The 72,089-nt window shown below is 46.2% G+C and overlaps 1 protein-coding gene across 1 annotated transcript; it reads left to right on the top strand.

Moving 5' to 3' along the window:
* The first annotated feature begins 23,449 nt into the window (after positions 1-23,449).
* On the top strand, positions 23,450-36,991 carry LOC123149486 (dynamin-2A). The gene is made up of 22 exons (XM_044569140.1): positions 23,450-23,802; positions 23,885-23,935; positions 24,053-24,173; positions 24,252-24,347; positions 24,787-24,848; positions 25,218-25,335; positions 25,421-25,763; positions 25,884-26,031; positions 26,136-26,237; positions 26,322-26,441; positions 26,912-26,995; positions 27,099-27,226; positions 27,644-27,728; positions 27,882-28,017; positions 28,564-28,640; positions 28,804-28,860; positions 34,823-34,961; positions 35,037-35,191; positions 35,291-35,404; positions 35,492-35,559; positions 36,018-36,190; positions 36,571-36,991. Exons 1-22 carry the CDS (start codon positions 23,662-23,664, stop codon positions 36,762-36,764), a joined length of 2,712 nt encoding a protein of 903 aa, XP_044425075.1. The 5' UTR covers positions 23,450-23,661; the 3' UTR covers positions 36,765-36,991.
* Positions 36,992-72,089: the final 35,098 nt, after the last annotated feature.

The raw sequence follows: 72,089 nt of genomic DNA, 5'->3' as shown, positions 1-72,089 counted from the left end.
GGAAATACGTGGAAGCTTATTTTGCAGAGCCGGACACTACTCTTGGTGTTTACAAACTTTTACGAAGAATTTGGAGGAGGAACCCGCCTTGCAATGCTGAAGACAATCTGCGCGCCGGACTCATCGTCATTGAAGCCTGGTTCAGGGGCTACTGAGGGAGTCCTGGATTAGGGGGTGTTCGGGTAGCCGGACTATACCTCCAGCCGAACTCCAGGACTATGAAGATACAAGATTGAAGACTCCGTCCCATGTCCGGATGGGACTTTCCTTGGCGTGGAAGGCAAGCTTGGCGATGCGGATATTCAAGATCTCCTACCATTGTAACCGACTTTGTGTAACCCTAACCCTCTCCGGTGTCTATATAAACCAGAGGGTTTTAGTCCGTAGGACAACTTCATCATACAACAATCATACCATAGGCTAGCTTCTAGGGTTTAGCCTCCTTGATCTCGTGGTAGATCTACTCTTGTACTACCCATATCATCAATATTAATCAAGCAGGACGTAGGGTTTTACCTCCATCAAGAGGGCCCGAACCTGGGTAAAACATTGTGTCCCTTGTCTCCTGTTACCATCCGGCCTAGACGCACAGTTCGGGACCCCCTACCCGAGATCCGCCAGTTTTGACACCGACAACCCCTCCAAGAAGCAACCCAAGCGCCGACGTGAGCGGCGCCGCCCTAAGTCCCGCCATAGCAAAAACAGCGATAACAATAGTCCACGCGACTCCGGAAAAGACGACAAATGCACCACCCTGGTGGCAGAAAATGATCAAGAAGCAAATTGCAAACATAATACGGATGCGACATCCGAACACGATGACGCCGAAGATAAGCCTCATCAATCCCCGTCTAGGGAAGACAACAGTCCAGAGGAAGATGTAACCATCATCCTGGAAACACACTTGGAGCAAGAAAACCTCCGCAGAAGGCTTACTGCCACAACGAGAAGCCTGAAAAAACAGAAGCAAAGGCTCAAGGTCGCACAAGATATGCTCAACAGCAAGTGGAACAAAGTAACAAAGTATGGTAGAAGCTACCACCCAAATAGCTATCCAAAGCGCAAGCTATTACCGGAATCAACAATGAGGCCCTAGAGCTCATACAGCTGATAAGTGATACGGCCAACCTGCCGGATCCACCACCATGTGAACGCGATAGAGCGACTAACAAAATCACGCATAAGTCAACACACCTTCTACGTGAGAACTTGCGTCAAAAATCTGGCGCGTCCAGATCTATCTATGGATCTAGGAAGCGTGCTACGGTACACAACCAACACCGAATACTACAACCGTCCGAACACTATGGCGCATCCCAATACAGGGGTGCTGCACACCCACTATGTTTCACTGATGAGGTGCTAGATCACGAATTCCCAGAAGGATTCAAACTGGTGAACATAGAGGCATACGACGGAACCACAAACCCTGGAGTCCGATAGAGGATTTCATCCTCCATATTCATATGGCTCATGGAGACGATCTCCATGCCATTAAATACTTGCCCCTCAAGCTTAAAGGGCCAGCTAGGCACTGGCTGAAAAGCCTCCTCGAAAACTCAATTGGAAGTTGGAGGAGCTCGAGGACGCTTTCCGGGCCAATTTTCAAGGGACTTATGTTCGACCTCCGGATGTAGACGATTTAAGTCATATAATCCAACAATCCGAAGAGTCCGCCCGAAAGCTTTGGAACAGGTTCCTCACCAAGAAGAACCAAATAGTCGACTGTCCGGACGCCGAAGCCTTAGCAGCTTTTAAACACAGCGTTCGAGACGAATGGCTCGCCAGACACCTCGGTCAAGAAAAAACGAGAACAATGGCAGCCCTAACAAGCCTCATGACCCGCTTTTGTGCAGGCGAGGACAACTGGTTGGCCCGTAGCAGCACCAGCGACCCAAGCACATCCGAAGTAAGGGATGGTAAATCACGACGCAACAAAAACAAGCGTAGAAATAAAGAAGGTAGCCCAGATAATACGGCGGTAAACGCCGGATTCAGGGGCTCCCGACCAGGTCAGCGGAAAAAGCCTTTCAAAGGCAGCAGAGAAGGACAATCTGGCCTAAATAAAATTATTGACAAACTTTCTCAGATTCACGGCACCCCAGACAAACCTGCAAATCATACCCACAGAGAATGTTGGGTCTTCAAGCAGGCCGGTAAGCTAAACGCTGAACACAAAGGGGAAGAGACACCAAGCGAAGACGAGGATGAACCTCGCCAGCTAAGCGCCGGAGGACAAAAAAAGTTCCCACTGAAGGTTAAAACAGTAAACGTGATCCATGTGACAAGGAGGAGAAGCAATCACGCACTCCGATACACACGCGCCATAGAGCCCGTCACCCCTAGGTCCAACCCCTGGTTGGCCTGCCCGATCACTTTTGATCGTAGGGCTCACGATACACATATCCGGCACGAAGGACTGACGGCCTTGGTGTTAGACCCAGTAATAAACGGGTACCATTTCACAAGGGTCCTCATGGACGGCGGCAGTGATCTCAATCTGATATATCAGGACACCGTCCGCAAATGGGGATAGACCCGACACAAATAAGCCACAGTAATACTACCTTCAAGGGAGTAATACCATGTCAAGAGGCCCACTACACGGGCACTCTACCACTAGAGGTGGTATTCGGTTCTCCCGATAACTTCCGAAATGAAACGTTAACTTTTCACATCGCTCCATTCCAAAGTGATTTTCAAGCACTACTCGAAAGGGCGGCTTTCGCTCGTTTTAACGCAATACCGCATTATGCTTTTCTCAAGCTTAAGATGCCCGGTCCACGAGGTGTCATTACAGTTAGCGGAAATACCAACCATTCTTCACGTACGGAAGAGGACGCGGCGGCTCTAACAGCCGCACACTAGGCGGCCTCACCAACCAGAAAAATGGCAGGTCATCAAGACCACGGACACGGTTAGACGAGTCCGGCGTTCCATCATACATGCATGAGATTGGTTTTCGAACCCTCATAAAACGATACCAGGGGCTTCCCGCGTGTAATGAGGGCCAGCCCGGCTCAACTAGGCTTCTCTGGAATTCTGATAACTCATTCTTCTTTTCGGCACAACAACTTTCACCTAAATTCTTTCCTTTTGCAGGTTACAATCGTGCTACACCCGTCCAGGACACGGCACAACGGAGACACAGGCGCAGACGTGCAGCAGGGACCCGCCAAAAGGTTTCTTTTTAGATTAAGGCCATGTGTAAACCTTTTTTACCGTCTCTTGTTGCTCACATCCTCCGGATACTCCACATGACCGAGAAGGATGCCGGCGTTATTGGCATGTGGCCACGCCAGGATTTCGCACGTACCTGGACACAAGGGGTTTCTTATAAAGGGCATTGTTTAGCCCGGTATATGTTATAAAGACCAAACACCTTAGGGAGTGTTCGGCTTCGCGAGTTTGGCCCTATATGCATCAGCTCCGAATCATGTCTTTGGTCAAATGTTGGGTTTGCCCGGCTCCCACATTTTGGTACTTTACGTTCTGTTATATCGGCTAAGGTAGCACTAGGAGAACTACTGCGATTGTGCCCTGGTTCATCCGGACGAGCACCTCAGTAGAGAAAGCCAAAAACTGACTGCCATGATATAGCGAGAGACTGGTCAACCACTCGATGACTAATCGGAATCTTCGGGATTCCTCCGTATTAACGAAGGACCGTTTCTCGATCATGTATGTACGCGCACCGTATTCGGACGAGCGCAGAAGTACCAGGGGCTATATAGTAGCCCCACTGTCAAACTCCTATGGCTAAGTGAAAGTGTTAAAGCAATATAGTCTGTTTGCCTCGTTCGCTATGCTATCACCTCCTTAACGGACTAAGACGTTGGATCAAGTGTGGATATGCATCTTTTGCGAACACCCCCGCATTATATGTGTGGGGGTGGAAGCCGACGACTGCAAACTTTCAGGTTATATACATATATACATAAACGGCCGCACAGGAGGCATCATAGTACTTTCGGGCAAAAGTATAAATACAACCTTGATTAATTCAGAAAAACATTGTTTGTACAATGGGACTACATGTCGCTGGAAAATAATATTCTTCGAGCACTGAGCCTCGATCGAACGAGCGCCTTCAAGGACTTCTTCAAAGTAGTGCTCGGCAGCCACTCGGCCTATGGCCGAACCCTGTGTCGCAACAGTGGTGGCCTCCATCTCCGCCCAGTATGTTTTGACACGGGCAAGGGCCATCCGCGCACCTTCTGCACGCTGATCTCTTCACAGCATCGATGTGTAGCACTACTTCAAGGAATTGTTGCACTAAGCTAAAGTAGCTACTCGGCCTTGGCGCTCCCGGCCACAGGTGATCCACAACGGACCTCATGGCAAGTCCGGACAACCTATGCAGCTCGGCCCAACCGGTCAATCGCTCATTCAGCAGCAACGGACGGACTGGAGCGTGAAACTGTGAACAGAACAGCTTCTCCACTTCGGGACCTTTCTGATCCTTGAAGTACTCGGCTGCATCAGCAGCACTTGCAGCCAAATCCATGTACTCGTCCGCAGAACTCCATAGTCGGCCTAGAGGAGCATACTTCGGATCTCTGAACTTAGTCCGCAACAAGAAGGGCTTCCCAGACACGATATCTGCAGCTTGATTCAGCTCCTCCTTCGTCGCTCTAGTTTTGGAGCGGGCTTCCTTGGCAGCCACCCGGGCCTTCTCCAGGTCAGTTGCCTTCGCCCGGTCTTCTTCTTCAAGAAACCGGTAACGGTCAGCAGCATCCTTTAACTCTACAGCCATCTTGGCTATTTTTTCCTTGCTCTCGCAATGTGCGGCCTGTTCGGCCCTTAACTCTTCGGCCGCCTTCAAAGCGGACGCATTGCTTCTCCTCGCTTACTCCTTGGCTCGGGCAAGCTCTGCCCGAAGGGTCTCCATGGTGGCAGCTCCATCTGCAGTCACAACATATTAAAGATAGTGGCATCATGCTGCTCTTACTATGTGACGATCACCAGAAAAATCACTCACCCTATGCCTCGTCAAGCCACTTGTTGACAAGCACGATGTCGGCATCTGCCGTATCCAGTTGCCGCTTTAGTTCGGCAAACCCATCAGTCCGGCTAGCCACCGGAGCTCCAACAACCTGCACATAAAGGCGGTCTGGTTATTACCTGGGACTATGATCCTCTGTTCTCCGCCGCTCTCGACGACAACCATAGTCTCAGGGGCAACTATCTGCATGGGCATACCTAACGTATGTGATACTGTTAAAAGGCATACATTATTTCACGTACCTCGAAGCCTTTCAGCAGACTCATAAAAGCTTCGTGCAAGCCGCTTTCGGCGGATGAAATCCTTTCAATCACCGTACCCATTAGCGTACGATGCGCTTCTGAGACGACAGCTTGCCCTAGAAGATCCTTCAGCGCGTCCGACCGCATACTATATGGACCCTTGCTGTCGCTCTCCTCGGGAGCCGGATACTGGGGATGCCGGGCAGCCAAAGGGTTATCCTCTAGCGATATTGGATCCGGAGGTACCCTTCGCAACGGCACTTCAAGGTCGCCCGCTTCTTGAGCTGGGGAGTTCGGGGGAGGTGTTTCGCTCTCCATCATCTCCGGAAGAAGATCCCCCGAAGATGAACTCTGTCGAGAAAGGCTGCGATCCGGACTACAATTTACAAGCATCGGTTATTGTCTTCGGAAGTAAGGGAGGGTATCTTCACTATTAAGTACTTTTTGATTACTTATAGCTCGGTAGAGGGCTGATCCCCGCGCGAACATTGTGCGGCAAGAATGCCCTCCGGGACAGGACCCTCTGGCGGAGATTTCTTCTCCCATTTGGAAACCTTAGTTTCCGGATCTTCAGAGGTAGTCCTCTTCCTTCCCCGAGGAGAGGGAATGTCAGATTCCTCCCCTTGGTTATCCTCCCTCGCGGAGGCGCCCTTCCCCTCGATTGGAGTAGGTAGCGATGGAGGCCCGCTTTCGCCCTCTTTATTCCCCCCCTTCATCTTCCTTTGAGGGCACTAGACAAGGTGCTGGCTCGAGCATCTTTTCCAGCACCGGATTGTCCAAGCCTTCAGAAGGGGGGCCGAACACCGGATCATCTTTGCCTTTGTTATCCAGTCCTAGTCAAAGAGCGATTCTTCAGAATGATGTCATGATAAATAAAAGAACAGTGTGTTCGGCCATGGGATTACTTACTTGGGCAGTGATACGTCTCCAACGAATCTATAATTTTTTATTTCTCCATGCTATATTATCTACTATTTTGGACTATATTGGGCTTTATTTTCCACTTTTATATCATTTTTGGGACTAACCTATTAACCGGAGGCCCAGCCCAGAATTGCTGTTTTTTTGCCTATTTCAGTGTTTCGAAGAAACGGAATATCAAACGGAGTCCAAACGGAATAAAACCTTCGGGAACGTGATTTTCTCACCGAACGTGATCCAGGAGACTTGGACCCTACGCCAAGGAACAAAAGAGGCGATCACGAGGGTGGGGGCGCCCCCCCCCCTAGGGCGCGCCCCCCTGCCTCGTGGGCCCCTTGATGCTCCACCGACGTACTCCTTCCTCCTATATATACCTACGTACCCCCAAACGATCAGAACAGGAGCCAAAAACCTAATTCCACCACCGCAACTTTCTGTATCCACGAGATCCCATCTTGGGGCCTATTCCGAAGCTCCGCCGGAGGAGGGCCGTCATCATGGAGGGCTTTTACATCATCATAGCCTCTCCGATGAAGTGTGAGTAGTTTACCTCAGACCTTCGGGTCCATAGTTAGTAGCTAGATGGCTTCTTCTCTCTCTTTGAATCTCAATACAAAGTTCTCCCCCTCTCTTGTGGAGATCTATTCGATGTAATCTTCTTTTTGCAGTGTGTTTATTGAGACCGATGAATTGTGGGTTTATGATCAAGTCTATCTATGAATAATATTTGAATCTTCTTTGAATTCTTTTATGTATGATTGGTTATCTTTGCAAGTCTCTTCGAATTATCCGTTTGGTTTGGCGAACTAGATTGGTAGTTCTTGCCATGGGAGAAGTGCTTAGCTTTGGGTTCGATCTTGCGGTGTCCTTTCCCAGTGACAGAAGGGGCAGCAAGGCACGTATTGTATCGTTGCCATCGAGGATAACAAGATGGGGTTTATTTCATATTGCATGAATTTATCTCTCTACATCATGTCATCTTGCTTAAGGCGTTACTCTGTTTTTAACTTAATACTCTAGATGCATGCTGGATAGCGGTCGCTGAGTGGAGTAATAGTAGTAGATGCAGAATCGTTTCGGTCTACTTGTCATGGACGTGATGCCTATATACATGATCATGCATAGATATTCTCATAACTATGCTCAATTCTGTCAATTGCTCAATAGTAATTTGTTCACCCACCGTAGAATATTTATGCTCTTGAGAGAAGCCACTAGTGAAACCTATGGCCCCCAGGTCTATTCTCATCATATCAATCTCCATCACTTTAATCTTGTTTTTCTTTTTACTTTGCCTTTACTTTTTACTTTGCATCTTTATACCAAAAATACCAAAAATATTATATCTATCAGATCTCACTCTCGTAAGTGACCGTGAAGGGATTGACAACCCCTAATCGCGTTGGTTGCGAGTAGCTATCGTTTTGTGCAGGTACGAGGGACTTGAGCGTGGCCTCCTACTGGATTGATACCTTGGTTCTCAAAAACTGAGGGAAATACTTACACTACTCTGTTGCATCATCCCTTCCTCTTCAGGGAAAACCAATGCAAGCTCAAGACGTAGCAAGAAGGATTTCTGGCACCGTTGCCGGGGAGTCTACGCAAAAAGTCAACATACCAAGTACCCATCACAATCCCTATCTCTCGCATTAATTATTTGCCATTTGCCTCTCGTTTTCCTCTCCCCCACTTCACCCTTGCCGTTTTATTCGCCCTCTCTCTCTCTATCCTCCCTCTCTATTTGCCTCTTTTCCCTCACCATGTCAGAACCAAAAAGAGTTGGGGGTTCTCTCCCAAGTTCTAGTGCTTTAGACAATCCTGCTATCTTATCTAAACTCATAAATCAGAATGCTATAGAACAACTTGCCGGAGTTATTAATGAGAACCTTAGTAATTTTGATGAAGATGATTCTGGAATTTTTCGTTATTTACTTGATGAATCTTTGAAAGATGCTTGGGATAGGCTGTTAAGGATCCGGGCTAGCTATGTACCTCAATATCAAATTGAGGTTTACTTAAAAAGCTTTTATGTTGGGCTACCCGCTTCGTTCAAACAAGTTTTAGATTCTATTTTCGAGGGGGGTTTCTTGAAGGGGACCCCATAGATACCTATGAGAGGATGAAAGCTATATTTGGGCACCCCATTAATGAGAAAACTGAAATCACATCTCTCTTGCTTTCTTACCAAAACGAATCTATTAAAGAAATAAAAGCTAGCCTAGATGCCAATTTCCGCAACATTCTTAATCTTTCTTCTACTATTAATGGACATGTACTCTGTCAAAATAGAAAGATTAATTCCATAGCTAACAAGTTTGCTCTCTTTTTCTCTAAAACCAAAGATGGCAATACCTAGATCTATCCTCGCTTTTATGCCTAGCTAGGGGCGTTAAAAGATAGCGCTTGTTGGGAGGCAACCCAATTTTATTTTTATTCCTTACTTTTTGCTCCTGTTTAGTAATAAATAAATTATTTAGCCTCTTTTTTGTTGTGTTTTTTGTGTTTAATTAGTGTTTGTGCCAAGTAGAACCGTTGGGAAGACTTGGGGAAAGTCTTGTTGAACTTGCTGTAAAAAACAGAAACTTTAGCGCTCACGAGAACTGCGGTCATTTTTATTTGAAGAGTGATATTTAGTTAATTCTTTTTGCAGATGATTAATAGATAAATTCCTCACGTCCAGAATTTTATTTTAGAATTTTTGGGGTTCAAGATCTTGCGCTAGCTACAGATTACTACAGACTTTTCTGTTTTTGACAGATTCTGTTTTTCGTGTGTTGTTTGCTTATTTTGATGAATCTATGGTTAGTAAAATAGTTTATAATCCATATAGAAGTTGGAATACAGTAGGTTTAACACCAATATAAATAAATAATGAGTTCATTACAGTACCTTGAAGTGGTCTTTTGTTTTCTTTCGCTAACAGAGCTCACGAGTTTTCTACTTTAAGTTTTGTGTTGTGAAGTTTTCAAGTTTTGGGTGAATTCTTGTGATGGATTATGGAACAAGGAGTGGCAAGAGCCTAAGATTGGGGATGCCCATGGCACCCCCAATATAATCCAAGGACACCAAAAAGTCAAAGCTTGGGGATGCCCCGGAAGGCATCCCCTCTTTCGTCCACTTCCATCGGTAATTTACTTGGAGCTATATTTTTATTCACCAACATGATATGTGTTTTGCTTGGAGCGTCTTGTATTATTTTTGTCTTTGTGTCTTAGTATGCCACAATCATCCTTGCTGTACACACCTTTTGAGAGAGCCATACATGAATTAAAATTTGATAGAATACTCCATGTGCTTCACTTATATCTTTTGAGCTAAGTAATTTTGCTCTATGTGCTTCACTTATATCTTTTTGAGCTAAGTAGCTTTGCTCTATGTGCTTCACTTATATCTTTTGAGAGTTATAATTTTGCTCTATGTGCTTCACTTAGATCTTTTAGAGCACGGTGGTGGATTTGTTTTAAAGAGACTATTGATCTCTCATGCTTCACTTAAATTATTTTGAGAGTCTTAATAGCATGGTAATTTGCTTAATAATAATATGCTTGGTATTCAAGATTTGTGAAATTTTCTTTTGAGTGTGTTGAATACTAAGAAAAGATTGAAGCATGATAATTGTTTTGAGATATGGAGGTGATAATATTAAAGTCATGCTAGTTGAGTAGTTGTGAATTTAAAGAATACTTGTGTTAAAGTTTGTGATTCCCGTAGCATGCACGTATGGTGAACCGTTATGTGATGAAGTTGGAGCATAATTTATTTATTGATTGTCTTCCTTATGAGTGGCGGTCGGGGACGAGCGATGGTCTTTTCCTACCAATCTATCCCCCTATGAGCATGCGCGTAATACTTTGCTTTGATAACTTCTAGATTTTTGCAATAAGTATATGAGTTCTTTATGACTAATGTTGAGTCCATGGATCATACGCACTCTCACCCTTCCACCTTTGCTAGCCTCTCTAATACCGCACACCTTTCGCCGGTATCATACACCTACCATATACCTTCCTCAAAACAGCCACCATACCTACCTATTATGGCATTTCCATAGCCATTCCGAGATATATTGCCATGCAATTTTCCACCATCTAGTTCATCATGACACATTCATCATTGTCATATTGCTTAGCATGATCATGTAGTTGACATAGTATTTGTGGCAAAGCCACCGTTCATAATTTTTTTCATACTTGTCACTTTTGATTCATTGCATATCCCGGTACACCGCCGGAGGCATCCATATAGAGTCATACTTTGTTCTAGTATCGAGTTGTAATCATTGAGTTGTAAATAAATAAAAGTGTGATGATCATCATTCAATAGAGCATTGTCCCAAATAAAAAAAGAAAGGCCAAAGAAAAAAAGGCCCAAAAAAAGAAGAAAATAAATAAAAAGGGGCAATGCTACTATTCCTTTTTCCACACTTGTGCTTCAAAGTAGCACCATGATCTTCATAGTAGAGAGTCTCTCATGATATCACTTTCATATACTAGTGGGGATCTTTCATTATAGAACTTGGCTTGTATATTCCAATGATGGGCTTCCTCAAATTGCCCTAGGTCTTCATGAGCAAGCAAGTTGGATGCACACCCACTTAGTTTCTTTTTGAGCTTTCATATACTTATAGCTCTAGTGCATCTGTTGCATGGCAATCCCTACTCACTCACATTGATATTTATTGATGGGCATCTCCATAGCCCATTGATACGCCTAGTTGATGTCAGAATATCTTCTCCTTTTTTGTCTTCTCCACAACCACCATTCTATTCCACCCATAGTGTTATATCCATGGCTCACGCTCATGTATTGTGTGAAGATTGAAAAAGTTTTGAAAAAGTTAGAGTATGAAACAATTGCTTGGCTTGTCATCGGGGTTGTGCATGATTTAAATACTTTGCGTGGTGAAGATAGAGCATAGCCAGACTATATGATTTTGTAGGGATAACTTTCTTTGGCCATGTTATTTTGAGAAGACATAATTGCTTTGTTAGTATGCTTGAAGTATTATTATTTTTTATGTCAATATAAACTTTTGTCTTGAATCTTTCGAATCTGAATATTCATATCACAATTAAGAAGATTTGCATTAAAATTATGCCAAGTAGCACTCCGCATCAAACATTCTCTTTTTATCATTTACCTACTCGAGGACGAGCAGGAATTAAGCCTGGGGATGCCTGATACGTCTCCAACGTATCTATAATTTTTGATTGCTCCATGCTATATTATCTACTGTTTTGTACTATATTGGGCTTTATTTTCCACTTTTATATTATTTTTGGGACTAACCTATTAACCGGAGGCCCAGCCTAGAATTGCTGTTTTTTTGCCTACTTCAGTGTTTCAAAGAAACGGAATATCAAACGGAGTCCAAACGGAATAAAACCTTCGGAAACATGATTTTCTCACCGCGCCAAGGAACAAAAGAGGCGGTCACGAGGGTGGGGGGCACCCCCCCAGGGCGCGCCCCCTGCCTCGTGGGCCCCTCGATGCTCCACCGACGTACTCCTTCCTCCTATATATACCTACGTACCCCCAAACGATCAGAACAGGAGCCAAAAACCTAATTCCACCGCCGCAACTTTCTGTATCCACGAGATCCCATCTTGGGGCCTGTTCCGGAGCTCCGCCGGAGGAGGGCCGTCATCACGGAGGGCTTCTACATCATCATAGCCTCTCCGATGAAGTGTAAGTAGTTTACCTCTGACCTTCGGGTCCATAGTTAGTAGCTAGATGGCTTCTTCTCTCTCTTTGAATCTCAATACAAAGTTCTCCCCCTCTCTTGTGGAGATCTATTCAATGTAATCTTCTTTTTGCGGTGTGTTTGTTGAGATCGATGAATTGTGAGTTTATGATCAAGTCTATCTATGAATAATATTTGAATCTTCTCTGAATTCTTTTATGTATGATTGGTTATCTTTGCAAGTCTCTTCAAATTATCCGTTTGGTTTGGCCGACTAGATTGGTAGTTCTTGCCATGGGAGAAGTGCTTAGCTTTGGGTTCGATCTTACGGTGTCCTTTCCCAGTGACAGAAGGGGCAGCAAGGCACGTATTGTATCGTTGCCATTGAGGATAACAAGATGGGGTTTATTTCATATTGCATGAATTTATCTCTCTACATCATGTCATCTTGCTTAAGGCGTTACTTTGTTTTTAACTTAATACTCTAGATGCATGCTGGATAGCGGTCGATGAGTGGAGTAATAGTAGTAGATGCAGAATCGTTGCGGTCTACTTGTCACGGACGTGATGCCTATATAGATGATCATGCCTAGATATTCTCATAACTATGCTCAATTCTGTCAATTGCTCAACAGTAATTTGTTCACCCACCATAGAATATTTATGCTCTTGAGAGAAGCCACTAGTGAAACCTATCGCCCCCGGGTCTATTCTCATCATATCAATCTCCATCACTTTAATCTTGTTTTGCTTTTTACTTTGCCTTTACTTTTTACTTTGCATCTTTATACCAAAAATACCAAAAATATTATATCTGTCAGATCTCACTCTCGTAAGTGACCGTGAAGGGATTGACAACCCCTAATCGCGTTGGTTGCAAGTAGCTATCATTTTGTGCAGGTACGAGGGACTTGAGCGTGGCCTCCTACTGGATTGATACCTTGGTTCTCAAAAACTGAGGGAAATACTTACGCTACTCTGTTGCATCATCCCTTCCTCTTCAGGGAAAACCAACGCAAGCTCAAGACGTAGCAGGCAGTGGGGCGGTTGCAACTCAGGCCCACGTTCTCGGTAGTGTCCGGACACTCTATTTGGGGTCCGAAAAACGATCTGTACATCTCCTCGTGCGTCATGCCGAGGAAATGCTGAATAGTGCGCGGTCCTTCCGGGTTGAATTCCCACATGCGGAGGGGCCGGCATTTGCAAGGCTGGACTTGACGAACCAGCATAACTTGCATTACCATAACCAGACTGAAATCTCCCTCGAAGAGATCTCGGATACGGCTCTATAGTATTGGCACGTCCTTAGCTGGACCCCAGCTTAGCCCCCTGCTGATCCATGACATCAGTTGTGGTGGGGGCCCGAGCGAAAGGTGGGGGCAGCTACCCATTTGGCACTTCGAGGAGCTGTGACGTAAAACCACTCCCATTGCCACAGTCCAGACACCTCTGGAAAAGAACCCTTTGGCCATGGAGCGTTAGCAATTTTGCTTATTAGAGCACCTCCGCACGCTGCGTACTGCCCCTTGACCATCTTCGGCTTCACATCGAAGGTCTTGAGCCACAGGCCGAAGTGAGGGGTAATGCGGAGGAAGGCCTCACATACGACAATAAAAGACGAGATGTGAAGAAGGGAATCCGGGGCCAGATCGTGAAAATCCAGCCCGTAATAGAACATAAGACCCCTAACAAAGGGATCCAGAGCGAGGCCTAGTCCTCGGAGGAAGTGGGAGACGAACACAACGCTCTCGTTGGGTTCAGGAGTAGGGACGACCTGCCCTCGGGCGGGCAGCCTATGCGAAATTTCGGCGGTTAGATATCTGGCCTCCCTCAACTTCTTGATGTCCTCCTCCGTGACGGAGGAAGGCACCCACCAGCCTTGAAGGCTGGATCCGGACATGATTGAAGGTCCGAAGCACCTGACCTGAGCTTTGAGTGTTAGAACTCGAGGCGGGGGAAGGATTCGATTGAGCACAAGAGGGAAAAAGAAAAGGCCTTGTCCCCTTTATAAAGGGGATGAATATCAGGCGTCCTCCTCGTGGCCGTTCGAGACTTGCCTAAGATCTAGGAGTCATACCAACAGGCGCGGTTGGGTTACCCACGTTTGTATTGATGAGAATCCCGTGATAAGGGGAACACGATCTCTGCCTTGACAAGACGTGTCAAGAAACTGCCTCGCGTTATGTGCGGGGCTGGTTAAATAAAATGGTTCAAATAATTACCGGGCTGTGGTGTGATGTCATGCTACCAAAACGCGTCAGCAGATTAGATTTGTGGAAGTATTATTCTCTCTACGGAGGTATGTGGAACTTATTTTGCAGGGGCAGACACTATCCATGTATTCAAACTCTTCCATAATGTATTCGGAAGAGGAACCCGCCTTGCAATGCCGAAGACAACACTGCGCGCCAGACTCATCATCATTGAAGCCTGGTTCAGGGGCTACTGAGGGAGTCCTAGATTAGGGGGTCTCCGGACAGCCGGACTATATCCTTTGGCCGGACTGCTGGACTATGAAGATACAAGATTGAAGACTTTGTCCCGTGTCCAGATGGGACTCTACTTGGCGTGGAAGGCAAGCTAGGCAATACGGATATGCATATCTCCTCCTTTGTAACTAACCTTGTGTAACCCTAGCCCCCTTCGGTGTCTATATAAACCGGAGGGTTTTAGTCCGTAGGACAACATACAATCATACCATAGGCTATCTTCTAGGGTTTAGCCTCTCTGATCTCGTGGTAGATCAACTCTTGTAATACTCATATCATCAAGAACAATCAAGCAGGACGTAAGGTATTACCTCTATCAAGAGGGCCCGAACCTGGGTAAACATCGTGTCCCCTGCCTCCTGTTACCATCCGCCTTAGACGCACAGTTCGGGACCCCCTACCCGAGATCCGCCGGTTTTGACACCGACATCATGTATTCTGAATATAGTCATACGTGCTTATGGGAAAGAACTTGCATGACATCTTTTGTCCTACCCTCCCGTGGTAGCGGGGTCCTAATGGAAACTAAGGGATATTAAGGCCTCCTTATAATAGAGTACCGGAACAAAGCATTAGCACATAGTGAATACACGAACTCCTCAAACTATGGTCATCACCGGTAAGTATCCCGATTATTGTCACTTCAGGGTTAACGGATCATAACACATAATAGGTGACTATAGACTTGCAAGATAGGATCAAGAACTCTCATATATTGATGAAAACATAATAGGTTCAGATCTGAAATCATGGCACTCGGGCCCTAGTGACAAGCATTAAGCATAGCAAAGTCATAGCAACATCAATCTCAGAACATAGTGGATAGTAGGGATCAAACCCTAACAAAACCAACTCGATTACATGATAAATCTCATCCAACCCATCACCGTCCAGCAAGCCTACGATGGAATTACTCACGCACGGCGGTGAGCATCATGAAATTGGTGATGGAGGATGGTTGATGATGACGATGGCGACGGATTCCCCTCTCCGGAGCCCCGAACGGACTCCAGATCAGCCCTCCCGAGAGGTTTTAGGGCTTAGCAGCGGCTCCGTATCGTAAAACGCGATGAATTCTTCTCTCTGATTTTTTTCTCCCCGAAAGCAAATATATAGAGTTGGAGTTGAGGTCAGAGGAGCTCCAGGGGGCCCATGAGGTAGGGGGGGCGCGCCCCCCACCCTCGTGGACAGGTGGTGGGCCCCCTGGTCTTCATCCTTTGCAAGGATTTTTTATATTTTCCGAATAGATGTTCCGTGAAGTTTCAGGTCATTCCGAGAACTTTTGTTTCTGCACATAAATAACACCATAACAATTCTGCTGAAAACAACGTCAGTCTGGATTAGTTCCATTCAAATCATGCAAGTTAGAGTCCAAAACAAGGGCAAAAGTGTTGGGAAAAGTAGATACGACGGAGACGTATCAATACTCTACTTGTCCTTAGGAAGGATATACCACTACAATATGTGTTTAAACACATTTTCCTTTCCATTGTTTCGTTTAATATGATAATCATATTGTCCTTTCCATTGTTTGGTTTAAACTTTCTTGTGATCTATATGATCTAAGTAGTAATATTCTCCTACTTATGTAAACACCTTGGTGTACAATTCTGTCAGCAAGACCCTATTACTATTATTGATGACATTCCGGTAGCCATCAATGGACGAGAACTTTGCCTATTGGTCCGCCCCGTTCAACGAGCAGGAAAATGGTTCTCTTCATCCCCCGCCTTGGTATCGTGCCGACATAACTGGCAGGCTATCCTCTGACATGCCTTGCTTACATGATCATGCAAGATGTCAGCGCCCCTTCTACCTTTAACCCACATGGTGGGACCATAACCCACAACTCCATAGGATCGAAAGCTGACTCTCCTTTGCACCACCGGTTTCCAAAGTTATTCCTCGTGCGTGGTCTCGTGTGTAAATCACGGCCACCTTCCTAGTGATCTATTTTGGTAACATACGCCATACTTAATCCCGTTTCTCTCGACCCCTTTCGCACCTTGTTTCAGACATCGAACAATTGCATATCCCGTTTCTCTCGACCCCTTTCGCACCATGACCGATGCTCAGTGTCCGCATACGCGCGCCTGCTGCTCCTTGCAGTACTCTACTGTTGCTACTGCTGTCGTTGTGCGCCATGCTTGCCCTCTGCTCAACGACTGTGCATTGGTTGTGCCTTGCGCCCACGCCACTCGCTCGCCGGCTGCGCCATGTGTGTGCGCGCGAGCCCACACCCGTGTGCGTGCTGCTCGCGCTGCTAGTGGGTTCTGCTGCTCTCCTGGCTGCGCTACTATGCTACTCCTGCTGATGCAAGACGCAACTGTTGTTGTGTTGCCGCTACCCTACTGCTGCGCTGCTCACTGCTGCTTGCGGCTGGACATGGCCAAGGCCATGGCCGAGTGGGCTGTGTGTGCGCGTTGGTGTGTGTCCTGTTAATTAGTACTCCCTCCGTCCGAAAATACTTGTCATTAAAATGTATAAAAAAGATGTATCTAGAACTAAAATACATCTAGATACATCTCCTTTTATCCATTTTGATGACAAGTATTTCCGGACGGATGGAGTATTTAGGTTAGTTTGGCTTAGGAGTAGATTAGTGCTAGTCTAGTAGTAGATGACATGTAGGACCCCCAATTAAATAAGTTAGATTTTATTTTTTATTTTTTTGGGTATAGCCTATGACATGTGGGCTACCCTCTTCTCTGTTTGACCAGTCAATTGACTTGGTCAAACTCAAATTAAAACAATTTGAGAAAGTTTCAGAAAATTGGTGAAACTTTAAAAATTAATATAAAATAAACCGTAACTTGGATAAAAATACTTTATACATGAAAGTTGTTCAAAACGACGAGACGAATCCGAATACGCAGTCCGTTTATCCGTCATGCATCCCTAGCATAGCGAACATGCAACAATCCACCTTCGTTTCATTTGCCCGAAAACGTCAAACACCGGGAATACTTTCCCGGATGTTTTCCCCCTTCATCGGTATCACCTACTACTATGTTAGGTCACTCCTAGCACCGTGTATTGCCATGTTATGCTTTGTGTTGCTTTGATTGCTCTATTATTTATTTGTGTTCCCCCTCCGTTACCTCTTTCCGATAGACCTTGAGACCGCCGCCGATACCCCCATGATCGACTACATCGATGACGACCCATCCTTCTTGCCAGAGCAACTAGGCAAGCCCCCTGTTCATCCCGATATCGCCTACTCTTTCCCTCTACTGCTTGCATTAGAGTAGTGTAGCTGTTACTGCTTTTGGATGAACCTACTCTCTCCTACATGCTTCAAGATGGAGGCAGCCAGAAGCGTAGTCTTCGATGGGACTAGCTATCCCCCTCTTATTCTGGAATTCTACAGTTCAGTCCACAGATACTATCCATTTCTTTGATACCAATGCATTTGTAGTGTAGATCCTTGCTTGCGAGTACTTTGGATGAGTACTCATGGTTGCTTGCTCCCTCTTTTCCCCCTTTTCTATTTTTCTCGGATATCGCAACCAGATGATGGAGTCCAAGAGCTAGAGGATCCCGAGGATGTTTCTGCGTGGAGTTCGGCTGATAGAGGCGAGGGCCCCGATCTTTCGATGAGATGATAAATATCGATTTGGTGGAGTCAACTTTGACGATCCAACTACAAACGTGCACGACGTTGCGCCTTAGCAATCGCTAAACCAATCTCCCGAGGTTACTGCCGATGCTGGAAGCACGATCAGCCTGACAACGAAGGTCTATTCCTGCCTGCAGTAGAATAACAAGCAAGAATATGATAATATAGATGAAGTATTGATAAAGGTGGGGATCTGAAAGCGGTCTTGGTCCGGTCGTTGGACACAAACGAAGTACACGAAGTTGCAATGACTAACTTTTAACTAAACAAATCCCAAGAAAAAAGCTACCAGATGGATCTACTTATATAGGAGCAAGGGGTGACGGCTAAGGAGGTGGGAGGACATCTAAAGGCAGCCTAAAACTAACCCTAGGTCGTACAAGGCTCATGGGCCCAAGTGGAGGTGATGCAACACCTTTGGGCTTGTAGTTTGACTCGGATTCTGCTGCAACGTCAGATTGTTTCGTCTGTAACTCAACGCTCCAGGCGAATTTGAAGGTGATTCCAATTGTGTTAGAAAGAGCACGAAATCTACTTTCAAACAAAAAAAGAATCACCCAATTCAGAGTCCGTATGAAAAAGTTGTTGGCGTTTTGAGCCAGGTATGTCTGCACAGTTCGAATCTTAATCCAGAACGTGAGAGACTTGGACTCTCTTCTCTTGGCCCAAAAGTGACGTGAGGGGACTTTTTGAACAGCACCTAAACTTCTCTTTTTCCCTTATCTTCATATGTGGATTGTACAAATGTCCCATACAGCTGCAATTAGACATGGCACAAAAGTCTCTGAAGTATTTTTGTCCTGGATGACATAAATACATTATTACATAGTTTGCATTAGAAATCACCTCATAAATATAAACGTATGCAATATTTTTGGTCGTATCCAAGGTAGTCATGTCCTCCTCATCGGCTTTGAGGAGTAGTTAAGAGGTCCCAGGCAGGAGGCCTTGCCTTTTCGATCGTTGCTACTTTTGTGCTAGCCTTCTTAAGGCAAACTTGTTTAACTCATGTTTGTACCCAGATATTATTACTTCCACTGACTCTTATGTATTCGAGCTTATGTATTCGAGCCCTCGAGGCCCTGGCTTGTAATATAAAGCTTGTATTATTTTGATTTGTGTCTAGAGTTGTGTTGTGATATCTTCCCATGAGTCCTTGATCTTGATCGTACACATTTGCGTGTATGATTAATGTAGGATTAAATCGAGGGCGTAACAACCACTTCCATTGAAAGGACTCGCCATGGACAAGATCCAGAATTTGACTATTCTGCCCAAAACCCTAGATCGACCTCGTCCAACCAAGGCCGGGAAGGCAGGCAAGCTACCCCCTGGATCAGCTAGAGAAGAAACAGAAGCCAATAGTGGATTCAGGGAAGAGAAGAAAACGGTAACTCACGGCGAAGATCGTTGGAGGACTAGAGAAACCTAGGCCGCCGCCATAGGGGAAAACACCGCGACACGTCAGCCACCTGTGGTAACTCACCTGAAAGAATACGTTTTTTTAGGATCACCAAGCTTTATTAATCGAATACCACGGATTGTGGGATACAAGCAAGATCATGGGATTGGCCAAACCAAATGTGGCGCCCCAGACCTAAAGACAACGAGTGCTTGGCTAGTTTATGAGCTTCTAAGTTTGCCCTACAACTTTCAAAAGAAAAATTACATTGAAACAAACTAGAATATGAGTTAATCTCATTGATAATTGCTCCGTTTCTGCCTCTGGATTTGGTGTTTATCTCCTGGACAACTTGCTTGGCATCTGATGCTACGATCATATGTTGTAGCTGGAGGTCTTGTGCCAATGCCAATGCCTCTCTGCATGCTATGGTCTCCAGAATAGAGGAATCGTCAACTCCCTGTATAACCAATGCCGAACTTCCTAGGAAGTTTCCTAGGCTGTCTCGACAAACAGCCGCTGTAGATCCCTCTCTTCCTTTCAGAACTGCCGCATCAACATGGATTTTCGCGGAACCGCCCGGTGGTGCTTTGGGTCAGAGAGGATGGGTGGCCCTTGATCCGCCCCGGTGCGCATGTATATGTTGGTTCTCCCTGATCAAGTTTAGCTCGCTGATGAAGCTATTGATGAAAGCATGTATGGACTGAGGACTCTGGAAGAGTCCTTCATGTATAGCTTTGCGGTGAGCCGACCAAAGCGCCCAAAGCGTTACCGACAGTTGCACATACTGATCATGGGACAACACATCCATCAGATTAAAAAGCCACGTCTTTGCACAAGGCTAAGTGTTGGTTGACATTTTATGTAGTAGCTCATCATCAGCAAGAGCCCATGTGCACCTCGACATGGTGCAATCCAAGAGTGAGTGTCTCCATGAATCCGGCATTCCGCAGAGGCCACACGACGATGTAGTTGACATGTGTCTATGGACCCTCACATCTTCTATCGGCAGTGAGTGCTTAGACAATCGCCAGAGGAACATTCTCACCTTCCCCGGTACAGCTGTTTTCCACAGAAACTTCCATGATTTTCGCTCGGCATTTGAACTTGAAAGAATACGTAACAGGGAGTTTCTTCCTACAAACCATAAATCTGAGAATGGTTTTGCTATAACCGGGTTTGTTGGGTCGGTTTCTCTATGTGGGTATGTGTAGTTTGGGTGTTTAACGGGCTGACTCTGACATTGGTTCAGTTTAATCCGGTTTTGTGTATCAAATGGTTGGGTATAATCAGGTATGGGTTCAAACAGTTCCGATTCCAAATAGTTTAACCCATGGGTCATACCCAAATTGTGAGAACTGTTTAGGCCTGTTTGCTCCACGGCTGCCCGTAACAGCGGACATGGTTGGTGTCGAGCAGCGTAGGCAAGGGCGCTGCGCAGAACCTGGTCACCTGCCTCTACCGGAGCAAGAGTCTCATGGGGCAAGGGCCCCGCGTCATCTCGGTCACCTGGAGCAAGAGTCTCATGGGGCAGGGCCTCAGCATCGGCGTCCAGAGCCTCTACAAGGCGGACATCAAGCCCTGGCTCTTCTCCAAGAAGAAGGGCTCCAAGAGCCTCGACATCGACGACGGCACGGTCGACATCTTCTGGGACCTGTCAGTTGCCAGGTTCGGCGCGGGGCCGGAGCCGCTGGAAGGCTTCTACGTCGCGCTCAGTGGATGGAGTTACGGCTCCTCCTCTTGCACGACGGCGTCCCTGCAGAGGTCGCAGAGGCCGCCAGACTTGGATTGGTTGGTCGGTTTCCCGCCGTTGGCCACCGTCGGGCTGTCCACGATGTGCACGGCGCGACGCTTGCCCTCTGGGTCGCGCGGTCGTACACGCGCACCCACCCTCGCTGCCGCCCCTCGCGCCGCATCTTCGCTCGTTTCCTTGGTTTGCTTCATGTGTTCTGTGCGTCGAGACCGGAGCTGCCGGAGGTGCCGGTGGACACATACCGGAGCACATGGAGTACTGGCGTCTGGGCTCTGTCCGTCCGTGGCAGCAGCCGCCTGATTCTTATTTAGAGGCATCGCCACTCGCTGCTGCTTTGCCGTCGTAGCTCTTGCCACCGCGCTATCACTTTGCTCCTCTGCTGCTCCTATGTTCTGCAGCGGGTGAGGAGGTGGGCTCGCCATTGATGCTACCTTGCAAGCTGATGACAAGGTTCTATGGCAGCTTGTCAGGTATGAATTCGAACGGGACCTTGCGGGTGCCCATCTTCCTGAACCACCTGATGCTACCTTGCAAGCTGATGTGTTGACCCATTAGAGCAAACAGTTTTCAACCCACTTTAGAAAATGGTTTTAACCCATAAATGGGCACTCGGTTTAGTTCAGTTTGGTGGAAAGATCGGATGGGTTTGGTTTTAGCTGGGTTGATAATTTTTTAAACGGGTTTAGTTGTGGTTGGGTTGACATAAAATTTCGTGTGGGTTCAGTTGAGGTATGGTGCGGTTTTCAACGAAATCACTAATTAAGAAATATTCGTTACAAAGAACACTCCACTTTTCCAGATCGCGACAAGTGGCGCATATGCAGCGCGCCACTTGTCGCAACGTGGGAGTTTTTCCTTTTTCCGTAGATCTGTTTATTCAAAATGTTTTATCTTTTAAACCGTGCGTCCAAATCTCGAACCGTTTTCACCATTGGATTCCTCACGTCGAGATCTTCAAAACTAGATCCCATGTTGATAGGTTTTGACGAACTTTTTTTTCAGAAAAAACCAGACGAAAAAACCGAACGAAAAAACCGAACCGGAAGCACGGTTTTTTCCCTTTACGAAAGAGGCACGCCCGTGCCTCTCGTGAAATCACACCCGTACCCCTCATGGAAGCAAAACCGCGACTCTCGTGAAAGGAAAAAAAACAGAAAACGCGTTTTTTCCGTTTCCGAGAGGCACGGCCGAGACTCTCGCGAAAGCACACCCGTGACTATCGCGAAAGAAAAAAAAATAAAAAACGCGTAGTTTTCCTTTTTTGAGAGGCACGGCCGTGACTCTCACGAAAGCACAAACGTGCCTCTTCCGGAAGCAAAACCGTGACTCTCGCGAAAGAAAAGAAAAACAAAAAATGCGTTTTGTTTTTCTCTTTCCGAGAGGCACTGCCGTGATTCTCGTGAAAGCACAACCGTGCCTCGCGCGGAAGCAAAACCCTGACTGTCGCGAAAAAATAGAAAACACGTTTTTTCCTGTTTCCGAAAGACACGGCCGCGACTCTCGCTAAAGCACAACCGTGCCTCTCGCGGGAAAAAACCGCGACTTTCGAAAGAAAGAAAAAAGAAAATGCGGTTTTTTCGCGCAATTTTTTTTTCGAATTTTTTTGATCAAAAAGCTAAGGAAGATCGGGGAAAAATCAAAACGTCGAAAAAACCCGGAAAAACCCCGTTTAAAATGCCGAAAACGGGTGTGAAAAAATAATAAAAAAAACTGAAGAAAACGTCTAGAGCACGACACGTGGCGAATAGCCGAGAGCGCGCCAAGTGGCGCTGATCGTTGCGAGGCTCCTGAAGAAGCGCTCGTTAACTAGTTGCTCCCGGTTTTCAAACCATCCTCAGGTTTACTACAAACCAAACCAAAGGTGGGCTAAGGCCTCCTTTGGTTCATAGGATAGGAATGTTATAGGAATAGGAAGATCATAGGAAGTGAGATGACATGTATCTCAATTCCTATAGAGAAAGAGATGTCATTTGATGCATAGAATATGATTTTTTCAATTGAATCTTAGCTAATGTTTTTTTCCTCCAAAATGTGAAGAATTGATTCCTATCCTACATATGAATAGGAATCAATTCCTACAAACCAAATGACTTCAAAGAAAAATTTTCTATATAAATCCTATTCTATAGAAATCCTATAAGATTCATACAAACCAAAGAAGGCTTAAGTGTTTTTTTCTTGGAGAATCCCTAAGTTGCTCCGTGTTCCCATCCAAGCAAGACAGGACGACGAGGCCCAAGCCTCATTGCTTACCCGAACCGGCTGGACCGCACGCACGTCCGGACTCCCGACCGCACTACTGACTCGAGTCGAACGCCTCCTTCGCAGCCAAGCAAGCAAACGACTACTCCCCCGTCCCTCGTCCCCCGTCCCTCTCTTCTCCTCCCCCCTATCTCTCTCCCTCGTCCACGTTTCGCCTCCCCCATATCGGCGGACCGGATTTCAAACCCGCGTCAGGCCGACGAGGGCCAGGTCTCCGCCGCCGCCGCGCCCCTCGATCCATCGGCCGCTCCCGATCCGCCTCCGCCGGGGCTGTAGAGACCCACCATGGAGGCCATGGAGGAGCTGTCGCAGCTCTCCGAGTCGATACGCCAGGCGGCCTCGCTCCTCGCCGACGACGACCCCTCCGACGACGCCGCGCCCAGGCGCCCCTCCACCTTCCTCAACGCCGTCGTCCTCGGCAACGTCGTAAGTGCCGGCCGGCGGCCCCCCCGCGCCTCAGAACCGTCGCCTTGTGCCCCGATCTGATCGCTCCGATCTGTTTGTGCAGGGTTCAGGCAAGTCGGCCGTGCTGAACAGCCTCATCGGCCATCCCGTGTTGGTGAGCCTTTAGTCCAGTAGCTTGGCTCCCCACTTCTTCCATATATCTCTCCCTCGGAGTTGTCTGTTAATCGGATTGGATTGGATTGTATTGGATTGGTGGTGTTGTGTGGTGCAGCCGACGGGGGAGAACGGGGCAACCAGGGCGCCGATCGTGGTGGACCTGCAGACGGAACCGGGCCTCAGCACCAAGTCTATCGTGCTGCAGATCGATAGCAAGTCGCAGCAGGTGTCCGCAAGTCAGTAGGATCTCACAGCCTTGTTTAGCATGATCACCAACTTCGGTTCGACCTGGTGCTGAATTTTTTCATGTGCAGGTGCTCTGCGGCATTCTCTGCAGGATAGGCTCAGCAAGAGTGTGTCTGGCAGGGGCCGCTCAGATGAGATTTTGCTCAAGCTGAGAACGAGCACAGGTTTGTCCATTAATTTAATATAGTGATTTCAGTGAACCTATACCTGCTTATCCTTCAATTAGCAATGAACATAGCAGCATAGATTATAGACTGGTACAGAGGACATGTCGACATTTTTAGTACATGAAGTGAGTGCTCCTTGTACTTGTAGTATGAAACAGCTAGCATTTAAATCGGGCTATGATATTTATGTTTCTTGTATTGTGTGTGCTGTGGGAAATAGCAACAGAAAAATCTTGCAATGTGTGTAATTGCTGAAGCATGAGCTGTCCATTTCTTTCCACAATTAAGTGTTTTGATGTTTCATCACTGATAATTCCTCTGCGTAGTTTCTATACTAAATCTGTTCTTATTATTTCTGTTTGCCCTTAGTATTTGCTGTGGTGCTTTGTTAAAACCACTCAATCTCTCATTGTACATTTTGTTGTTATGTTTTCAGCTCCCCCGCTAAAACTGATTGATTTACCTGGGTTAGATCAGCGAGCTGTGGATGATTCAATGGTAAGCATTTAAATATGGACACTTTACTTGTCAACTAGTTCTGATATAATGTTAATGCTGAGATATTAGAATATTAGAGTAGCTTACAGTAGCCAATCATGACGACTGCTCAAAATATATTGATATAGTCTCGACATAAACATCTTGTACCATATACGTGATTTATATATCTTATTATTACAATGTTAGCTTCACACAAATTTTGTCGTGTGGAAATCATTTTTATGCAGTTATGTATCATTATATTTTTCTGGAGCCTTTTGAACTATTCTTACTTGCCTACTTTGACAGCATGTCAAAAATAGTTCTTTAATTTCGTTATACTAGTTTACTTTCCGCTACTCAATGCTGACTTCCTTTTCAATTTAGATCAATGATTATGCTGGGCACAATGATGCAATACTGCTAGTTGTGATACCTGCGGTACAAGCAGCTGAAGTTGCATCATCTCGAGCTATTAGGCTGGCGAAGGATATTGATCCAGATGGTTTGTCTTTTGAACTGGAAAAAATATCATCAATAATAACACCACACTTTGTTCTTTGGTAAATGATGTTTTCCACTCGCTGTAGGTTCGAGAACTATCGGTATCTTAAGCAAGATTGATCAAGCAGATGGAGACGCGAAAACTATAGCTTGTGTTCAGGCCCTTCTCTTGAACAAGGGCCCAAAAAACCTTCCTGACATTGAGTGGGTCGCTCTGGTAGGACAATCTGTAGCAATTGCATCGGCACAATCTGGATCAGTTGGTTCTGAGAACTCGCTGGAAACAGCATGGCAAGCTGAAGCTGAGACCCTCAAGTCCATCTTAACTGGAGCTCCCCATAGTAAGCTAGGTAGAGTTTCTCTGGTTAGCACCATTGCTAAGCAGATACGTAAAAGGATGAAAGTGCGTCTTCCTAACCTATTGACTGGGTAAGAATCTTGCCTCATGCTTTAACGGTACATCTATTAGTTTGATATATGCATAGAGTTACATGAAGTCTGTCCCTTTCCGCATTGATGCTAATTCAGTAATATGCGTTACTGTTTCAGCCTTCAGGGTAAATCCCAGATGGTGCAAGCTGAGCTGGCAAGGCTCGGAGAATCTATGGTACAAAGTCCTGAAGGAACCCGAGCAGTTGCGTTGGAGCTGTGCCGGGAATTTGAAGATAAGTTTCTTGCTCATATTACATCTGGCGAGGTTAGTGGCTAACTTCAAAAGTAGACTTCTTCTATATTTGAATTATGCCCCCAAAAATTGAATAATTGATTACAAGATTAGTGCATTTTTTTTCCATATGAAAGGGGTCTGGGTGGAAAATTGTTGCAAGTTTTGAAGGCAAGTTTCCAGACAGAATTAAACAGCTACCATTGGACAGACATTTTGATCTCAACAATGTCAAAAGGGTAGGGCCACTTTCACTTCTAAGATAAACTACGGTAGCAATTTTCTGCCTTTTATAAAAAAGTTTTATTCTCTTGATTTTCTAGATTGTCCTGGAAGCCGACGGTTATCAACCATATTTGATATCTCCAGAGAAAGGGTTGAGGTCATTAATAAAAATAGTACTAGACATGGCAAAGGAGCCATCACGACTATGTGTTGACGAGGTATGCAATCCCTGGGCAACGGAAGTAAAACTTGTTTAGACTTTCTCCTTTTCCCTTGAGGCTAATGTTCAATTTAAGAAAAGCATTAGACAAACCCTATTGTTTATTATGCTCTACGCCACATCCACTTTTACCCTCCTTGGGGCAACATTAGACAAACATCCTCAATTTGATTTCTTTCTGGATATATTTGATTGGATATCAAGTTCTTTCATTTTTGCTGAGCTTACCTGATTTGGGTTTACAGAATTGATGTTGAATTTGTGCTTCCAAGGCTGCAAAATTAGAGTTCCATAATTCTAGTTCAGTTTTTTTGTATATTGGGTGGTATTAGCGTGACATTTCTTCCCTATTGTGTTGACCTAATATTTAAGCATCCATGTGCTTATGCAAGGTCGTAGAATCTTTTGACATATTTATCTTGTTTACTGACATGGCGAAACTATTTTTTACTGTTCATACACTACTAGGTACACCGTGTATTGTTGGACATAGTCAATGCGTCCGCTAATGCCACACCTGGGCTTGGAAGATATCCTCCATTCAAGCGTGAGGTATCACCTATATGTTTTAGAGAAGCACCTTTCTGCTTGCTTGTTGATAGGTTCCATCTTTGACCATTCTGAGTGTACACTCTATTTTGTCCTTTTTTTCTAGGTCATTGCAATAGCATCGAATGCATTGGATAGCTTTAAAAGTGACGCCAAAAAGATGGTAGTTGCTCTTGTTGACATGGAGCGTGCCTTTGTTCCTGCTCAACATTTCATCCGTCTAGTACAAAGAAGGTTGGCTGTTGATGTTTCTAGCCCTCCTTTCAGTTTTGTGTAATTTGTTGTTTGGTCTCTAGCATTTAATTGCTGTTTCAGCCTCATTGTTTCCGATTTCAATTTGTGACTTCATTTCCCACAATCTATCTTACGTTGAGATGCTTCAGGAGGAAGTATTCATCCTATTTTCAGATAGCTCCCTCTTATTACCTTTATAAGTGATCCCAGAAAACTGTATGCATTTTCTGGTTCAACCCTCTGTCATCCTTGTCTTTGTCACCCCACTGTTTAGCATGTTTTTCCTCGTGCTACAAAATATGTGTTAATTGCTTTGCTTGCTAAAGAAATTGGCCAAGTATTTACTTTTGCCAAACTATGCTGATTTCATGATAAAATTGTTGAATGCATGCCGTTGCCCTTTTTGTTTGGTGGCAGAATGGAGAGGCAGCGCCGTGAGGACGAAATGAAAAACCGACCTTCCAAGAAAGGACAAGAGTCTGAACAATCCGTGACAAACAGGGTATGGCTTGTGCTTATTTTCTTACGATGCACAGTTGCATGTCTCTGTTAGAAAATATAATATGATATTCATTATTCAAAAGTAATACATTTTTCTCTGTGGACATAGAGCACATGTTGCCCTTGGTTAATATAAACTATTATTTGATTTTAGGCCTCCAGTCCCCAAACAAAATCTGAGCAAGCCGGCGGTAGCTCAAAATCAACGAAAGAAAAACCAAGTCCAGACAAAGACACAAAAGAGGGACCAAATTTGCAGGTTGCTGGTCCTGCTGGTGAAATTACTGCAGGTAAAAAAGAAGGCAGTAAATCTGTCTGCTGAAGTCTGGTCATAAAGGAAATCCATTATTAAATGTTGAACTTGTGCAAAATGTCGTTCGTTCCATGAAATGAATACGACAGCTTATATTTTTATGTTTCTTCACGCAACTGGGCACATCCTTGTTTCATGTAAAATGAAATTCATCTTTATACACCTGGTCAGCTTAGTCCATTTAGAATAACATGGACATTTTCGCAAGAATTCGAATCATAGAGCACTTTGAGTTTTGAACCACATGGGGGAGTCTTTTTTTTGCATGGTAATACATGTCTCATTTATATCATAAGGATCATAGTACAAGTCACGTACATGCCGACCTGGCAAAACTGAAAAGATAGCAGAGCACTAGCCTTTGCACAAAGGAACACCAGCCAAAAAGTAAAATTACATATAAGACCGATGCCACATGGGGGAGTCTAACATGTACTTGATGCACAGTAATAATGTACTGATGTACATGCTGATCTATGCAACTTTAGTATGGCGTATGAACATATTCCCCCCTTTTCTTCAGGTTACCTTTTGAAGAAAAGTGCAAAAGCTAACGGGTGGAGCAGGAGGTGGTTCGTCCTAAATGAGAAGAGTGGAAAGGTTGGTCAGTCTTCCATACTTGTTGATTGGTGGTGTTTTGATACATTTGAACTTGAAAGGATTTTTTTCAGACTGTTAATTGTTTTCATAATTTTCATGGCACATGCTGTTGATTATTTTACTTGTTTGTATGCCTGGTTGGGCTCACCATCTGTTTTATCAGCTTGGATACACAAAGAAGCAAGAGGAAAGGCATTTTCGTGGTGTCATCACTCTCGAGGTGTGCATAAGTTTTGCATTTGTTACATGTACTCCCTCCGTTCTGAATTACTTGTCTTGGATTTGTCTAGATACAGATGTATCTAGACTCATTTTAGTGCTAGATACCTCCGTATCTAGACAAATCTAAGACAAGTAATTCGGAACGGAGGGAGTATTATTTTTCTACTCCCTCCGTTCCCAAATATAAGTCCTTTTAGAGATTCCAACAAGTGATTACATACGAAGCAAAATGAGTGAATCTACACTCTAAAATATGTCTACATACATCCGTATGTTGTAGTCCATTTGAAATGTCTAGAAAGACTTATACTCCCTCCGTTCCCAAATATAAGTCTTTTTAGAGATTCCAACAAGTGACTACCGCCTACGGGCCGATGGCGTGGCCCCGTCACTGCGACGCGTGATGCTGCGCCCTTGTCCACCCCCGTGGCCCTGTCTGAGCTGCATGCCAGCCCCTCCTTGGCTACGCGGGACGCGGATCATATGGTGCAACTCATCGCGCCTGCGCCCCATCCTGCCGCCACCCTCCCTGGCGGCCCAGGAACCCAGACGCATATTGCAAAGGCCCACGCCTCCTGATGCTCATGCCAGCAGGCCTGCTCCCCCAAGCCCGTCAACACTGCAATCCACCCCTGTGTCCCATGCGCCTCAGATGCGCAGCGCAGGGCGTTTTGCCACGCCGCCAATCACTCTGCGCCGCACCAGACAGCCGGCCCCTGTCAGCTCCTAGACCCTTGGAGACTTCCTCGCAGCGGCAACAAAGCAGACTTGCTCTGCCCTGCCCAACCCTACGCGCAAACGACGCCGGCAGCCCCTGAACTTCTCGCCACGCCGCGGACGATCTGCCACTACTGCGAAGGCCAAGCCCAGCCCGCCGCCCACCGCTGAGCGCCGTGCGCAGGTCCAGATACTGCGCACCCTTGGCATCATCGGCACCGATCAAGTGATCTCCGCCGAGGCCATGAAGGCATACGATGGGGTCTTTGCTGCGCCCCTTTCTCATGCCGTGTTGACGGCCATTGCCGCGCTTGTAGGCCGCGTGCTACCCGCTGACCCGTCCACGGCGCCTGTCACCACGGTGATCTCGGGCAGCCCGATCGAGGCCTAGCTGCGCCGATGCGCGCCCATTCGTCGACCTCTTCCTAATGGATCACGGCCTCAAAATCATCAATTGGAATGTTCGCGGCCTCAACGCCCGTGCCAGACGTACGGCAGTTCGCTCGCTTGTTGTAACTTCCAGCGCTTCGATCGCTTGCTTCCAAGAGACTAAAATGGAATTCGTCTACTCGTCGACTGTCCTTGAGACGTTGGGATCTGAGTTTGATGAATATGTTTACCTCCCAGCGAGCGGCACCCGTGGTGGGATCCTGCTGGCGTGGAAGAGCCGGGACGTGTCGATCACGGACCCGATGTTCACCACCAACACCATTTCCGCCCGGGTTACGATCCCTGGTGGCACAAGCGTGCCGTGGTGGCTCTCTATCGTCTATGGCCCCCAAGACAACAACGCCAAGATCGCTTTTCTGCAGGAGATCCGCGACATCCGCGACGCCTGCCCCGGTCCATGGCTCATCTGCGGAGACTTCAATATGATCTACCGTGATGAGGACAAGAACAACGGCAATCTCAATCGGAGAATGATGGGGCGTTTCCGACGCGTCCTCAACGACCTCGCGCTCAAGGAGATTTACCTCAGCGGCCGGCACTATATGTGGTCCAATGAGCAGAGCCCGCCCACCTTGGTCCATCTCGATCGGGTGCTGTGTTCCACGGACTGGGATGAACTTCACGTCGAATGCCACCCGCGTTGCCTTGCCTCGGTCGTCTCGGATCACTCCCCCCTTTTGCTCGATTGCTCGCCTCTCCCATCAGCGCACCGACGATTCCACTTCGAGGAGTACTGGACTCGCCTCGCCGGTTTCTTGGAGATTGTGGCGATCGTGGCATTCGGTGGATGACGCCGATCCGTTCCGGCGTTTCAAACGGCGCATGCAGGCCACAACGCGTAAACTCACCAGCTGGAGCGCGCGTTCCGTTGGTAACGTGCGAGACCAGCTTGCGATCTCTCGCGAGCTGCTGCTCCGCTTCGACGCCGCGCAAGAACAGCGCGCCCTATCACCGCATGAAGACTGGCTGCGTCGTCAGATCATGCGTCGTTAGATCAAGCTCTCCTACCTTGGCCTTGCTTCCCTTGAGTGGACTATCGCCCGGCAGCGCGCACGCATTGCATCTCTCAAAGACGGCGACGCGAACACCACGTTGTACCATCGCCTGTGCACGTACCGCAAGCAGAAGAACTGGATCCATGGCATCTCTGTCGATGGCGCCGTGCTCACTGATCCCAGCGACATGGCCGCGGCCACATTCGAGCACTTCGACAGCCGGATTGGGACGGACGTGCCACGTGACTGCACCATTGACCTGTCGCAGTTCATTGAGCCCTCAAACCTGGAGGACCTCGACGCGCCATTCAGTGAAGATGAGATTTGGCAAGCCATCAAAAGCTTGCCGTCTCGCAAGGCGCCCGGCCTGGACGGCTTCACCGCGGAGTTCCTCCGCTCCTGCTGGCCGGTCATCAAGCACGACCTCCGATGTGTCTTTGACCAGGTTTACGCGCTGCGTGGCCGCGGGTTTAGCTGCCTTAACTAGTCGCTAATTACGCTCCTCCCCAAGCGCGCCGATGCCAATGGCCTGGGGGATTATAGGCCCATAAGCCTAATTCACATTGTTGCCAAGGTCCTGGCCAAGCTACTTTCGCTCCGCCTAGCCCCCAAGCTCAACAATCTTGTTAGCAACGTCCAGAATGCGTTCATCCCCGGGCGAAGTCTTCACGACAACTTCATCCTTGTGCGTCAATCCGCGCGGCTTTTGCATCAACTTGGTGCCCTTCGCGTGCTTCTGAAGCTTGACTTGGCGCGGGCTTTCTACTCCGTCTGGTGGCCTTTCCTGTTTGAGGTGCTGCGATGCCAGCTTCGGCAACCGCTTCCTTGATTGGATCGCCCTTCTCCTGTCGTCGGCCAGCACCAAGGTTCTCCTCAACAGCAACCCCGGACCAGCGATTTGGCACCGCTGTGGACTGCGCCAAGGTGATCCAGTTTCCCCGCAGCTCTTCGTCCTGGTTGTCGATATGTTGGGCAGGCTCTTCCATCGCGCGATCGAGCTCCGGGTCATGCAGCAGCTCCACCCGCGCCACGCCATTCCTACCATATCCCTTTACGCCGACGACGTAATTCTCCTATGCCACCCCTCGCCGGATGATATTGCGGCGGTGAAGGAGATCTTGCAGCTCTTTGGGCACGCCTCCGGCCTGCACGTGAACTTCCAGAAGAGCGCTGCGGCCCTCATTCGCTGCGACACCATGGATGCTGCTCATGTTGTCGCGCACCTGGGATGCCCCATCGTCGAATTCCCGCTCACTTACTTGGGCATCCCGCTCACGCTGCGTCGCCCCACTGCTGCCTAGCTCCAACCCGTTGTCGACAAAGTCGCTGGGAAGTTACCCTCCTGGAAAGCTTGGCTCATGAACAAAGCCGGCCGCCTTGCCTTCGTCAAGGCGGTCTTGAGCGCGATCCCCATACATCAGCTACTTGTGCTTGCGCCGCCAAAGAAGACCATCAAACTCTTGGAGAAGATTGAAAGAGGATTCCTCTGGGCTGGCCGCGCCGAGGCCAATGGCGGCAATTGCCACGTCAACTGGCGGCGTGTCTGTCGGCCTATCCAGTTCGGCGGCCTCGGCGTTCACGACCTCGAGCGCACCGGCCTCGCCCTTCGCATGCGGTGGCAATGGCTCAGCCGAGTTGACGATAGCAGGGCCTGGAGCGGCCTTGACTTGCAATTCGCGCCTGAGGAGCGCACGCTCTTCTTCGCCTCCACTGCCATGACTATTGGCGATGGCCAACACGCCCTGTTTTGGGAGGACAGATGGATCAACGGGCGTGCGGTCCGCGGGATTGCGCCTCTCCTTTATGCCCTCATCCCCAAACGACGTCGCAAGTCAAGAACTGTTGCGGACGGCCTTCATGCGAACCAATGGGCCACGGACATCCACGGCATGATTGGCATCCCAGAGATTGGAGAATACCTACGCCTTTGGCACATGCTCGCCGAAACTGCCCTCAGCGACGCACCAGACCGCATTCGCTGGAAGTGGACCGCGAACGGCGAGTATTCCGCCAAGTCTGCATACCTTGCCACTTTTCATGGCTCAACCAGATGCCAGGCTTGGAAGCTTACATGGAAGTGCTGGGCACCGCCTAGGGTACGCTTCTTCCACTGGCTTGCCAACCTCGACCGGTGCTGGACGGCCGACCGCCTAGCGCGACGCAACCTGCCGCACCCACAGCGCTGCCCACTTTGCGATCAGGCCCCGGAGACGATTCACCATCTACTCCTGGAGTGCCCTTTCAGCCGCGTAGTGTGGCACGAGATCCTCTCATGGCTACGCCTCTCCTGCCTGCTGCCCACTGATGGTGCCACTCTCCACGACTAGTGGCGCTCTGCAAAACATGACACCCCTAAACCTATGCACAAGGGATTGGCCTCCGCTGCCTTGCTCGTCCCTTGGATGATCTGGAAGCATCGCAATGGATGCGTGTTTGAAGGCACACCACCGTCCGTTACCTCCCTAACTGCTAGGATTAAGGAAGAGGCCGCACTTTGGGCCAGAGCTGGAGCCTTCGGGCTTCGGGCTATCTTGCCACAGACCTGGGATGTTCACTAGTGTGCCTGTACTCACCTTGTAAATCTGCCTCCTAGGAGGATTGTACCAAACCCCTTCTTTTCAATACAATGAAACGCAAAAGTCTTTTGCGTTTTCTCAAAAAAAAAAACAAAGTGACTACATACAGAGCAAAATGAGTGAATCTACACTCTAAAATATGTCTACATACATCAGTGGCGGAGCATGACCAAAACACAAGAGGGGGCCAAATCCATCTAAAAACACACCATATGCATGAAAAAGCTACTCATCATAGAACATGTGTAAGTGATAATTTGTAGGGATCCCATAATTTATGACTAAATAATATGCCGTTTCCATTGTTGCTATATATCTAAATCAGGAATTTATAATGCATTAAATTTTCCAGCATTTAACCGATGCAGTGGACATCTATATGAATAAATTATCATCACACCTCGCTTCTCAGTTACTCTCTCCGTTCCAATCAAAAAATAGGACATACACTTTCTGTAGTAAACTGACCAAGTAATTAGCAAGGCAAGCACGAAGCACCAACCAGCAGGCTCCAAGGCGTTTGGTTTCAATCAACAAGGAGCCGCAACCCAGCAAGAGGATTAAGGTACAGTGCGCGCTAGTGCTGGTGCGTCCACCGTCCGGCGTGGTGGCTTGCCGGCGTCAACGGTGTGCAGCTCCAAGCCTCCAACCGTTAAGAAGGGGATACACAAGTCGATAAAGAGGAGGAGCCAAGGAGGTCATCAGATGAACGGACGAGTTCGCAATGGTCGGTTGCTCAAATCATGTCAGTGGACGACGGTTCACAATAGCTGTGGCCTGGTAGTGATCTAGCCCTGCAGTAGCAGTCTATCGGAGCCGTGGAGAATCGGGGATGGACGCTGTTCCTAGACTGCTACTGGGCATTATCTCATGGGCTGTGCTAAAGTAGTGAATATACCTAGTATAAAATTCTTTTTGTAATTTTGGAAGGGGGGGTCGTGGCCCAGTTTCGCATCCACTACCCTCCGCCAGTGACATACATCTGTGTTGTAATCCATTTGAAATGTCTAAAAAGACTTATATTTAGGAACGGAGGGAGTACTTGGTAATGATGTTGCATGATTTCTCAGTTTCGTGTTAGTGTTTTAATAGTTCAGTAGTTTATTGTCTTTCCTTAATTCCACCGGGAAGAGCATGTCCAAAGAAGCATTGCACGTGTAACTCTTAAGATTTATATATAAACTCGAACTGATCCAGCAACTTTGTATGGTGTACTGTGTAGGAATGCAACCTCGAGGAAGTAGATGAGGAAGAACCTTCTAAAAGCTTAAAGGATTCAAAAAAGGCTAATGGACCTGAAAAAGGCCCAAGCCTTGTGTTCAAGATAACTAACAGGGTCGCCTATAAGACAGTTCTTAAAGGTTAACACCCCTGAACATTATAGCATCATGTTTACTTCATTTTTCATTTCATAAACTGGTTTTCTTGTTTTGCAGCTCATAGCGCTGTTGTATTGAAGGCTGAGAGCACTGCTGACAAGGTTGAGTGGGTAAATAAGATAAAAGCTGTAATTCAAAGCAAAGGTGGTTCTTTCAAGGCTGCAAATACTGAGGGTGGACCGCTGAAGCAAAGCCAGACAGATAGCTCCACAGTAAGTTCTAGCTTATGCACAGTTGATTTTCTTTTGACGTGTCGACATAGAATCTTCTCTTGTTTGCAAGTGCCATCTGATCCCTGTTACATTTGAAAGGATGCAATGATACGGAGACCAGCTGATCCTGAAGAAGAACTTAGGTGGATGTCTCAAGAAGTTCGCGGTTATGTTGAGGCTGTTTTAAATAGTCTAGCAGCAAATGTCCCGAAGGTTTGTGTTCTATATAGCTTTATTTAGTTCACTTGACCTAATGATCTGGGGTGAGTCTTCATCAAAGTTTATTTGTTTGCTTATCAGGCTATTGTGCTCTGCCAAGTGGAGAAAGCAAAGGAGGATATGTTGAACCAGCTATATAGTTCTATAAGGTGAATGCTCTGTCCAGAAATACAGTTTTAATTTCTTCTGGAGATTAGCATACTGTATGTGCCTGTCTTTAAACTTTCTTCTATTATTTCATGTTTGAGTATATTTCTATTCGATTGAAAAAGGTGAATACAAGCTGCTTTGGAATGCATGCTAACTCTTATACAGTACCTAATTCTATATGCTAGCCATCATATGGGAAAGGAAATCCGGATAGCTTTTATCTCTTCTTTGGTACTAGTATGAAAAGGATGATTTATGACTAAGGAACCTGTCCGTAGAGGGCTACAGGCATCCAATTTTTGATTCTCGGATTTTTTTTTGTGAAACAGTTTGATGATGCATTATTCCATATTTATCATAGTCTGCTTGCATGATAGATGGAGATCCAATGTTTAATTTTTCTTTAAAATTTCACGTATCTCTGCATTTCATACCTTCACATGTTTCTCATTGCCAGCGGGCAAAGCAATGCAAAAATTGAAGAACTTCTCCAAGAAGACCACAATGCTAAACGTAGAAGGGAAAAGTACCAAAAGCAATCATCTCTGCTGTCAAAGCTCACACGTCAACTTAGTATCCATGACAATCGAGCTGCTGCTTCTTCTTACTCAAATGACAGTCCTGAAACTGGTAAGCTGATTTTCCCCCTTTTGTCTGAATAATATTACCAAGTTGGCTTTTACTTGGATGTTTGCCTACCTCATTCAGGAAATGTGGGGTGTAGTTTGACCACAAATAATCCAGTAATGCGTCTGCTATGATCTATAGCATTGGATTTGTAATGAGAAACACGTGCATTGGATTTGTATTGAGAAACACGTGTAATCTTTACTGTCAAACTTAAAACTTGAACTGTAAAATCATGTCCTACTTTTTCAAGAGGCAGTACTAATTTTCTTTCACCGGTCTGTAAGATTTAGGGTCTATCTTAGGCAGTTTAGGTTGAGGAGGTTCCACCTGATATGCATATTGTTGTATTTATAACAACTTGAAATGGAAATCTTTTACAGAGAGCCCCAGGACACCTGGCCGCCCTGGTGAGGACTGGAGGTCAGCCTTCGATTCTGCAGCAAATGGCCCTGCCCCAAACATCGAATCAAGATCGAGAAGCGCTGACGGTCGCAGACGCTCTGAAAATGGGGATCCCAACTCGAGCAGCAGACGCACACCAAACCGGATGCCGCCAGCGCCACCGAGATACTAAATCATGCCTGATTAGTATCCATGATTTATTATTATGTATTCTTGCTAGGCACACACCCTGTTTCTGATAATTGGGTGGTGAGATTGGTGGAGCGAGTTTGAGATTGGACAATTAGAGTGAGCGCCTTGGTCGAGGGTCTCATCGACGGTGCGTATGCATGCGCAGGCGACCCTGAGTTGTTTATAGAAATATATAGTTGAATCAATTCTCTCTATTGGTTCATGATCCATCTTGCATTTTGACGCCTGATGCTGCACCTTTCTATAGAAGTGCTTATTTTGGGTCTTCCACGCGTCAACCTGCTGGTGTACGCCTTTTCTTACAAATTGACATAATATTTGTACCAATTTTAATCAGCCTATTTTTATAGTTAAGCCCTGTAAATATAGATGACTCTGGCGACAACGTAAATTTAGCATGTGGCTATTGATTCAAGCAAGCTATCAGGCAACATTGATGTAGAAGCTCACATGGGTTCAGAGTCAGAGGCGTGCTTCTGGCGACAGGAGGAAGCGTGATGCTGTTTTTCTGTTTCTTATTATCGAGAACGAAGTGTGCTACTGCTGCTAAGCAGGATTATTCAGGCACCCTGAGGAATTACCTCTGTTCGGCCCAGACAGTGAGATGCATTTGACAAAACAATGATATGATTGTTAACAAGATAGTAGATACGTCTCTTTCTATCCATTATGATGACAAGTATTTTCGGACGGAGGGAGTAAAACCTAGGGAAATTTGCTTTTTTTTAAGGGGAGAGCAAAGTTGCTCAAATTAGTTTGGAGAAATTTTGACTACACTTGGTAAAAATGTAGAAAGTGTCATCGCATTCAGGAGGTAAAACGTGAATTTTGCTCTATCTTTGAACAACAAATGGTTCAAGAGAACAATGAAATCACTAGTTAAGGGGTACAATTTTGCTAAAGCACATCTAGATGTGCCATAAGTATTGCACATCTAAGTCATATGTCATTGATTTTACATTGAGATTCGTGTGAATATTTTTTTTCTCTTTATACTTGATTCACTCATTTAGATGTGCAATAATTAGAGCACATCTAGATGTGCCCTAGACACACCTGGATACAGTATCCCGCGCCACTGATCAACCCCGATAGTGAGACGCATTTGACAAAACAATGATATAATTGTTAACGAGATAAAACCGAGGGCAAATTTTAGGGGAGAACAAAGTTGCTTAAATAAGTAGTTTGGAGAAATTTCGACTGCACTTGGTAAAAATTTAGAAAGTGTCATCGCATTCATGAGGTAAAATGTGAATTCACTCTATCTTTGAACAACAAATGGTTCAAAAGAACAATGAAATCATTAGTTAAGGGGTACCCTTGCGGAGGTCACTACGCGATGCTTCCCTACGTGACTTTTTTTTTTGGGGGGGGGGGGGGTCCGCGCTCGACATGTGCTGCAAGGAGAGGCGACCGCGTCGTTTTCCCAGTTTTTGTTTTCCCCTTTACACTTTAGTCCTTACAAACCTGTTATGTTTTATAACCTAACCTTTTTATTTCGTCACGAAAACATGTTCAATGTATATCAAAAAATGTCCAGTGTATGTTTAAAAAATATTCACTCATATTAGAAACTTTTTTACAGTACAAAAAATATATAAAGATAATAAAGGAAGGAAGACATAAGAAAAACCAGACCTGGAAAAAGAGAAGAGAAAAATAGAAAAGGAAAAACCTAAGCAATAAACCGAATCAAAAATCATAGAAGAATATTTGAAAAATGGCATTTCTTCAAACAAAAAAAAAGCAAACGAAACAGAGTACCGCATGGGACATGTGGTTAGCAAACTTAAAATTCATATAGCAAACGAAACAGAGCGCCTGTTGTGAACCATGAAACTGGCAGGCCCACATCGCTTCTTTTGGGCGTCGCGCCAACTAGATGACGCATGTGGCGTCAACTAGGGTTTGCCATGCGGCAATGGCATCGCACGTTCGATTGTAGGCGTCACTCGCCAGTGGCTTTCCCTCCTATTTGAACCCCCAAGAGTTGACCTAATGCACAGCTGTCGTTGCGCTGTGCTCTGCCTATTTAGATTGCTTTCTTTTCGGTCCACACTGGAAAATTTCCTTCAAGTTATTACCATCAATTATCTTTTGTTTTTTGTGAGCCATACTGAGTTATTTTTGTTTTGTTTTATGGTTTTATTTTTCCCTTTCTTTAAAATATAATAAAGTTTGATAACATTTTTAAAATATTCCGAACACATGATTATAATTTAAAATTGTGAATTAAAAAATGTTTAAAAACTTGATATCATTTTATCATTTGTAAATATTTTTCAGCTAATGATGATATTTAAAAAAACATTTTCAACATAGGAAACATTTTTGCAATACATGTTAATTTTTTTTATGTTTATGTATTTTCTTAAAGAATGTTCATGTAATTTAAAGTGTTAGTTTATGAAATGTTTATGTTACTTAAATAAGTGTTCCCTTTTTTCAAGAAATGTTCATGTTCTATGGAAAACCAAAAGAAAACCGAATGAAAACATTGAGTAACAAAAAAACGAGATAGTGAAACACACACACACACACACACACACACACACACACAGAGAGAGAGAGAGAGAGAGAGAGAGAGAGCATGTGCCATGTTTGTTTGCCAGCAATTCCAGGCACTGAGCGTTGAATAGGGCCTCTCGGCGCCCATACCACACCGAGGGCAGAGTGGGGTTCCCAGCCTCAGCACCCGCCCGCGAGCTAAGAGCATCTCTATTTCTCTGCCTCTTTTCCTGAAACCTACCTCTCTTAATCACATTTTGACTTGAATCTCTAAAATTTGAGGGTTTAAAGCTCTTGCACATAGTTCTTCCGCTAAACTGAACACCATATACCTTCTATATTTATTTATGTCCTTGCACACATGGTTTGAATTTTTCCGCCATTATAAATAAATTGAACCTTTCAACGATAATTCAAATGTTTCTATAACAATTTAAACAATTCAACACAAAAAGTAATTTTTTTAAAATTCAATCCACATACCATTCCAACATAGGGAATCCAAAAGCGACCGCATTTAATATAGTTCATGAACAGTCACCACATATCACATACTCACCAGAAGCCAGAAGGCACCATATTAAACATACATCACGCACTCCCATTGTAATCACTACCACTCGCCCACCACTATAAAACCAAGGGATTGCCAAGATCTCTCCATGAGAGTGAGTTGCCACTATCATTTTGCCATTTCATACATCATTTCGTTCGCATCCATAAACATGATTTGGCACTCCTCGACCTTCCGCTTGGTTCTTTGCTCACTCTCAACCTCTCTTCCTCCAATATTTTGAGCTCATCAAGCGTACACGAGTTCCCCTCTTTGTGTCATTTTCCCTAGATTTCACTATGTGTATGTACGTGAAGTGAGGAGGTTTGACGTATCGGCTCTGTCGACATTTTGTTGAGTGGATGCCTCAGCGACTAAAGCGTACTAGAGAGAGCCACTAGCAGCAATCATTTCTAAGACCTCGGGACATCCAATTGGAGGATAAAAAAGAGTAATTTGTGCACGCGATCACCTTTCCCCAGCGCGGATTCGATAAGGAGAGAGCCCACGAACGTCACTTGCGATCCTTTGAGGAAATTCCACCATACACATTCTGGTAAAGTCATACGTGCTTGCTTTTATTGTCGACACGAGGTCACGATCCTGCCAACCAAACCATGCATCCTCCCTATGATCACCCACTTTACGCTAATCAGTCCACGGTTTAGGTGGGATGCCTTTCCTTAACCCCCATGCATGCATTATTGCCAGAGCTGCTTGGTTAGTTTAGCAGCTTAGTTTCGTCCGTAACCGTAATGCTGTACTTTCAGCTAATGGGTGTGTGCCAAGATGGACAGCTCGGTCCACATTGTTTTCAGCCAACTGCCCGAGATGCCGGAAGAACGCGATTCCGGGTGAAGGAGTAAGAAAATATAACGAGAAAGTAGATGTGCTCATGTATAGCGTGTACGGTGTACGTGCATGAAGAGCCCAGGCCCAACCTCTCCTTCCTGAATCATGGTGTGTGGGCTTTTGACTCGTGCTCTATCTATCGTCCTGGCCTTGCCACGTCACACCCAGTCGACGGCAATGGCCGAGGAAAATAATTGATCCGGTTGCGAAAACTGTTTGTTAGGCAGCAGATAGTGCTGAAGTTTCAGTGGCACAGCAAGCAGCCAAGGGTCTCATGGCCGGAGATGGGGTATAGGCACGGGCGATCTTTTAGTTTAGGTATTATACCTGTAGAGTCGAACGGGCACCGCTTTTAGTTGAACTATGTCCGAAATGCAATGAATTCTGTCAGGTTTATATGAAATCTATTGAAAATATGCAGTGTTTGCATGAACTTCACCCGGTTTGTATGAAAATCCGGTTGTGTTTGCACAAATTTCGTCCGGTTGTTCAGATAGTGTTTGCAATGTATGCGGGCAACGTTGTATGGCGGTCTCCCGCATCTGTGTCTCCGGACGGATGCGGGAGAAAATTTGCGGATCGCCGTTGGAGATGCTCTTAGCCCCAATGCACTATTGCCAGAGCTTTTTTTTCCCGGGAATTGCCAGAGCATGGTTAGTTAGCAGCAGCTTAGCATCTTCGGTGATAATTAGCATCCTGCCTTCCTCCTCGTACTTTCAGCTAATGGGCGTCAGTGCCACAAGATCGACAGCTCCGTACACATTGTTTTCAGCCAACTGCCCAGGATGCCGAAAGATCGCGATTCCGAGTGACACCGAGTAAGAAAATATAATGAGAAGGTAGACGTGCTCGTGTATGGTGTGTATGTGCATGAAGCGCGCAGCCCAACCTCCTCCTTCCTGAATCATGGTGTCCATGTGTGTGGGCTTTTGTCTCGTGCTCTATCGCGCTCTCGACGGCAATGGCTGAGGAGAATAATTGATCCGGTCCGGGAAAACTGTTTGTTAAGAAGCAGATTCAGAACAGTTGAGTGCTGAAGTCTCAGTGGCACAGCAAGCAGCCAAGGGTAGATAGACAGACAGATAAGCCTCCCCGTACGTAACCTACAGTCCCCAAATGGCTGTCAGGTCGAGGTCGATCATTGTCAGAAGCACGACATCAACAACCTGCTCCTTCCCTGATGCTAGCGCTGTCCTCGTGCTTGTTAAGATTAAGCTATGCATTACGCGCTGACCAACCAAGCTCAGAAATATCTTAACTGCTGATGCATTTCTTCCCATTGAAAACCCCTACTCTCTCTTCAAGCGTCGGTTGATGTACGTACGTGCCGATGGATGGCATTCCATTACACTCCGGCTGGATATGAACAAAACAGTTGCATTTTTCATTTCTTCTCGTCGTGTTCTACCGGCAACCCCTAAAAATTTGGATTCCTGTGATCCGAAAACGCACCAAGAAGCTGCTGATGGATGAAGGTGCACGAGCCTGCCTACCAACCTGATGGATCAACGCGAGCTAACTCCTGCCAATCGCCATCAACAGCACTAAACAACGCCACCTCGGCGGATACTGCACAACTTTAAACGCAAATGTCATGCGCCAAACAAGCACTACACTGGTAATCTACTACAATAATAAACTGTGATCAATAGCTAAACGATCAAATAATCGCGCGCGCATAGAACCCTCCACTTGCATCGGATGGTTGGTGTGATAGCATCGGCTCAACGGCAGCGCACTGGCCTTCCTCTGCTTGCCTAATCACCTTGCTCCTCACGCGACAGAGCTAGCTAGCAAGTAGTCCGCCAGTGGAGCAAGCGGACTGGCAGCGATCGAGGGACAATCTACACCAACCATACGCATGTACGCACTAACGGAAAACTTGTCGGCATGTTTGTTGTAACTCTCGAAACTGTTCCGATATTCTAATTTCCAAACGCCTAAGCATGCGTCCAATGTACGTACGACATTCTGATGTTATTGTTTCTAGTGATAGGTCAAGTCAGAACTTGGAACAGAAGGTTTGTTGTAAGCATAAATATGCACTGCCTAGTTCCACATTTCTGAAATACTTAAATAACACATGATTCTGCAAATATTTAACTGCCTTATTTCGGTTGGATAAAGAATCAACAATCAACTCCGTGATCCCTTCACATTTACTGAGGGTGTCGGGACACAAAACCCAGCTAGAATTGAGTAAATGACACTGGCGGTCTTAGAATTTGCGCTGCGGGTGCACTTTAGTCACACTACTTGCAAAACGGAAAAACCCGTCACAGAACTTGCGTTGCGGGTGCATTTAAGTCACAGAGGCGAGTTGAACCGGTCGGACGCCCGGTTCTCTGTTTTGCGGTCACGCGCAGCGCACGTGACGCCTCTGGGCTGCATCATTTTCTTGCACAAAGACCTCTGGATCCTCAGCTAATGTTGCATAGCCCCCTCTCCTTTGTTCTCTGTCTGTTCGTGTTCTTTGCCGATGGGAGAAGAGACAGGCGGCGCTGCTGGCGCGTCGAGCTCGTCGACGGCAAGTCAGCCATCGCCGACGATGGTGAATCCGACGATGGAGTCCCTAGAGCAGAGAGGCAGATGCAGTGCGGTGCGGGCAGCCGACCTCGTCTTTGTAGAGCCGCATGCAGTCCTGCCCAGGATGGTGGGTTGTTGTGGTGGTGGTCGAGGAGGACGCGTGTAGTGGTTGGGTCAGTGTCGGCGGCTTGGAGGAGGAGGCATGCGGCGGCAGGTGCGGATGGGATGCGGCCGACTTACGTGCGTGAAGGTGTAGGCGGCCTCGTAGGGGACGATGGAGAGGACACGCGTGCTGCCATAGAGCGTGGCGACCAATGGCGGGCAGGCGCAGGTGGGGCACCAAGGCTCTGGTGTACTGGGGGAGATGGCGACGAGCGAGAGGTGCTCGATAAAAAGCTGAAGCCTCTGACCTGAGTTCTGTATGGAATATGTAAGTTGCAAACTTGCAATGGTACACCATCGATGTCAGTAGTGGCTGGCAGCTAATACAAATTGAATATGCTTGCTCGAGTTCATGATCTTCTTGGAAGGATGTGCTATTGTGCCGTGCTGCTGTGCCGTGCTACTGTGTGCCACCGCTGGCGCCATCCGTGCACGCGAAGGAGAAGAAGGTGCCAGGAATCGAAGAGGCTCAAGTCGGACGCTGCCACCCCCACCTTGCCATGGCGTGAGGGTGCGTTCGAGACACCCGGTGAGGCATGCTGTCGTCTGCAGCAGCGCCTAGTCCTCGCGTACCTGGTTCTCGATGTGAGCTGCATGTGAGGCAGCCTTTTCTCGGCACGCCATACGTGAGCCGGCAGGTAGGACGATGGTTGCTGCCGCTGCTGGTTATGGCGGCACGCAGCACCGACCGGCAGCGACTAGGTGCACAAGCCACTGCAGCGGGGATGGGATGGCTCACAGCACCGTGAAAGGGAACCGAGGCGTGGAGCTGGGCGGCTGACTTGGCTCAGGGCGGTGCGGGAGATCGCGGTGGCCGAGCTCGTGTGCGTCATGGCAGCGGTGCCCAGAGCTCGGTTGCTGGAGGCTGGAGCAGCATGGCAGAGCAACAACGCGTAGCTGCAGGGCAGCGGCAACTGTTCGTAGCTGCAGGAGAGCTGGACGCGCGGCTGTGTTCAAGGCGACTGACGATGGGCGCAGTGACATGTGGTGCGCCCTTCGGTTACTCGGTGGACGCGTGGGAAAATAGGAAGAGGTGCTCCTGCTAGCCACGGCGGCGCTGCCACCCTCCGTCATCTCCTCGGTGATCATCACCATCTAGCGGTTTTGCAATATGGCCCTCCAACTAAATCAGTACGGACTTTTCAGTAAAAATACCATTCCTCGGAGGTGTCACGTGCCCTGCGCATGACCGCAAAACAGAGAAAACTGGGCGTCCGACCGGTTCAGCTCACCTCTGTGACTTAAATGCACCCGCAACGCAAGTTCTGTGATGGGTTTTTCCGGTTTGAAAGTAGTGTGACTTAAGTGCACCCGCAACGCAAGTTCTAAGACCGTCAGTGCCATTTACTCGCTAGAATTTATGGTAAACTGTTTTAGAAAGTTCAGGAAAAACTCAGACCAAGCAATTCAAGATGAATTCTCTGTTATTATTAAAATAGAAACATTATCTTATTTTTGCAAAAATAGAAATACTTGCGTTGATGCATTTACAAATTACTGCGGGCATCATGTTTTGCATGGCTGACTGCTGATTGTTGCAGAGCAAGTAAAACAGTTAAGTCAGCTAGCTTACCTGTTGCCTGAATATTATAGCCTCTTCTCCGTTAGCTTAATGATCAAGATTTAGCCAGTGATGCTCATATGGCCCCTCACAACATCTTATCAAAGTCGTTATGACGTTCATCGCTCCATCGCTTTTAGAAAAGCATGCATTCCGTTTATGTTAGATGACACATATCTTTCTTTCCTTCCTTTTTCGGCTCTTCTTTTCCTCCCCACTATTGTTTGCAAGCCTCTTTTCAAGCGGACGTCACCTCCACAAAGCTACACAATCGGCTACCCTCAGCTCACTTCAATATTATTACTCACCTGATACAGGAAATATTTTCATTCGGCCAAGAGATACATCGGAAACCAAATTATACTGGCTTTGGAATTGCGGCCTGAAGATCCTTCATTTTATTTTCTTTGTCAGTTCATCATACTTTGTTCTTAATTAAACAACCAAAGCTGCACAAAAGTACCAGGTCGTACAACCAGCTCTACTGTAATACACTCCTCTGCAACTTACAGGACTTCTGTACATTGAACTGTTCCATTCCAAATTAAAAGGTTCCTAATAATCCGCATTCGCGGTGCCTAGTAGGATTACAAGTGGAGGAATTACCTGGAGCATGTAAGATCAGTAGACAAAATCAATCAATCAATCAGTCAGTAGGTGAATATGTACATCGAATCAGAGAATCGGGTTAATTGGCTAAAGATTTGGTCCACACAACACAATGCAGTACAGCACCAGCATATTTCTCCTTGTGTATATGGAGGACAGGAGGGCCCAATCCATTGCAAGTAAACAAGCAAAAGAGAATTATTCCCCTGAAAGCTGATCCCTAGTTGAAGCCAGTTCATGCAGGGCCCTAATTGAACCACTTTTTATTTTTTATTTTTTTGAAACAAGGCAAAAGACTTGCCATTTTCATTAAATAAGAAGAAGGTTTTAGAGTCGAGGCCAGCGGCCGAGTTACAATCCTCACTCTCGCGGCATTACATTACACAAATATTTTGCCCCAGCACGGCACCACCATGAGGCTTCCTCTTTGATTCGAGCAACAAGCACACCCACATTTCGCTCTTTCCAAATTTCCCAAGAAGTCAGTAGCATGATGGAAGTCAGCGCCCTTCGTGGTCGTGAGGTCCCAGAAGCATTGGCGCGCCACCACGCTTTGACCGAAGTCAAACCACTTTTTATTGCCGTTTTCCTTTCAGGCCATGCCAAAGCTAAGATATAGATGCCTCCATTAGTTGTCAAAAGGGGGGAGAAGGAAAGTTCAGTAATTATGTGCTGCTGTTGTGTACACTCCTTTAAAGATTCATGGCCCTTTTTGTAGTGGGAAATGAATAGGAGACAAAGCAATGTTCATACAGATATACTGGTTTCAACAGGTTCGTGTACCAAATCAGAGAGCAGGTCTTCAGGGAAGGAAAAACCATTTAATTTGGTTTACAACACCATCTGACTTCCTTCAAAAACAAAAACACCATTTGATTTATTTTGTCGGCTTGAATAGAAACAAAGCTCGGGATCAAAATCTTCCTCCGGTCCAGTTCTCGCAGATACCGGTTTTGACAGGTTCATGTACCAAATCGCAGAGCATGTCTTCAGAAGGGAAAAAAACATTTAATTTCGTTTGCAGCACCATTTGACTTTCCTGCAACAGAACACCATTTGACTTATTTTGTAGAAGTTGAGTAGAGATGAAGCACGAGATCAAAGTCAAAATCAGTGTATGGCTGTATGCACAATGCATTTTTCCGACGAAAAGACGTGCATTTTTTTTCTTCATTTCAGTAACTGCTGATTGCTGGCTCGGATTGCTTCAGAGCTGGCAACTAGGATTGAGAAATGAAGCGGCTCAGGTTCAATGTACGTGCAGATTAACTTGTTTACAAAGTATTATATTTCATGATCTGTGGAAAAATAATTTGTTATCACTAAATATAAAAACATAGTACTACTAGTTTATGGAAGTGCCAAGAATGGCATTAATTTCTTTATCTCCTCCGGCGGACGGCACAGCAATACCTTAAAGAATTTTCACGAAAAAAATGTAATACCTCAAAAAAAAAAAACGCCTGCGTTCTGCCGACTGGCGAAGGGTGTGTTGTGACAAACATTGATCTATGCTTGTGCGTGCGTGGATGGCATTTGGCCTACTCTTTAAAGGAAGTCAAAAGGAGTGCACCGACTGTTCTGAATTCCATGCATGTAGCTCGACGTGGGCACCTCAACGGCCAGCTAGCTAGGTCTGGAATTCATGGTCCGTTCTTACTACACCACTCTCACACTATGACATACTCTAAAACAAAATGTTTCCATACTGTACCAATTGTCCATCAGAGCAGCAGTGGTCAAGGGGATCTAGTCCTGGAGGATATATCACAAAATTTTCTAACGTGAAACTAGTTTACATATATATCACATGGGACCGGTACGTAACTAGTGGGTAGTGGGTTCTTTTCGCTCATGCTAACTGACCTCGGCGACAGGGGCGACGGCGGCTGATCTACCCTACTCCCCGGCGAGACCACGGGCCCCTTCTTCCTCTGTCTGTCACTCTGATGACAGAGGGGGCAGAGACCCTAGGGCTTTAGTACGGTGGCGGTAGGGTTAGGTATAAATTTAGTGTTTGTCCCTGTTCAATAGTGGTGAGAAGATGGTGTCTCCTGCGTGGAATAAGGCCTTTCCGCCACTCGTTACGGTGACACTTCTTCGTATCGTCAGGAGGTGTGTGAAAGATGATATGTCCTCATATTCGTTCTTCGGGTCTAGCGTTTTCTACTATAAGTTTGTCTCTGCCTCATTGTCATGAGGAGTGGACAATGTGATTGTGCGTCTTAGTCCTCCGGCTCCAATTCCAACTGATGGAGCTTGGCCAACCTCAGCCTCGTCAAGGAGCGTGTGAAATTTGTGTTTCTCTACAGTGTTTTTTTCTTCAGGGCGGCGATTTGCTACCCAGATCGTGGCGGCTGGCGTCTTCTGGTCTACGTCGATGAATTCTAGCTCAACCGCTGCTTATACAAGGTCCTGGGTTTTAACAAAGTTGTTCGGCTGAGGCGGAGCCCCAGAGGCGTGAGTCGAGCTCTACTCTTGGAGAAATGTGAGTTCTCCACAAGTTTTTGATGTTTAAAGCGGATACCATTGGTTTTGGTAACTCCTCCTTGTTACATGTTGCTTTCTAAACATCTCATTTGCTAGTTTGGTTGGATATGAATTCAAGTCTTCATAGAGCACGCTATTTAGAACCCGGTGTAAATTTGCGCATTCTACATGGTCGGTTATCCTAATAATGTTCAATTTGTGTCTGTCCACAAATGTTACCAATATTTATGGTCTCTGCTTGGATGGAATTCTAAATAGGTTTAGTCTGCTAATAAGGGTAGGAGCGTCTGTCTTATTATGATCGCTCTGCCTATAAAGAAATGATTTTGTTTTTAACGAGAAAATTCTACCCCCATGCAGGTTATTTTTTGTTGTACACACTGGATCCGTACGTTGTCTATGCTACACCGAACGGAGTAGCGGCCATTGTTCAACGCAGTGTGTACGCGGTTGAAGAGGGTGGCCAGAGAGGTTTTTGCCTAACATGGATGATGACATAATCTCCGGATTGGACCACCAGCTCCCTCGACGTAGGCATAGTGTCCGTCACTTAGGGCTTTACTGTTGCCGATATGTCGGGATTTTATTTTTCTCTTTGTGAGATAGTTTGTGTTTTGGGTATGCACATCTTTTGATCAGAAGCCGAGTGTTGCTCATCCTGCTTGATGCTACACTTTGAGTTAATAAAAGCATCATTTATCAAATAAAAGTTAGAACCGGGTGCTTGTGCTAGAATTGATCCTGGAAAAATAAAATCTTCTATAACCCCCCCTATGGGCCGGCCACCCCCATGGATCTGTAGGGTGGACGAGTACTAATCTTCTATGTAATCTCTTTGCTTAGCTACCGTCCATTAGCAAATGCACAGGCCTTCGTTTCATGCATTCAACATTGCTAGCTAGCCCAAAGCCCAAAGCAGTATAGTCCAAATGGCAATGGTAGTCCAGGGCGTCAGCTGTTAGTCAATGGATGGATAACCATCCACAACACACGTATTGATGCATACAACCCTTGCTTTTCTGTTCCACGCATTCGATCTGTTGTCGCCGCCGCCGCCGCCGCCGCCCACGACCATGATAGGGTTTGGTCAAGCGCTGCCGCCGATCCGTTCATGACAGGCGATTGGAGAAGATGTTATGAGCTAGCAACTATCCCTTGATCAAATCATGTTTGTATTCCAGTTAATTGGTTGTCGTGGCCCGTCATTGCAGCTTCATGTCCTAGGCACACATAATCGTTCAGAAGCTCGGACCCCCTGGCGTTTTGTCGAGCGTTGGTGATCAGGGATGGTTGTTGCGCGCCTCCTGACTACCACCAGTCGATCTGCATCGACGGATCGACCTAGCGGTGGAGGGGACGAGATGGGGTGGATTTAATTCTCTCGGTATGTTTTCCGGAAATCTAGATCATTTTTTCTAATACAATACTAATTGATCATGTTTGTTGAAGGATGTGTACGCATTGCTAGCTATCACATCGGGTACAATTTAAGTGTTGACCCAGCCAATTTAGACGCACTGAATACAACCGTTTAGTCACACGATGATTTTTCTCATTCTTACATCTTAAACTGAATACAATGGGCGACTCCACGGGCGGCGGCCGCGCGTCCCCGACGCCACTAATTCTGCGGGAGCCACCACCGCCGATCTCAACAGCGGACGGGGCAGGGTTGGGGGCCAACGGGAAGGGGAGATCCTCACTGCCGCTCCACCCGGTTGTCACGTCCCGCGGAGCAGATCTTCCGCCACTGTCGCCTCTGCAACTTTCGCCGGATCCGCTCTTACCCGATGAGTGGCGGCCGGCGTCGGTGGCGGCGCCCGATCTTCTTCCTTCCACGTTGTCCAGCCCGGATCCCTCGACGACAGATCGGGATTGGAAGTTCTTGAATCATTCGAAATGGTACGTGCGTTTTCAGGATGATAGAAAGGCGGGGCGATGGATCAATGGCCTGATCTACTCGCATCCGTCCCGTTGGATGACGATCCGTGACGAAGACGGAGACATATTGGCCGGACGACATCTCAACGTTGGCGAAGATATTGCGATTGGTAAGAGTTTTATTATCGATGTTTTCCATATCGAGGTTCTTGAGTGTGTGTGCAGGCACCCATAGAACGCGAGGAGCAAATTGAGGTAGTGGATCTTACGAAGGACGCCGAGGAACCCAAGCCTACGCAGCGGGTTGGGGGACGTTTTTGGATTCTAGCTGATGAAGATGAAGACGATGATGATCTGCCGGAAGCGACGGTTCAGTTACCATCTACATTTGGCGTGGCTACATCTACCTTGGGGTCTAAATCTACGGTGAGTACTAAGAAATCACGTTCGCTGGGTACTCCGGTTCCTTCGCAGAAGTCGAAGGTGAAACCATGGAGGGGACCGTTGCCAAAGGACGGGCCGTCGGCCATCACGTTGTCCGATTTTTTCCGTCCCAAGTGCTGGACGAGAGTGACTCGGCGAAAGAAGAAAGATGGTTCTTTGGTGTCACAGCGATCGCCGGCGGTGGCCGGGCCGTGTGACATTCGGGCGACCAGATCTGAGCGTTTGAATGATCTATTGGGCTCAGTTGGGCTGCCTGTGGGTGCCTGCGACGTAGGCTTGGTCAGTACTGGGCTAGAGGCCCAGGGGGCTGGCCAGGCAAGCGACGCAGCGGGTGCGGGCGACGTGCATGAGGAGGCCTCGGTTCGGTCGCCCCTACATGCACGTTCTCCCTCTCCCCCACCGCCTGTTTCTACTAGGGTTCGGCGCCGCGGGAGAGTTGGTTTCCCATCCGCCTCCTCGCGCCGTTCTTCCCTGCGTTTTGCCGGAGCCGACCGGTGCCCGCCACCTGTTTCGCTTCTGCTGGCCATGCCGCCCAAACCGCCTTCGCCGCGGGTGCCGCCGGTGGTGAGGAACCAGACCGGAGCCGCGGGCGGCTCGGCCACTCCGACTGCGGGTGCTGCTACGCCGGGCCCTGCGCGTGTGGCACCTCCGCCCCGGGCGGTTCCACCGCCGCCTCGGGGGGCGCCTCCACCGCCGCCAGCTAGGGCCTTGCCTCCGCCGCCTCAGCAGCCTAGGGCTAATCCGCCGCCTAGGGCCGAGCCGCAGCCGAACCAAAGGCCATGGCCGCGGCAAATGGCGGGCGGCCGCGGTGGCCCTGGCCAAGGCTCGATCGGCCGTGGGGCGGGTGCGTCAGCAGGAGATGATCGGAATCCTCCGCGTGGTCAGTGGGGCGATGATGGGTATGACGCTTACGGTGCTGGGCTGCATCAGGGTTCTTCGTCTTCCGGCGATGGCCGTGGATATGTTTGGACGGACAACGGCAATGTCAACCGGGGTTTTCAGGGGCCACCTGGTAACTTTGTGGAGGGGGCGGTCGCCCCTAATAACCACTCTTTCCGGGGCCGTTTCCACGGAGGTCGGGGCGAGAACAGGCGGAACTATCCGCCTAGGCATCCGAAGACTACGGTTGAGACTGAGGTGGTGCCCGACGGGGGACCGGTTTTACCGCAGGTGGCGGTGGAGACGGTTCAGGCCCTGGCCGAAGTCACGTTGCTGGAGCCCATGCAGACTGGTGATTCTGCTTCTGAGCAAGGTACGGATAAATCAGAGGCTGACAAGGTGTCCAAGTGGGCGGCGAAGAAGAAAAAGCTCACTTGTTTCCGCTGTGGTGACACGGGACACTTTATGGCTGATTGCACTGCGGAATTATGTGACCTGTGCCGGAAACCTAAACATACCGCTGCCGAGTGTCCTCTTATGCTTGGGCCTAAGCCTACTGTTCAGATTTACGGGGTCTGCTGCTCGGAGTTGATGTTCTTCGAGTCTCCCAGTGTGGCACCCTTGGCACCAGCGGTAGAGACCTCTTTCCCCGGGGTGGTGAAGGTAGTTCATGGACCGTTGACCAAGGCGCAAATTATTCAGCAGCTGCGGGGACTCGCTCCGGGTAATTTTCAGTGGTTGTTGCTCAAGCTAAATGATATATCCTACAAAGTTGATTTCCCATCTAAGGAGGATCAAATGAGAATCCTCAAGTTCGGTATGAGCAGGGTCACAGGCACTAGTTTTGTGTTGCAGTTTGATGAGTGGAAAAAGAAGGAGCCGTAGGGCACGCCATTGCGGCAGATTTGGGTTCATTTCTTCGGGGCGCTATCTGATCCCCTGGACAACTTTTTGGTGATGTGGAGCTTGGGGTCTTTGATTGGCAAGACTGAGCAGGTGGATATGCCCTTCACTCGGGCTAACGGGGTGGCGCGTTTACTTGTCAGTGTTGCTAATATTGAGTTCTTACCGAACGTGGTGCCTTGGACTTATGAAGGTGTTTTGTATCAGCTAGACGTTCAGTATGAGGATCCTAATTTGTTCGATGATTTTGAGGATGATAATCCTATGGACACGTCTGAGGGAGGAGGTGCCCCGGGGAACCAGGATGATTCGGCTAAGGGTGATGATGATAAGGCCAAGGAGCCGGCGGGTTCATCAGATTCTAGTGACATTGCTCCTATTCGGTCATCTGGTGTGGCTCCGACGTCCACCTTGCAGCTTGGGTCCTTGGGACCGTTCTCTTCTCCGCCTCGGCTTCGGGGTGTCTGTCCGGGTTCCGTGGATCCTGTGGTTCCCATTTGTGCGTCGGCGGTACTTGAGTTGGGAGATACCGAGGGGCAGGTGGCCCTTCCCACATCTCCTACCTCTCCTATGACCACCGTGGATGGAGCTACGTTTGTGGCTATGGCTAGAGGTGACGGGCAGGAGGCCCGGTCCTCTGAGGTGCTGACGCCGATGGCGCCCACGGCGGGCTCGGCGTTCCTCTCCACGTCACCGCACGCGTGCGGAGGAGTGGCCGTGCAGGAGGCCGCCGTCACACCGCGCCCCGTTGCGGTGGGTGGGTCGGGTGGCGCGGCCGTCTCACCGGCTTCCTCTCCGGAGCATCGCGCGATGGTTTCCCCGGTCCCTGCTGTCGGCGAGTCGCCCGTGGACAGGCTGCGGGAGTCGTCGCCGTTTTCTTCTGCTGCCCCGGTGGCTTCGGCCCGGGGTGCCGCTGTTGGGGGACGGGCAGGAGGCCTTTCCCCTAGCAGAGCTTCACGCGAGGAGGTCATCGCCTTTGGCGGTATCCCAGATCCTATCTCCCAGGGGAGGCGGATCAGCGGGAGGCTGCAGGAGCAGCCTAACGTTGATGACATGCAGCTGAGGTGTGCCATGAGGGCTGCCAAGTTGCGTGACGTCAAGATCTCCACTGGTATGTCTGTTAATAAGTCGAATTCCATTTTGCATTTTACCGATGATGAAATTATTCATAATGCAAATCAAATAGGAGTTTCACTTGGTAATAATGATATTAAGATATCTAGGTCGGTTAACGACATTCTTGATTTGGAAGCTGAACGAGCGGTAGATATGATTCGTCACATTGCTGCCGTTAAACCTATGAACGACTCGGAGATCGATGCGCTTGGGGTTAGGGTTCTTGATGGCTTGTGTGCCGATCTTGACCCTGCGTTACCTGAGACGGAGGAGGACGAGGGGTGTACCAATCCTGAGACGTCTCTTCATGTAGATGAGTCCTTGGTGATTGAAGCAGAGAATGAGTGTTGTGACCAGGCTGATGGTCACATTAAGCCAAAACGGACTTGGAAACGGAAGGTTTATCTAGTCTCGGCAGCGCGTAGGAGTGCTAGGATCCGTACCGCCAAAAAATTTCATGATGAACTATGAGAGGCATTTTCTGGAATAGCAGAGGTCTTAGAGACTTGGCTAAAAGAAGGTTTCTAGCGGATGCTTCTCTTGAACATCATTTGGATTTTATTGCTTTGTCTGAGACTGGAATAAGCAACTTCACTTCACAATTTCTTACCACTTTGTCCGGGGGGGGGTAGATTTTGACTGGCATTGCCTCCCCCCTCGAGGAAGATCCGGTGGGATTTTACTTGGGGTTAAGTGCGAAACTTTGGAAGTTCGGAGTGTAGTTTTGGGAGAGTTTGCTGTCAAGTTTCGAGTTAGAACTAAGGCAGATGGGTTTGATTGGGCTTTGGTGGCGGTTTACGGAGCTGCGCAACCAGAGCTCAAGCCAGATTTTTGGCGGATCTGGTTCGCATTTGCGGTAACAAGCAGCTCCCTCTCTTAGTGTGTGTGTGTGGGGGGGGGGGGGGTTTCAACATTATCCGAAGAAAAGAGGAAAAGAATAATGACAATTTTGATGGCAGATGGTCGTTTATGTTCAACACTATTATCGAAAGCTTGGATCTCAGAGAGATAGAGCTCTCGGGTAGGAAATTCACTTGGGCTAATTCGTTACCGGTACCGATGTTTGAGAAACTTGACCGTGTTCTAGCTAGTGTGGCATTGACACAAGGTGTCTCTGATCACACACCGTTACTAGTCGACTCGGGCGTTCAAACATTTGTGGGCAACAAGAACATTTTCTCGTTTGAACTTGCCTGGTTTGAAAGAGAAGGGTTCCTCGAGTTGTTAGCTCGGGAGTGGGCTAAAGACTCAGGAGGAAGGACGCCTATCGAGCGATGGCAATGCAAGATTCGTCATCTCCGAAGGTTCCTTCGTGGATGGGCTAAGCACACGCACGGTATTTATAAGGCGGAGAAGGAGAGACTTCTTCTACTTATTCAAAACCTTGAAGTTAAAGCAGAAACTTCTATCTTGGATTCCAGTGAGTTGGAAACGAAGATAGAGGCGGAGATGCGACTTAAAAAGCTTCTTCGCAAGGAGGAATTGAAGTGGGCATTGCGAGCTAAGGTTCGCAAAATAGTACAAGGCGAGGATAATACTCAATTCTTTCATATGATTGCTAATGGGAAGCATCATAAAAAGAGAATTTTCCAACTAGAACAAGACGAAGGGACGATAGTTGGTCAAGACAATCTGAAAGTCTACATAACCAATTATTATAAGCAGTTGTTTGGTCCCCCGGAAGAGAATTTTGTGTCGTTAGATGAGTCTAGGGTTGACGATGTTCCTCAACTTGAGACTGACGAGAATGAGATCTTGACTGCTCCTTTCACAGAGAATGTAACATCCCAAATTTTTAATTTGGAATGTTATACACTAGATCATCATTGCATATCATATTTATTGCATTTTGGTTGATCCTAGAAATTTCACGCAACTCAAGGACCCTCGGAGAGAGTTGGGGATTTCGTTATTTTCATATTTGAGTTTGTCTCAAATTTTGAAAATAGGATCATTTGATTTTATTTATTTTATCTTCAATTATTTCTATTATACAAATTATGAGAGAGGGAATAAAATGACTTTCCCAAAATAAAGAAACATTGAGGATTTAATAAAAAAATCAAATAAGATTTTATTTGGTTTTATTTGCTATTTTATTTGAATTTAGGAAAAATGTGCGTTTTTCAAAATTGCATTTAGGCCCCAAATAAATGTTCATCCTGTGTGGCTTGACTTTAGAAGCCGGGGAAAATTTATTTCGGGATTTTTGGAGTCCGTTTAGTATTTTTTTTGTTTTTTTACGAGCGTAATTATTTTAAAAAGAATCCAGACCGACCTTGGGCCGTAACCGGCCAGGACTCCTCCTGGCCGGGCCTCTTATAAGCGCCCCGAGGCCCCGGCCAAAGCCCAGCCGCGCCCCCGCCCTAGCCCTAACCCTAGCCGCCGCCGCTGCAGCGCCGCGCCGCCCTCGCTGCCGCCCGCCGCCGCCGTTTGCTGGAGTCGCCGGAGGTAGTTTTTTTTCGCCTCCGGTTTTTGCCGAAAAAAAACCGTTCGGTTTTCGACGGTATCATCGTTTTTTTCAGTTTCGGTTTTTTGAATAGATTGGTTTTTTCGGTTTATTTATTTAGCGAGCGTTCGTCCGTTCGTTCGTTTTAACGAATGTTCATCGTTTTTCTTTTTCTCGGATTAAATCCGCGATTTTTCAGATCGCGATTCCTTATCCGATTTTCGTTTTAGTCTAACCTTTCGCTCGTTTATCGGAATCAGGCGATTCAAGCGCCTGGAGTTTCGTCTCGAAACCCTCTTTTCGTTTAACCAACTCAAACAAGTTTTTGCCACTGTAAAAATTGCCCTAGATCCAGAATAGTTGTAATATCCCAAAATTCTAAATTTTGGAATGTTATATTAAATAAATAATTGTGATTGTTTATTTGATTTTTGTGTGATTGATTGTGTGAAACTGAGTGGAAATTGAAACTTTTTGAAAATTGAATGAGAGGGAATAAAAGGACTTTCCCAAAACTTTCATCTTGCAGTTTGATCTTCCTGTATTCAAATTCATTTCATCACAAAACCCTAGAGTGAAGATGATATGACTTCTTTCATTTAAAGAAATGAAAAGGGGTTTGAAAATGATTTGAATTTCAGTTGAAATATTTCAAATTTAGAAACTTTAGGCAACTCAATGAGTTCATGAGGGAAGATAAAATGACTTCTTCATATTTGAAGAAAGAGAGTTGGAAGTTTCAAAGAAATTAATTGGAAGTCACTTTGAAGTTATTTGAAACTCATTTTCCATTTGAAGTTGTTTGAAATTCCAAATTCAAATCCAATTGGGAGTTATTTGAGTTTCTTTTCAAAATATTTTTCTCCTAAAAATAAATAAATGGAAATAAGGGTAAAATGATTCCGTTCAATGGAAAATTAGGAGAAAATAAATTTGAAATCATTTTGCTATTTTAAAAATGATTTTTATTGGTTTTAAATGCAACAGTAGCACTGTTTGACTTTTATGAATTTTTATGGAATTTAGTTGAACTTGAAAAATAGTTCATCTTATTGCCGCTATTTTTCTGAACATTTTGGTATATAATATGCCTATGTAAAATGTTTACTTATTTTCCCATTGAAGTTTTTTTCTTTCCGTAAAAAAACAAAAAAAAACACGCACGCACGCGCTGGCCAGCCAGCCCAGCAGCCACCCAGCCGCGCGGCCCACTGGCCTATTGCCCAGCTGGCCCAGCCCGACCGGCCAGGCCGTCCCAGGCCGGCCAGCGCCTCAACTCCCAGCGCCCGAAGGCTTCGCCCTCACTCGCCCGCTTCTCGTCTCCCTCTCTGTCCCGCTGACCCGTGGGCCCCGCGCCCATCGTCCCCAACCTCCCGTTCATCCCGCTCGGGATAGAACACGAGCTCACTGCCCGCAACAGTCGCCCGCCTTGCGCTCGGATAAGGCTTATCCCGCAGCCCCAAGCACCCCTCTCTGCGCCTATATAAGCCTCGGAGCCCCCTCTCTCCATTCTGCCACTTCGCATAGTCCCTCGCTCCTCACAGCCACCACCTTCGTCAGTTGGATCTCGCCGGAGCCGAAACCCTCCGCCGACGATTACGTCACCGGTGGTGCACCCGAGCCGCTCTTTTCTTCTTCACCTAATCCCCAAGCCCGTGTGCATCGTTTTGACATATTGGTTTCCCCTAGGTCGCGCCGGAGCAGCCAAACCGACGACCCTGAGCCGCCGGAGTTCACGCAGCTCACCGGAGCTCCGTCGCCTCCCTTCGCCCCGTCCGGTGCACGCCGACGCCCGCAGTCACCGCCATCTGGTCGCCCACACCACGCCGGTACCGTTCGCCTCCTTCCCCGCTGCCAAGGACTGCCGGAGCCGCCGCCCCGTCCGCCGCCCGACGCCCGACGCCCGACGCTAGCGCCGCTGCCCCTGTTCGCCGTCCTCGCCGCTGTAAGACGAGCCGCCCGCTTCGTTCGTTTAGATTAGGTTTTTTGTTGTGTGTTTTGTTTTAGTTCGGTTAACCGCGGTTTTAGTTAAACCGGCCTCCAGTTTTCTTTTTATTTAACCGCGGTAGCTGTTTTTCCTATTTAGTGGCCATTCACCATATAGCCACCGCAGCGAACGCTGCTTGGCCAGCCACGAGCCGCCACGTGGCCAGGGACCTAGTTGCTGTAGTTTTAATTACAGATTAGTCCCTAAGTTTTCAGTTTAGCCCCTAAACTTCGGATAGCCGTATCTTTTTAACCGTAACTCCAAATTCGATGAAACCAGCGGCAAATTCTTCGTCATGATTAGATCTATCTAGCAACATCATGTTTGTAAAATTTTTCCAAATTCAAATTTGAACTTTATTCAGATTTGAATTCAAACTTCAACTGGCCATATCTCCTAAACCGTAGCTCCGATTGACGTGATTCTTTTTGCACCGTGTCACCGTAGCCAAACCCTATCACTTGGACCTATCTCACGATATTTTTTCACACATTAGGATCTGTCCATAGTAGTTTTACTCGTATGCCTAGTATGCACTATGGTCCACGTCACAATTTCTTTTTGGCACCCATGCCCTATGTTGTTTTGCACTTAGTATTTTCTTTTGATAGTTAAGTGTGTTGTGTGATCATTGGGTTTTCCGAGTCTTTTCATGTTGCATGTTATTTGGTTCTTTGAAATGATTGCTTATGTGAATGCAATGTTTGACCTTATAGATTTTCATCGGAGAGTGACGAATAGCTCTATTAATTAAATTTCTGAGAGTGATATAATATTCATCAACTATTACCAGGCAAGTTCACATTTGACCATTTTTTTTCAATTACCTATGTTTTATATTATGCACTTAGTCCTTTTGTGGTAGGATTGCATGGTAGGATTTATTGTTGCCAGATGGCTATGCCGTTACCTAGTAGTTCATTTGACGTAGGTCTGATCTATACATCCTTGTCACCGTCGTGTAAGTTTATTTTTGCCTCGCTAAATGTAGACGTGGTTTGGGAAGCAAACATGGTGAGACATGAGTGACAAAGTAGTAACCAGGACCAAGACTTGTAAATGAACTACCTGGGCGGTCTTTGGTTTGATTGGTGGCGAAGTACAGTGGGATCATGCATGGTTAATCCATGGTGGTGCACCACTACTGGTCGGCCGCCCAGGCTCAAAGAGATCAATCGTATTCTCATGTCTAGAAGCTTACGTGTGCAGCCACAAGCCAATATGGGCTCTGGCTTAGTTGAGTAGATAGTATGACCTCTTTCGGGATGGGCTAGCAGATGTAGAATGAGTAGGTGTACCGGCCTATCCGTGGGTTAAGGGGGAATACTTTCGAAAAACTATGTCTCGGTCATCCTGTTCTCAAACGCCAGGCAGTGCGAGAACTTCAAGGGAGGCGATCGAGTCTTGTGGGGAAAAGTGCGCAAACCTCTGCAGAGTGTTAAACCCTAATCGATTAGCCATGTCCCCGGTTACGGACAACTTGAGCATCTAGTAGTGGAAATGCTGGGAGATCTCATCACTCTTAATTAAATAGTTGGGTTTTAAATGAAACTTTGGGAATGGATTAAGTTGGGTTTACCAACTCATCCTATGCTATACTGTAGTGGTAGAATAATATCTTTTATTCTAGGGAAAAACTAGCTTTATGCAAAAACTAAACTTAGTGCTTTCCACCAGCCAAATTGCATGTACAATAGGTTCATTATTCTTATGATGTGACTTGCCAGTACATTCAATGTACCGACCTACAGGGCTGCAACGTCTTATGTTGCAGGAATTTTCTACGATGAGTAAGAGTTACGTTGTAGGGTTACGGTCTACACTCAACTTCCCGTTGGCGTTGATGGACTCCACACCCTTATGTTTGTTTCCGCTGAGACTTATGAGGTATATATCAGTTTTATGTTATTTATACATGTGATTGCACTTTGATATACATTGATGTACTGTGTGTGCCAGCATACCGATCCAGGGATGGCACGGATACACAGAGGCTTGACCATTTGAGGTCGGGTCGCTACAATAGTAAACGAAGCCTGTTTCTTTTGCCGTTTGTCTTTCATTGCTTCGTTCGATTTGATTCTTTTTGCCAACCGGAGTTCTTAAGTTGAACTTTCTGGTTAGATCTCTTATGTGAGTTTTACCTGTGCATTAGTTGAGTACTTATTGTATGCTTGTTTGTTTGCGATAGAGTACCCGGAGTGTGCCGCTTGCTACGTCGAATCGCTAGGTTTCCCGGATCATCAGCAAGGCAAGTAACACTTTGATCATGTTTTCCCTCTGCCCAGTTTTATTGCATTAGATCAATCCTCACACATTGCATGATTATGATCTAATTAAATTATGGGTTTGGGAAGTAGATGAGGTAGAACCTATTACCTATTATTATCAAACCCTTGGGAGTTACTTCTATGTTTGCTTATTATGCCATGCTATGCTAGTAGACGTGGATTGGGTGAGTGTATCCATGACAGATGTGAGATTGTTAATTAATGGTTTATTTAAGGTGGCAACTTAAACACACATCTGGGTGGATTGAGGCACCTGGGTATTCCAGCGATTGCCTGTTTTCTTTATGGACCGTCACCCAGGCTCAAATGGATCATGAGATTATTCATGCTAGAAACTTCTGTGTGCAGCCACAAGCTATTATGGGCTCTAGCATAGTTGATTAAGTTGTGCGAACTCTTATAGTGGTAGACTAGCAGATGTAGGGGAAAGTAGATGTAACGGTCTACCCGATCGTAAGGTGCTAGTGCTTCTGAAAGACTATGTCTCGGTCATCCATCATCTCAAACACCATGTAGTGCGAGAAACCAAACGGAGGCGATTGAGTCTTGTGGGGAAAAGTGCGCAAACCTCTGCATAGTGTATAAACTAATCATAATTAGCCGTGTCCACGGTTATGGACATCTCGATTATCTAGTACCTGGATTATCATGTCAATCTCAACATGTTACTCTAAAAATTAATTTTTTTGGGTTTTGTTTAATGATGATGCTTAATTGGGATTGAGAATGTTGTCAACCATTCTCAATGTTTAACAACTACCATGATAGTTAAATAAAATTTATTCCTTTGCAGTAGGGAAAAATGGCTTTACGCAAAAACTGTAACCATAGAGCTTTCCACCAGCCAAATATGCATATAGAATAGCCTATTTCACTCCATTACTCTCTATGTGTTATTTTGCCAGCATATTCCATGTGCTGACCTGTTTCGGGCTGCAACGTTAATGTTGCAGACTTTTCAGACGACGATTAAGGAGTTTTTAGGTCGTGGTCCTATACTCAGTGATGCCGTTGGAGTTGATGGACTCACTTATCTTCCAAGCCTTCCGCTGTTATCGTTATTAGATGGCCTTAAGCCATATTTATTATAGTAAGCTCTCTTTTGAGACACTTGATGTAATAAGAGTGTGATTGCTACTCTGTTATAAATCCTTCAAGTTCTGTGTGGTGTCAGCATTACTGATCCAGGGATGACACCTGAGCACAGAGATTAGACCGTTTGAGGTCTGATTGCTACAAGATGGTATCAGAGCACACGCTGACTGTAGGATACGACCACTAAGCTAAAGACCTAGATCACTACTCACTCTCTTCTCTTTCTGACTTCTCATATTTTCTACTCTTTTAGGATGGCGGATGCAAGGAACAAGTTCACGCAACCTGATCAAGATACACCCTTTGGGCGTCACTTGAAGGAAGTCACTCGATACCTGAACATAGGAGTACCAAGCTTCACCGGAACCTACAACGCCACTTTACCTGAAGAAGAGCGCTGGATGATTCAAGTTCAAGTTCCAGGAAGGACGTTCATGCCAGTCACCGAGCCCATAGAGTTTTCTTTTGATGCACCAACTAGGAGTCTAGGAAAGAGCATGGCAGCTCACATCGCCATGGGACGCATTGGAGAAGTCTACCGCAATGATCTCAAGGATACTATCTACCAGATTTGTGGGCGCAGAGATGAGCACTGGGAGATGATCAGCACCAGGAAGGATAGATCAGTTGCAGCTTTTATCCAAGAGTTAAACCAGCACATTCGACGTCAGGAGAACCAGATATGCGCCGACATGATAGATCTGAAGAAGGCGAGGACAAGGATCAAGGAACTGGAGGAAGAACTCAAGGCTACACATGAAGATTACGAAGAGGAAATCGAAGTATTAGTGGAGAAGAATGATGATCTGATCAAGAAGATCGAAATATTCATGGGAGGCCCTACGCCAGTAGAAGAAGACGAAGAACCCAAGGAGATTCGTCCGGAAGATTACATCATCATCGACGACACCGACTCGGATCCGGACGATAGTGATGATGACTATGTTGATGAAGCTGGAGCAGATATAATGGAGTCTGCAACCGAAGAATATTTCTAGTAGACCACCTCATTAGTAGTAGTAGTCCACCATGTAAATATAGTAGTCTGATCACTTTTGCGATAGTTAGATCGTTTGTATGCCCTTGTTTGATTGATTGAATGAAGTGAATTGTTTGCTTTTGCCTCATGTGCATATGGGTAGTGTTTTCTCTTTAGACCCCTCTCTATTCTTAAATCTCATCTTTTCTGAAACCTTAGATGCCTCCGAGACGTGACCCCGGATTTACCTTTCCACCGGAGCTCACCCAGTTGATCCAGCAGCAGAACACATTGATGTAGTTGTTAGTCCAGAATCTGAATCAGGGGAACAACAACAACAACCCACCACCACCACCACCTGTTGATCACTTAGCCCGTTTTCTTAGGCTGAATCCGCCGGTGTTTTCCAGTAGCACCGAGTCGATAGTAGCAGATGATTGACTCCGCAAGACAGCTAGAGAGTTGACCACAGCAGGATGCACGAATGCGGAAAAGGTGAAGTTTGCCGCACATCATCTTGAAGGACCCGCAGCATCATGGTGGGAGAATTTCACAGCCACTTCCCCTGTCAACGCTGTCACGTGGGGCCAGTTTCAGCAGGCCTTTTGAACGCCCATGTTTCAGCAGGAGCTATGGCCATGAAGAAGCGAGAGTTTCGCAACCTGCGCCAAGGAGGACGGACAGTTGGCCAGTATGTGGAGGACTTTAGTAAATTAGCACGTTATGCCCCAGATGACGTTGCTATGGATGCAGCTAAGCAGGAGAAGTTTCTGGAAGGACTGAATGATGAGTTGAGCATGCAATTGATGGTAGCCACCTTCAACAACTACCAGGAGTTGGTAGATCGTGCTCTCATGATTGAAGGGAAGAAACAGCAGATTGAGAATCGCAAGAGGAAGTATGGACAAGGGAAGCACACTTCAGGAGCTCAGCAGAAGCCACGTTTTACCCCTAGACCGGGAGGACATTTTCAGCATACCCATGGAGGCGGTAGCTCGCACAATCACAATGGTAGCAAGAATGGTAATGGGAATGGAGGAAGCAACGGCCAGAACCGCACCAACCCATCGACCCCAGCCAAGAGAGACCTGATCCAAGTCACTTGTTTTAAGTGCCAGAAGACCAGACATTATGCCAATGAATGTCCTGAATCACAGAATGGTAATGGCAATGGAAGCTCTGGGAAGAAGCCGAACCCTTTCAACAGGGGACAGGTGAACCACGTTAACGTGGAGGAGGTTGAAGAGCAGCCGGATGCAGTAATCGGTAAGTTTTTGGTTGTGTCATTTACTGCACTCGTTCTTTTTGATACTGGTGCATCACATTCATACATATCAAGGGGATTTGTGGATAAGTATAACCTACCCACCAAAGTTCTTAGAACTCCTATGTTAGTAAGCTCACCAGGAGCGGAGTATAGGGCTAGCCAAGGATGTTTTCAAGTGCCATTAAGTATGGGTAGGCATGTGTTCCCCTCAGATTTGATAATATTGGAATCACAAGGTTTGGATGTAATTCTGGGTATGGATTGGTTGTCGATGTATGGAGGAAACACCGATTGCGCCAGTAAGTCGATCTTGCTTACCACCCCAGAAGGGAGAAGGATCAAGTATGTATCCCGGCATGTGCCGAAGAGGACTCAAGTAAATTGTTTAACAGGAGTTGTGCAGGAGGAAGTACCCGTAGTGAAGGATTTCCCCGATGTATTTCCAGAAGAATTGCTAGGCATGCCACCGGATAGAGATATTGAGTTTTTGATTGAGCTTTTGCCAGGCACAGGGCCAATATCAAAGAGACCATATAGAATGCCTGCAAAGGATTTGGTGGAGATTAAGAAGCAAATTAAGGAGTTACCGGATAAAGGATACATTCGCCCAAGTTCATCGCCTTGGGGATCGCCAGTACTTCTAATGGAAAAGAAGGATGAATCGTTAAGGATGGTTGTTGATTATCGAGGTTTAAATGAAGTAACCATTAAGAACAAGTATCCACTACCGATGATCAATGATCTATTTGATCGATTGCAAGGAGCTAAGCTATTTTCCAAGATCGATCTGCGATCAGGATACCACCATTTGAAGATTCGAGAACAGGATATACCTAAGACGGCTTTTACCACCAGGTATGGGCTGTACGAGTATACCGTTATGTCATTTGGTCTGACTAATGCACCTGCATATTTTATGAACATGATGAACAAAGTGTTTATAGAGTTCTTGGATAAGTTCGTCGTAGTGTTTATTGATGATATCCTGGTTTACTCGAAGAATGAAGAGAAGCATAAGGAGCATTTGCGTTTGGTTCTTGGAAAGCTCAGAGAACATCAATTATATGCCAAGTTTAGCAAATGTGAGTTTTTGAAAGAAGTTGGATTTCTCGGACACGTTATATCCGGAGAAGGTATAGCAGTAGATCCCAGTAAAGTTGATACCGTAACCAAGTGGGAAGAGCCAACAACAGTTGGAGAGATCCTGAGTTTTCTTGGACTCGCAGGATACTACCGGAGGTTTATTGAGAATTTCTCAAAGATTGCGAAGCCTATGACAGAGTTGTTAAAGAAGGATACCAAGTTCATATGGACTGAGGAATGTGAGGCTAGTTTTCAGGAGTTGAAGAAACGTTTGGTTACCTCACCAGTGTTGATTTTACCAGATCAGACCAAGGATTATGAGGTGTATTGTGACGCTTCACGTCGAGGACTTGGAGCAGTTCTTATGCAGGAAAGAAGAGTTGTTTCATATGCCTCACGGCAGCTTAAGCCTCATGAGTTGAATTATTCCACGCATGATTTGGAGTTAGCAGCCGTAGTGCATGCATTGAAGACTTGGAGACATTTTCTGATTGGAAACCATTGCGAGGTGTACACGGATCACAAGAGTTTGAAGTATATTTTCACACAGAAGGAGTTGAACCTCAGACAAAGGAGATGGTTGGAGCTCATCAAGGATTATGATATGAAATTGCATTATCACCCCGGAAAGGCTAATGTAGTAGCTGACGCGTTGAGCTGCAAGAGCCATGTCAACACCCTAATGACGGGAGATTTATCAAGGGAGTTAGCCGAAAATCTTCGAGAGCTATGTTTGGAAATAGTTCCAAGAGGATATGTAGCAGCATTGGAGATTCAGTCTACGTTGATGGATAAGATCAGAGAAGCTCAAAAGACTGACAAAGAGATTGCTTCTATTAAGGAGAAAATGAGCAAAGGAAAAGTTAAGGGATTTCGTGAGGATGAGCACGATACCTTATGGTTTGAAGACCGTGTCTATGTACCAAATGATTCGGAGATCAGGAAGTTAATTTTACAAGAGGCCCATGATTCACCGTATTCGATTCACCCAGGAAACACCAAGATATATTTGGATTTGAAGGATATTTTCTGGTGGACCGGAATGAAGAAGGATATTGCGGAATATGTAGCAGTTTGTGATGTATGTCAGAGAGTAAAGGCAGAGCATCAGAAGCCAGCCAGATTTCTACAGCCATTGCCGATACCCGAATGGAAGTGGGATAAGCTAGGCATGGATTTTATTACAGGATTGCCCAGAACACGTTCAGGCTATGACTCGATATGGGTTGTAGTCGATCGTTTGACAAAGGTAGCTCATTTCATTCCAGTGAAGACTACCTATACCAGTGCAAAGTTGGCAAAAGATATACATGACTAGAATTGTTTGTCTGCATGGAGTTCCAAGGAGCATAGTATCAGATAGAGGAACCCAATTTACCTCAAAGTTCTGGAATCAGTTGCATGAAACTTTGGGTACCAGACTGGAGTTTAGCATAGCTTTCCACCCGCAGACAGATGGACGGACTGAGAGAGTCAATCAGATTTTGGAGGATATGCTAAGAGTTTGTGCGCTAGATTACGGATCTTGTTGGGACGAGAATTTTCCGTATGCAGAGTTCTCTTACAACAACAGCTATCAATCCAGTTTGAAGATGGCCCCTTTCGAAGCCTTGTACGGAAGGAGGTGCAGGACCCCATTGTCTTGGGATGAAGTTGGAGACCGCCAGTTGTTTGGACCGGATCTGATAAAGGAGTCTGAACAGAAAGTGAAATTGATTCGCGATAGGCTCAAGGTAGCTCAATCCAGGCAGAAGAGTTATGCAGATTCTAAACGCAAGGAGATAGTTTACGAAGTCGGAGACCGAGTTTATCTTCGAGTATCACCACTTTGAGGAGTTAAGCGCTTTGGAGTTAAGGGAAAGTTAGCGCCACGTTTTGTAGGCCCATACAAAGTTTTGGAGCGTATGGGAGAAGTTGCCTATAAGTTGGAATTGCCCGAAGGATTGTCAGGAGTTCACGACGTGTTTCATGTATCCCAGTTGAAGAAGTGCCACGCAGAGATGGCTGACATACCGCTGAGAGATACGGTACCGCTGGAAGCTATTCAGTTGGACAGTGATTTGACCTATGAGGAGAAACCGGTTAAGATTCTAGAGTATGCCAACCGAGTCACCCGCAGCAAGGTTATCAAGTTTTGCAAGGTTTAGTGGAGCCACCACACGAAGGATGAAGCCACCTGGGAACGAGAGGAAGATTTGTTGAAGGACCACCCTCACCTATTTTCTAGCCAATACGAATCTCGAGGGCGAGATTCATCTTAGGGGGGTAGGTTTGTAACATCCCAAATTTTCAATTTGGAATGTTATACACTAGATCATCATTGCATATCATATTTATTGCATTTTGGTTGATCCTAGAAATTTCACGCAACTCAAGGACCCTCGGAGAGAGTTGGGGATTTCGTTATTTTCATATTTGAGTTTGTCTCAAATTTTGAAAATCCGATCATTTGATTTTATTTATTTTATCTTCAATTATTTCTATTATAAAAATTATGAGAGAGGGAATAAAATGACTTTCCCAAAATAAAGAAATATTGAGGATTTAATAAAAAATCAAATAAGATTTTATTTGGTTTTATTTGCTATTTTATTTGAATTTAGAAAAAATGCGCGTTTTTCAAAATTATATTTAGGCCCCAAATAAATGTTCATCCTGTGAGGCTTGATTTTAGAAGCCGGGGAAAATTTATTTCGGGATTTTTGGAGTTCGTATAGTATTTCTTTTGTTTTCTTTCCAAGCGTAATTATTTAAAAAAAGTCCGAACCGACCTTGGGCCCTAACCGGCCAGGACTCCTCCTGGCCGGGCCTCTTATAAGCGCCCCGAGGCCCCGGCCAAAGCCCATCCGCGCCCCCGCCCGAAACCCTAACCCTAGCCGCCGCCGCCCGCGCCGTTGCCGCGCCGCGCCGCCGCCCGCCGCCGTCGCCGTTCGCCGGAGTCGCCGGAGGTAGTTTTTTTTCGCCTCCGGTTTTTCTCGAAAAAAAACCGTTCAGTTTTCCGACGGTTTCATCGTTTTTTTAGTTTTAGTTTTTTTAAATAGATCCGTTTTTCTGGTTTATTTATTTAGCGAGCGTTCGTCAGTTCGTTCGTTTTAACGAACGTTCGTCGTTTTTCTTTTTCTCGGATTAAATCCGCGATTTTCCATATCGCGATTCCTGATCCGATTTTTGTTTTAGTCTAACCTTTCGCTTGTTTATCGGAATCAGACGATTCAAGCGCCTGGAGTTTCGTCTCGAAACCCTCTTTCCGTTTAACCAACTCAAACAAGTTTTTGCGACTGTAAAAATTGCCCTAAATCCAGAATAGTAAACAAAGCCTGTTTCTTTTGCCGTTTGTCTTTCGTTGCTTCGTTCGATTTGATTCTTTTTGCCAACCGGAGTTCTTAAGTTGAACTTTCTGGTTAGATCTCTTATGTGAGTTTTAGCTGTGCATTAGTTGATTACTTGTTGTATGCTTGTTTGTTTGCGATAGAGTACCCGAAGTGCGCCGCTTGCTACTTTGAATCGCTAGGTTTCCCGGATCATCAGCAAGGCAAGTAACACTTTGATCATGTTTACCCTCTACCCAGTTTTATTGCATTAGATCAATCCTCACACATTGCATGATTAGGATCTAATTAAATTGTGGGTTTGGGAAGTAGTTGAGGTAGAACCTATTACCTGTTATTATCAAACCTTTGGGAGTTACTTCTACGTTTGCTTATTATGCCATGCTATGCTAGTAGACGTGGATTGGGTGAGTGTATCCATGACAGATGTGAGATTGTTAATTAATGGTTTATTTAAGGTGGCAACTTAAACACACATCTGGGTGGATTGAGGCACCTGGGTATTCCAGCGATTGCCTGTTTTCTTTATGGACCGCCACCCAGGCTCAAAGGGATCATGAGATTATTCATGCTAGAAACTTCCGTGTGCAGCCACAAGCTATTATGGGCTCTAGCATAGTTGATTAAGTTGTGCGAACTCTTACAGTGGTAGACTAGCAGATGTAGGGGAAAGTAGGTGTAACGGTCTACCCGATCGTAAGGTGCTAGCGCTTCTGAAAGACTATGTCTCGGTCATCCGTCTTCTCAAACACCATGTAGTGCGAGAAACCAAACGGAGGCGATCGAGTCGTGTGGGGAAAAGTGCGCAAACATGTGCAGAGTGTATAAACTAATCATGATTAGCCGTGTCCCCGGTTATGGACATCTTGAGTATCTAGTACCTGGATTATCATGTGAATCTCAACATGTTACTCTAAAATTAATTTTGTTGGGTTTTGTTTAATGATGATGCTTAATTGGGATTGAGAATGCTGTCAACCATTCTCAATGTTTAACAACTACCATGATAGTTAAATAAAATTTATTCCTTTGCAGTAGGGAAAAATTGGCTTTACGCAAAAACTGTAACCATAGAGCTTTCCACCAGCCAAATATGCATATAGAATAGCCTATTTCACTCCATTACTCTCTATGTGTTATTTTGTCAGCATATTCCATGTGCTGACCCGTTTCGGGCTGCAACGTTAATGTTGCAGACTTTTCAGATGATGATTAAGGAGTTTTTAGGTCGTGGTCCTATACTCAGTGATGCCGTTGGAGTTGATGGACTCACTTATCTTCCAAGCCTTCCGTTGTTATCGTTATTAGATGGCCTTAAGTCATATTTATTGTAGTAAGTTCTCTTTTGAGACACTCGATGTAATAAGTGTGTGATTGCTACTCTGTTATAAATCCTTCAAGTTCTGTGTGGTGTCAGCATTACTGATCCAAGGATGACACCTGAGCACAGAGATTAGACCGTTTGAGGTATGGTCGCTACAGAGAAAGAGGTGTTTGAGGCCATTGCACAAATAGAGAATAATAAGGCTCCAGGACCGGTTGGGTTTCCGGCGGAGTTCTATAAAAAGTGCTGGCGTTTTATTAAGGGAGATTTGATGCCCGTGTTTCAGGAGTTTTTTGAGGGACAGCTTCAGTTGTTTAAGCTGAATTTTGGAACGATAACTCTTCTTCCTAAGAAGACAGAGGTTGTTCGCATTGAGCAGCTCAGGCCTATATGTCTACTTAATGTGAGTTTCAAAATATTCACCAAGGTTGGGACGAACAGACTTACGCAGATTCCGCACTCTGTAGTTCATCCGTCCCAGACTGCTTTCATGCCTGATAGAAATATCCTTGAAGGGGTTGTTGTCTTGCATGAGACGCTCCATGAGATCCACTCAAAAAAGCTTGATGGCGTAGTTTTTAAAGTGGATTTTGAAAAAGCATATGATAAAGTTAAATGGCCTTTCCTTCAATAAGCTTTGCGTATGAAAGGTTTTGATCTGGCCTGGAGAAACCAGATTGATTCCTTTACACAAAAAGGGAGTGTAGGGATTAAAGTGAATGACGACATAGGACACTATTTCCAGACACACAAGGGGCTAAGGCAAGGAGACCCGATGTCATGATCCTGTTCAACATAGTGGCTGATATGCTGACTATTTTAATAGGACGGGCAAAAGATGCAGGGCAGGTAGGTGGCCTGGTTCCACATCTAGTTGACGGAGGGATTTCCATTCTTCAGTATGCTGATGATACTATCATCTTTATGGAGCACGACTTGGCGAAAGCAAGAAACATGAAGCTGCTGTTATGCTTATTTGAACAATTGTCCGGGCTCAAAATTAACTCCCACAAGAGCAAATTGTTTTGCTTCGGAAGAGCTAATGATGACCAGGAGGCGTATAAACAATTGTTCGGTTGTGAATTGGGCTCATTACCGTTTACGTACTTAGGTATACCCATTCATCATCGTAAGCTGACTAACATAGAGTGGAAATGCATCGAGGATCGTTTTGAAAAGAAACTGAGCTGTTGGAAAGGGAAGCTCATGTCATACGGAGGACGATTGATTCTGATTAATTTGGTCCTTACCAGTATGCCTATGTTTCTCCTATCCTTTTTCCAGGTTCCGGTGGGTGTCAGGAAAAGGTTAGACTTCTACCAATCTCGATTCTTTTGGCAGAGTGATGAGCTTGAACGAAAGTATAGGCTTGCTAAGTGGGATATAATCTGTAGGCCGAAGGACCAAAGGGGTCTAGGTATTGAAAATCTGGAAGTCAAAAACATATGTCTCCTTAGCAAGTGGCTATTTAAACTTTCGTCTGAGACGGAGGCTACTTGGGCACAGATTCTGCGTAATAAGTATCTTTATGCTAAAACCTTGGCCCAGGTGAATGTGAGGCCTTCCGACTCACCTTTTTGGAAGGGTTTGATGAGAGTTAAACAACTCTTTTTCAACAAGACAAAATTTATTGTCGGGAATGAAGCTACTACGAGGTTCTGGGAGGATACGTGGCTTGGGGAGACCCCCTTGCACTTCAATATCCTACTTTGTACAACATTGTTCGACGTAGAGAAGCCTACGTTGCAACTGTTTTACAATCCACTCCCCTCAATATTAGTTTTCGGAGGACGCTAGTTGCAAATCGTTGGGAGGCGTGGCTCCATCTTGTAAGATGTTTAATGGTAGTCCAGTTGTCCTAGCAGCCAGATCAGCTGTATTGGAAACTTACTAAAAACGGTGTATTCTCGGTCAAATCCATGTATCTGGATGTCATTAACTCTAGCGTTATCCCTTCCTCGATACATGTTTGGAAAGTAAAGGTATCCTTACGAATCAAAGTGTTTATGTGGTTTATGCATAAACAAGTCATTTTGACTAAGGATAACCTGGCAAAACGCAACTGGGTGGGTTCTTCTCGGTGTAGTTTTTGCGATCATAAAGAAAACATCAAACACCTCTTTCTTGATTGTCCGTTGGCTAAGATTCTGTGGCGGTCGATTCATATTGCGTTTAATATTAATCAGCCCACCTCTATCAACATGTTATTTGGAACATGGCTTGATGGGGTTGATTCCGATACTGCGAGACACATTCGTGTTGGCGTTTGTGTTTTATTTTGGCAGTATGGAACTGCGGAAATGATTTAGTTTTTAACAGATCAACAAACATTCACTTCTTGCAGGTTATCTTCAGGGCCACGGCGTTCATCCGTATGTGGTCGCTACTCACTCCGACGGAGGCCAGAGAGCGTTTGGTTACTGCGTCTACCGATGGGAGATGGTAGCTCGGGATATTTTCAACCGGTTTGGATGGCGATCATGTAATAGGATAGGCATGTAGTGCTCCTATTTTATTTGCCAGCCGGTTGTGGCTTTGGGCTTTAGCTCTTATGAGCTTTTGTTTATTTTCGCACTTCGATACTTGGAGACTTTATTGCTGAATTTCCTTTTTAATAATATGAGCCGTATGCATCTTTCTGATGCAGAGACTGGGGTAAACCCTCTTTTTAGAAATTTTTTTTTTGGAGTATTTTGGTTACACCTTATTATATATGGAATTGTTCACCATTACTAGCTATAGCTAAGAGATGCTCCAGCTGCATTTTTTTTGTATGCATAATATGGGCAATGTGAAACACTAACGGCACTTGGTATAAAACTTTGGTAAACGTTTCCAGCCGGGGCACCGGCGGAAACGCTGCGCCGGTCGCGCGCTCTCGTTCACACAGGCTAGGCCCACACATCTATCTTTTTTTAACACAGCCTTATCTCTTAGTCAAGTAGCCATGTCCGTTCCTTCTTCTTCCTTGTAGCAACGCATTTTTCTTCAGCTCGCCTGAACCAGTGCTACCA

Source organism: Triticum aestivum, chromosome 7A (assembly GCF_018294505.1).
Source record: "Triticum aestivum cultivar Chinese Spring chromosome 7A, IWGSC CS RefSeq v2.1, whole genome shotgun sequence".
NCBI lineage: Eukaryota > Viridiplantae > Streptophyta > Magnoliopsida > Poales > Poaceae > Triticum > Triticum aestivum.
Note: the sequence above shows the minus strand (reverse complement) of the source record. Positions and strands in the feature narration are given on the sequence as shown.

Bases quoted from the DNA above. Each gene is read 5' to 3' on its own strand.
- LOC123149486 (XM_044569140.1), top strand. From the start codon at position 23,662: ATGGAGGCCATGGAGGAGCTGTCGCAGCTCTCCGAGTCGATACGCCAG. The intron at 23,803-23,884 runs GTAAGTGCCGGC...CTGTTTGTGCAG, and splicing joins CCGTCGTCCTCGGCAACGTC to GGTTCAGGCAAGTCGGCCGT. The intron at 35,192-35,290 runs GTAAGTTCTAGC...TACATTTGAAAG, and splicing joins GCCAGACAGATAGCTCCACA to GATGCAATGATACGGAGACC.